Here is a 70,076-nt window from a genome sequence, read left to right on the forward strand (position 1 = left end):
TCAAAACAAAAGAAGTAACTGGAGAACTTTAAGGCACTTTTGCAGTCCATGTGAAGTCCATACTTGGTGTTTATGCAACACATAATACATCTGTCTGTGCATACTTAGGCAGGGATTAACTGTGACAAGAATGAAACCTGTTTGAAGTGCTAGCAATTCCGTATTAACTCTAGTCGTCCTGTAATCTCCAGTAGCATAATTCAAAGGGGCACAGTGTTATATTGCCTATGTGTCTCAGTCTCCTGCCTCAGTAGGGTAAAATGCATAATATGACTGCACCGCTTGGCTTTTCAGTGACTTCTCATATCTCAGAATTATTTTGTCTGAATCTGTTTTTTTCCCCTTTCAAAAGCTGATCCTGGGATCAACATATCTTGCTGTGCATTCATAAGCTGTTGCCACTGTCCCTGCGCCAGGTAACTTTATATTTCATTAAAAATGCCCTGAGAAATTTTTTCCTATTTCTTTAGCTGTCTCAGTGTTAATTGCTTTGTGGAAAAATAAAAAAAGACATGAAATGTTTGTGTATGTAGATATGTAAAAATATATTTTAACATGGTTCTATAACCTGAAAGGGAGGAAAAACCTGCTTTAGAACATTTTTGAAAGTGTTACAACTGGCACTGTAATTTTAAAGTTTTCTGAAAACCTGGTGTCGTAACAGAGATGTTTAACAATGTACTCTTATTTACAGTTGAAGAAATATTTTTGGGATTACAGCGTATCCACAGAGGTAGTTACAAAGTATGGACCAGTTTAAACTAGAGAGTAGTTTTTTAGGAGTAACACCCCTAATTCCATAACTTCTGTTAGTGGATTCTGCCTCAGCATTTGGTGAACTGGCTTTGGCTTCAACCTTAATGTGTTTCACTTCCTAGTACTTTTCATACTTGCCTCTTGGATTCCCAGCTTCCACCCACCTATCTCCTGGTCATCATCCACATGACCCCATACAGCTTTGTGAAGTGAGCCTCCAATCCTATGAAATACTAGGTTTAATTGGCAGAAAGTTTAGGTGGAAGCTTCCCTGACTTTGAGTGCTCACAGGACTTGAGTTGTTGAAGCTTTTCCAGCTCAAGCAAATGCTTTTCCTTTGGTGCCTGTGGCTACAGAGCACCTAGATTGTTTATTTCTTTCCAGGTGCTAAATAAGTTCATAGCATTTTCTTTCACAGTTTGGCTTAATTACCATTCTTCCAGACAAAAGGTAGTTTTTGTATCAGTTTTTTAGTATCAGTAAGATGATAATGCAGCATCTTTGTTTTCACTAGTTATTTAGCCCTCTCTTTCTCTTACCTTCAGCAATGGCAGCTTCTAGCAGCAGCAGCAGTGAGGAGGAGCGTAGTCTTCGGGAATGTGAACTTTACGTCCAAAAACACAACATCCAGCAACTGCTGAAGGATTGCATTGTACAGTTATGCACAGTGAGACCTGAAAGACCCATGGGATTCCTCAGAGAATACTTTGAAAGATTGGAGAAGGTAAAACTACATAGAAGGAGGGGAGGAGAGTGGAACAGTCTACGTTTATGTTGTCTCTTTGTGATTTAAAGGCTGAGCTTCAGATTTGATCAGTGTTTGTATTGGCCATTTGAAACTGGAACTGATGCTTTTGGAAAAAAAAAAATCCTGTTTTCCAGTAGTTTATGCCAGTTCATCATGGTGTAAAAGTGCCTCTGTTATAACAAAGCAGGTAGGGCAGAAGATAAGATGACAAGGAGATACCCAGCTGGGATGCAGATGTAATCCCCATCTAATGCTTACTCACAGACACTAATAGATAGCGTACACGGTCGTGTCTGTCGTGAGATGACAACCGTGGCATTTGACCTTGGTTACGCACTGGCTATAGGCTCTTGGTTTCTTATATTGAGGCAAATGGTTTACAATAATTCAGGTACAGCACAGGAGTAGCAGGGCAGTTGTAGCTCTCCAGGGCTAGCTGAAGTCAAATGGAAGTATTTGCATTCCAGATCTGTAGGAGAACCAGCCTGGTTCTGCCTTCTCTTTGGAGTTTAGTGTTGGTGTTTTGCTTTGTTGTTCCTCTTGTGTTTGTCCTCAAGGTCTCTTGGGTGGTGGTGGTGGTGTTGGGAGCATTCTGGGATCTTGGGAATGGGAAGCATTTTGTCATCTCGGTGCATATTTGAAATGGTGACTTAACATTCTTTTGAACTGTTCATTTTATATATTGATATCTAAGCAGATAAGAATAAAACTGCTATGAAAATGGGAGGTTTTAAAGACTGATGCAGAGGAAAGGTTAGATACGACTCTTCAGAATACACAACTAGGAAATAATGTAGCGGTGACCCCATCCAGCAGTCATTTGCAGGTACTGCTTTCAGTACTTGTATATGGAAGTTACATCTTCTTTTTTTTCAAATGCTATCTAGTTACTAATTGCTGATGTAAAGACGAAAGAAATGAACACTAGAGATCATAAATATGTATAGTGGAAATTTGTCTTTTAATGGAAGTATTCAAGGTAGATAAGTAGAAAATGACCAAATGGTGCAAACTAACCTCCTGTAACTCACAATGTATTTGAGGAACATTTTGTTTGTTAAATGAACAAGAACTCTATAATATATCTGACTGACTTTTTTATGTGGTTGCATCTTGAGTACATTCTCTTTCAGAGAGAATACCAGCAGCTAACCAGGTAGCAATCAGGTTATTAAAAATCCATTGTCCCTCCCTGTTACTGTGCCTCCTTCCCCACCTTGCATTCTCAAGTTTCTAAGTACTGATAGATTGATATTTTTTTAAAACATCGCTACAAGTGTTGGTATACAAAACTTTACAAAGTAAACTGCATTACTGCACTTAGAATGAATTGGAAACCAATCCATACATAGGGATATAAAATAAGAATATTTGTGTGCTTTTGTGAGTGGACTATGGTCAATGTGTAGGACTTAAGATTAAAGGAAACTTAATTTGTTTTTAGCAAGACAACAAGTCTAGCTCTGAACTTGATCACATGTATTCTTGAGTTGAACAACTCTTGATGATTTTATGCTGGTGCAAGTAGGCTGTCTATGCACTCTGTCAGCCTACAAGGAAGCTGAAAATAAAACTGGTTAGGTAATCTTTTTTTCCCCCTTAAATTACTCTTACAGTTTTGGTCAGGATCTTTTAGTATGAGTTGTGTTGGCAGGGGTTATACATGCCCACTAGTGCAGCTATAGCTAAAAGCGAAACGGTAGCTTTTTTCTTGCCTCCTTGAATTTAAAAATTGTTACAGCTTTCCTTAAGTGATTTCACCATCCAGTCTAATGGAGTGGTCTTGGTTTAACCAGGTAACACGGTACCTTAATAGCTATCAAGTGACAGAACAGCGAACATTGTGTGCTACGTTGGCAAACTCTGACATCCGTGTCTGGAAAGCAGAAATGCAAAGTACTATTATTAACCAGCTCTAACCCAGTACTTAGCTCTGGTAGAAGAAAATGTTTGAAATGGAATCTGTTTCACCTTACTGAAGTAATGTCTGTTATGTCTGTATTAACGCAGGGCAACTTTTCAATATACTTTCTAAATCTGTTCATCTGTTAGACTGGGTAAAATTGAGGTTGAGAGAGAGTATTTTTTTTTAAAGACTGAATTTTAAAGGAACACCACTTAAAACTGAAGCGAGGTTGCTATTTTCTCTCTAGTTATCTTGACAAGTCATCTCTTCCACAGCATGCACACACAGAGCTGATTCACTGCCATGTTATTAAAATACATTGAAGACATTTAAACACAGTTTTGAATTTATGTTCAGAAACACGAAAATTACTGCCTTTGATTGTTATAGCTAATATAGGAATTCAGATGTCCTCTTCTGAGTTACAAAAGCTATTACATGAATCTAATTACTACACATTGATTGTAGAAATGTTTTTATTTTATCTGTTTGTGGTATAGTAAGGCCTCTGTTCTCTTTGCTGTGCAAACATGTCTTTTTAGTTAGTAACTAGTAATTAGTAACACCAATGGATAGTGAAAGCTCATAGCTATCCAGTGCTGTGCTTGGCTATGTAATGTAGTTTGAGCTATGGAAATGTAATGTAGAGATCATTATCACAGCCTGCCAGATGAATCTTGGATATTGGACATGGCTGTCACTGGAATAAAATGCATGTTTGAAATATTGTGTGTAATGCAGTTATGTGCATATTAGGCTTCATAGAAAACTAGAAGTATGAAGTGCAGTTGACATCTAGTCAAGGGTACCTGTTGCCTACCACCTGCCCTGCCTCCACAGATGCATGCCTGAATATTTTCCTATTTCCCAAGTGTTTCTTTTGCAAAACACGGTAGTTAAGAAGGATGTACTCTGCAGTTGTGAGTGAGCAGTTGTGGCAGAGCTTTTAACACTGCTTTTTTAGGTTGAGTGTTTTTTTTAAATATGTGGAGAGCCGATATAAATTAAATATAAATTAACCAGAGACAGTTGAGACTGTTCCTGGTGTAATGACAATTACCAGATGCCAGACTATACAGTGTAAAACATAATTCTGAAATTGTGACATCGTCTTCAGTAGCTGATAGACTTATCACTTTAATGTTTCTTCCTGTAATAATTTAAATGGAATTAATAACTATTTCTTACTTGTCAGGAAAAATAAAATTTCAATTGGTGATCACTGACACTGAAAACTCCCTGAACTGCTCCATCAGCTGGAAGACCAGGATCAACACTGGGATGTAATAAATAGGCTAACTTTACTAGTAAACCTTTTTAAAATCCAGGTATTGGTTATACTGATGTACACAGAGCAAAATGAATGCCTTTGTCTTTTATGTGTTTAATCTGAGGAGCTTCTACACCTGAACAAATACATTTTCTTACTTATAAACACTGGTTAGATTCTAAGGTAACTCTGAATAACAACTGCTACTCTTTCTTCAGGGCCTAGTGTAATTTATCACTGATCTGGTGGTGTAATAAACGTGGTTTAGTATCAGAAATGAAGAAAGATGAATACATGAAAAGCTACTGCTATGAAAACAGTGAGATTTGTACATGTCACTGACTCCATGGCAGCGTTGTCTTGCGATGTGTAATGTGAATAGATGGAGATTTGTCTCATTCGGGGTAATCTTCCTCTCGCTGAGTGTGTATATAGACTGTTTAGAACAGCTGCTATATTTTAAGTTAGTGTCTTAATCTTACCCACCTGTAACTTGTTTCGGTGTCCATGCCCTACCTTAATGTACTTCTTTTTACTATTGTAATGTTAAATCTCAGAAGTTTTATAGCTAAAGCAGAAATTACCAGTTGTACTTTTCCTATTAGTGCAGCTTCCTTGTTCCTTGAGTGGGCCATTACCTTGGTGAGTCTCTTGTTGAACAGTGTTTTGATATGCAGGTCCCTAGCTAAATGCTGCTGAAGTGCTTCTGCCACTGAAAGTTACAGGATCTCAGTATTTTATGTTATGTGATACTGGAAAAAACACAGCAGCTGGTGTTCACTTATTTAAAATGCATCAAGGTTTTTTTTTTATGGGTTAAGTATTCTGTATATGAATGAACAGTATGTTTCTGTGGTTGGTGGTTTTGCCCACTTTGTAGATAGGCAGTTTAAACCGAACGCTTACTACTGCTCGAGCTATTTTTAACATCATCTCAGTTGAGACTTGTTTCTCTAAAATCAGAAGGTAGAAACAAGGTTTTAAATATGTTTTACCCCCATCGTTTTGAAATGTAGCACTATTTTATCCATGGGCAAAAGGCAGGAAGTGAAATGCAATTTGATGGATCAGTGCTTGCTCTTTGGCTACCTGAGAGGTGTAAAATGTAAACTCACTGTAATGGTTATCTGATGTCTCTTTCCTCAAAGTGGTTATACATAGCCTCTGTGCACCTCCGGAGTGGAGTGTGGCAGCCAAGCAGCAAGCTGCCCAGCTGGGCAGGGGACGGCTTGATCAAGGACACTGAGACAAACCCAGCTTTTAGAAGTGCCAGGAGCTCGCGGGGAACAGATGACTCCTTGTTCTTTTAAGGAATGTCAGAAAACCCTGTTTCCTTAAGTTTCCTTGACACTGTGAGAAAGTCATCTGAGCTGTTATGATGCAAGTACTTTGTTTCCAAGGTTGGCTTTTTTGTTTTGTTTTTAATCTGGTTTTGGTTGATTAAGGTGAATCTTCTGGTACATAGAAGAATGAAATTTCTGTGTGTCAAATTAGTTAGACTTCATTTTATTGTAAGTACTCTAGCCTTCTACACTATTGCTACAACACAGCACAACAGGTAACTGAGGGAAGTAAGGAAAATGTGTAACGTTGTGCAAAGTTGACAAATCTGTGGTTTGTGTAAATAAACCTACTGCTTGGCCTCTAGCATCCTTCCTGCAGCTCTTTTGTAAGCAGTGTTCATATTTCTTTCTCCTAAAATAACTGTTGGTTGTTGAGTATCGAGTTGGTCCATGACTTGACCTTGTTTCACAAGCTTCTCATGTAACATGGATTTCTGAGGAATTGCTCTTCTGTCTTTCAAATCAAAAAAGGCTTAACACCTCACAGCTGAGGGAAAGAACTGCTGGGTTTACAGTTGGGAAAATGTCTTTAGCATTTGCAGAATTTCTTCATCGCTTGTTGAATACACTAGCGGAAAGTAGAATCAACTTGTTTATACTTCTTAACTTATTATACTATTAGTGTAACTTATTAAAATAAACACCATTGTGATATGAATGTTATGAATGAAAGGCATATCTACCATCTATTTTGAAAGGTATTTGATCTTGGTTGCTCTAGTCTCCTGTTTGCCTTAATGTGGGAGTAATAGTACACAGGAAGCTCCCTTGCATTGGCAGACTAAATTGGAATATATTATGTAATGGCTTTTTTGTCTTACTGGATTATGTGACACAAACATGTCTTCCTTCCTGTTATAGGAGGAAACAAAACAGTTGTTGAATCAACAGAAGTCTGGTTCACGCTCAGACTCACGGGAGGATGAAATCTCTCCTCCTCCTCCTATGAACCCTGTGGTTAAGGGTCGAAGAAGGCGTGGGGCCATCAGTGCAGAAGTCTATACAGAAGAGGATGCTGCATCTTATGTTAGAAAGGTGCTCTAACTTTTAAATGTTGCTAAAAATTGCATCTACAATCCAAGAATTTATCTAAAACCACCTTCTATCCAGTGTATTAAATAACACAGCTCCTGTAGCCTGTTAAGTCTTGTGATAACTGTAAAAAGCAGACCTGTGTGTATAGGTGTTTAATTGGAGGTTAGAATAAACTGTCATGCCGTTAAACCGTTTATGCATAACATAGACCTGTTTCCTTTGAAGTAATATATATTTATATATCATATATATAAACAAAGTGCTTCCAGTTATTCGACAGCTGCAACAACATTACATTTAGCCTAATGGCAGAGCAGACTTGCTGCTATTCATAGGAAAACACAGGTGGAACAGATACTTGTACTCTTGCAAAAAACCCTACAAACTTAGCATGGGATGGTGCTTTTACAGTTGCAGAAAATAATACAATATTTTATTTACCTTTTGCATAAACTGGCTGTAAACATTCACTATATTTGGGGTTAGATCTATAGCACTTGAAAGAAACTGGAAAAACTCAGACAGCGTTTTGTAGCAATTGAATGATTTATTTACCCAGTGGAATGCAGAAATTTTTCTTCAAAAAATTAATCAGTTACTTTTTCTGATTATGTCCTAGGTTATTCCAAAAGATTATAAGACTATGGCTGCTTTGGCAAAAGCTATTGAGAAGAATGTGCTGTTTGCCCATCTTGATGATAATGAAAGAAGGTAGGAATAAACCTTCGTAGTCTTAAAGAAAGGTTCTTACAGTGCAGGTTTCAGAAGAGCTAAATGTGTCATAACATACAAAGCTGCGCAGCCTCTTTACAACAGTCAATGTAACCATACAGAGGTTGGAGGTAGAGATCATAGAATCATTAAGGTTGGAAAGATGTATGAACGTGTGCATGCATGGCAGTTGTACTGGCATTTGTCTAATTTTGGTATCCTTTTCTTCAGTGACATCTTTGATGCAATGTTCCCCGTCACTTACATTGCAGGAGAGACTGTCATACAGCAAGGCAAGTGACAATTTTTACATTGATGAATAAGCTGGAGATGGTGAGCAGAGTCTGGCCTAGTGCTCTCGTTAGTTTTTTGTTTTTGTTTTTTTTTTAAATAAAAACATTGTCTGGATGCAGTGACCCTTTCTTGTTATGTTGCCTGAAGCAAAGCTCATGCTAAAGTGAGGGCTGGAGCAATTGTAGGAAGATGTGGTTTTGTTGCATGTGTTATCTGTTGGAAAGATTGTCATGCGATGGCTCTGTAGAACACGTTATGTCAGTTTATGGATCCAGTACACCTTTCCAGTAATCCTGGAAATACTGTGGATCTCCTGCATGCTAGTAGATGTCCTCTTTCACAGGACTGAGAAGAGTGTGAAATCAGCAAAATGTGAAATTTCACCCTGCAAGCTGTGCAAAAATTTGTCTCTGTCAACCTTATTTGATTCTAAACATCAAAGTTGCCAGAGGTGCTGGTTCTGTGAAATGTCAATGTTTACATAGCTTTACTCTCTTTTTAGTGTGTATTCAATTTTTTTTTCTTCTTTAGGTGATGAAGGTGATAACTTCTATGTTGTTGATCAAGGAGAAATGGATGTAAGCATTATTGGTAGTTTATTAACAATCTGTTCATTCCTAGCAGAAAAATAGCCTGATATTTTTAGGCCTCTTCTACAGGTCCTTCCTTTAGCAGCTTTTCTCGCAGTAAGTTTTCACTTGTAGAAGCTTATTTGCTTTGGAGTTTCTTTGCTCCTTAAGGCCTCAGTCTGGCTGCACAGACTATGAGTTGTGTTGAGTTTCAAAATGAATGATTCTGATACCGACACAATAATAATGCTTTACAAGTGCAAGGGTGGAGTCTAGCTGAGGTGTGGGACAGGCTTTAAAAATGGCCAGGCTTTTTATTTTCCAGTCCAACAACCCATAGCTTTTTCTGACCGAGACTTTGTTGAGATTTTATTTTGTGTCAAAGGGTCTCAGGAGTCTACATGTGTAGTCTCTGTGTGTGTGGTGTAGAAGAGAGTCCCTTTGTCGATGAAGGTAAAAATTGTGGCTAGGACTGGGTTGGCTGTGAAGTATTGATGAAATCCTGAAATGGTCAACTCTGTACAGACATGAGAATTTCCCTTTACTATAAAGGAAATATAGGATAGTAGGAGCTTCGTGTTGGCTCTGACCAGCTCGCAGGACACTGTGGGCCTTGGCTTACCCCCATGCCCTGCCTTTCAGGTTTATGTGAACAGCGAGTGGGCAACCAGTGTTGGTGAGGGTGGAAGCTTTGGAGAACTTGCCCTTATATATGGAACTCCTCGCGCTGCGACTGTCAAAGCGAAGACAAATGTGAAGTTGTGGGGCATTGACAGAGATAGCTATAGAAGGATCCTGATGGCAAGTATTTTTCTAGTTGATGTGTGGCCTATGCCATTGACTCAAGTAGCTGTGTGCATATCCTGGAATTATGCTTTTGGTTTTACTATTCACTCAACTTATACTGGTCATCTGACCACCTGTCTGTGCCTGTCCTTTACTGGAGTTATTTATTCAAAGTCCTGCCCTTTTGTAATCAGAAAGCTGATCGCTTAGCATATGTCTATCGGGCATGGGGCAAGGGAGAATTTTGCATTAGTGAACAAAACAATACTGATGCAGTATTAAATTGGCCTAAGAATGTAATACCTACTTGTTAATTTTCCAGGTGTTTTGATTCTGCTCTGTATTTAGCTTGCTATTTGTAAGTAATGTGTGTGAACAGCTATTGTAACTAACTTGAGCAGGTGTTGTGAATTTTGGTAAGGTTATACAGTTAAAAATGCATTTAAGAAACATTAAGGCCGCAGTAAATGCGAAGTACTTTATAAAGGTTGCTCAACTCTGAAATATCACTGAAATAATTACACTTGAAAACACTTAATCGTGTGGGTTTGGGTCTGTGAGACAGGATGCGGTATGTCTGGTTAAGTTTATTTTTGTCTTGTTTTATATGAAGCCTTGTGTAAAACATGAAGTAGAAAGGAAACTTACTTTGTGTGGTTTTGTTTGTTTGTTTGTTTTGTAGGGGAGTACTTTGAGAAAGAGAAAGATGTATGAGGAATTCCTTAGTAAAGTATCAATATTGGGTGAGTGAGAAGATTTTTATTCTGAAGTGGAATAAATTGTGGTATTTTAATAAAGCTGTTACCCAGCATTATTATGATTATAGGCTATTGTGGTAATCCGTTAAAACCGACTGCAAAGCCTGTACTGCTTTTCTTCATCATTCCAAAATAATTCTAATTCAGATCTCGATATCTGATGCACAAATGTAGCCAGAAATAGGTTGACCTCTGTATAGGGACAGAGCAAAAAGTATAATTCGTGCCTTGAAAAGATACTCTGTTAATGATCTATTAACTGTATAGAATCTCTGGACAAGTGGGAGCGTCTCACTGTAGCTGACGCATTGGAACCGGTACAGTTTGAGGATGGGCAAAAGATCGTGGTCCAGGGAGAGCCAGGAGATGAGTTCTTCATCATCTTGGAGGTAAGTAAGGTCAAAGTTAAAAGCTCAGAACTTTACTTTTTTTTGTTTTTAACATGGCTTATTCTGCCCTTAAATAGACATGTGGAGAGAAACGAAATGTAAGAATGTACTTGTAGAGAATATGTACTTGTAAAGAAATATAATCTTGCTGGACATGTAGAAGCTTATATTTAGTTTTGCTATTTTTACAAATGGTACTTCCAGGAAAAAAGTAACAAGTTTCTGGCTGAAACCAGTTTATCTCTTTCAGAAGAGACCTGTTCTAGATAGCTAGTAATGTCTTGCTAGTGATACCATTGTCTTCTGTCTGTTTTGTTGGGTTTTTTTGTTTTTTAACCAGTCATACTCTAATATGCATAGTGTTATGAGGAAAAACATGAAGAAATCAGTGCTGTGGATACATAAGTACGCAAGACATTTTATGCTTAGAGAGGAGGGAGCTGTTTTTATAGAGCAGTCTGGTGAGCTATGCAAGGACTGTGAAGTGGTTTTTAAAGACTGAGGCATCATAACAGTTCTTTCTGCAAAGCAGTTGATTACTTGTGGAATTAATGTTTCAAGTGATGCTGGAAATTCCAGTTGTTTAATTGCTGTGATTTATTAAAGGGCACAGCTGCAGTGTTACAGCGTCGATCAGAAAATGAAGAATTTGTTGAAGTGGGCAGACTGGCACCTTCTGATTATTTTGGTGAGTTACATAGGGACAACTGTGATTACTTACACCACTGTCACTATTTTACCTGTGTTGCGTTGATGACTGCTGTGGATGATAGTGATGGGATGGATTTGCTTAATTACTGTTTTGGCTAACTCTAGTGGTTTCATTCGATGTCAGGTGAGTATCAGAGTCACTTGGCATTCAGGTGTGCATGCATATCACAGAAATATGATATTCTGGAGTACTTTAATTTAGAAGGTGGTGATCTGGTATGACCTCCCTACTCTTAGCAGAGCTAACTTTTTGAAATTGTGTCATGTTGCTCAGGGCTATGTCCAGTCGAGTCTTTTGTGTCTCCAGGGATGGAGATCCCACAACCTCTCTGGGCAGTTTCTTTCACTGTTTAACCAGACTTGTTGTGAAGAATTATTTTTTTTTGTTTATGCCTGACAAGAATTTCCTGTTCTGCAACTTGTTGCTTCTTTCTGCCTTTCACTGTGCAGAGCACAGTCTAGTTTTGTCTTTATAATTGCTCATTATGTGGCTGAAGATAGCAGTAGGATTCCCTTCTTAGCTGCCTTTTCTCCAGGTCAGACTAACCCAGCTCTTTCAGCATCTCTTTGTACATCCTGTGCTGCAGTCCCATAACCATCTGCGTGGTACTGCTGGACTTACTCTGCTTTGCCAGCATCTTGTACTGGGGCCCCCAAAACTGTGTGTTACTCTGGACGTAGCCTCCCAAGTGCACATCAGGGTCTTCTCTCCTTCTGTTGAAGGTGTTCTTACTCAGCTAAAAGTTATGTGGTATCTAAGTTGCTTTGGCTTGAAAAAGCTTGCATGTGCTGGCAAAGAAAAAGGCTAAGATCATATTATAAATACTTACTTATGAAGACTTTGAAATAGTCTTGACATGAAACTAATCACTTGTCTAGTGCATGTTGATTTATTTTGGATCACAGATAAGGACTGGATGTGTATGCTCACAGAGCGTTCTTGGAGTATAATGTAATAGTATATAACGAGATATTCCTGACCACCTTAGCTTGAGTTCAGAAGAGAAGTTGCTTGCAGTTCTAAAGCAAAGCGAGCAACGTGTTCAGAACCTACTGTTTAATGTTTAAATACTTCCCTCTCTCAACAAAAAAAGTAACTTTTTTCTCATGTTTAAGGTAGGCCCTCTCTCTGTGTTACTCTTTCTAAGCATTCCTCTTGCTAAAGCCTTCTGGTTGTTCAGTTTTTCAGCTTTATAGATGATGTAATCAACAAATACTCTGCTGCAAGGCCTAAAGTGGGATGTTCTCAAGAGTCCACTAATAGTACTGGATCTGACCAAAGTTCTGCTTAGCTCAGTATCTAGTACTAGATTTTTGTTCTCGGTATGTCGTTTCAGTCTCTTCTAATATTTCTCCTGATGTGTACTCTTGAGTTTCCCACTCTTAACTGAAATGTTATCTCTGCCATTGTGTTCAGGTGCTGCAGATCTGTACCCCAGGGATTTAACTCTCCCTTAGAACCTACTTATTCTTTTGCAGGCTGGTGTTTTGGAAGCTAGTTAGTTCAAGAGTTTTAATTGGGCACAGAGGAAAAGTTTTTCTCATTTCTCTGGAACATCCCTTCTGATAATGCAGGCAAATTTATTCTCTGAGGAGCACAGAGTTCTTTTCTCAGTCCTGAACATGGAGATAACCAGCCCAACTGCTTAAAAACAAACCAACCCAAAAGTTGATGCTGTGGTTTCTTTCATGCTTGTTGCTAGGAATGTTAAGCGTAGCTGTGGTCACCAATGGAAGCAAGGGCTTGTTGAAAACTTCATTTCCAAATATGTTGTTCAGCAGTTGTAACAGGTGCTTGAAACAAAGCTTTTGGTATCTTTGTGCATAACTTATGAAATGGGAATCCAATGGGACTTCAAGATACTCATCTTCCACAGGATCAAGGAAAATCCTTGACTCTGGTTAGCTGTGGGTCAAAGGCTTCTGTCTTGTTCATTAATGTTTTTTTACTTCAATACCATGGTCTTGTCCTGAGTTTCCTAGAAATACCAGAATTGAACAGAAGCATACCTTATGTATTGGAAAAATAACTACTTGTTGACTAGGAAAGGTACGTAGTTAATTGAAACATGACCTGTTCTCAGATAAAACCAATGTTGAAAAATCTTTAGGCCTTCTTCAGAGAGACTTGAATGTGGACAGACTTTTTTAATAAAAAAATTATCAAGTAGTATTTTTAAAATGCCTTCACAGTTGCTTCTACTGTAACTACATGGATACGTGTTCTGATCAGTGTTAAAACCTGAATTACCTTCTGTTCAATTCCTGCAGCAGTTTGAAATACAACAGGGTAATTTCTTCTGCTCTTTTGCACATTGATTTCTAACACTGCTCACTTTTCCTGTTGCCCTAGGTGAAATAGCTCTGTTGATGAACCGTCCCCGTGCTGCCACAGTTGTAGCTCGTGGCCTGTTGAAATGTGTAAAGCTTGATCGACCCCGATTTGAACGTGTCCTGGGTCCGTGCTCAGATATTCTCAAGCGAAACATCCAGCAGTACAACAGTTTTGTATCGCTGTCTGTCTGAAACCTTCCTCCCTATCCAAAACATGCTTCACGAATGCAGACTGCTTTATTACCCTTGTGCAGAGCCACATTGCCACTGGCATTTGCAGCTTCCTGTCTGTTTAAAAAAAGAAAAAAAAAATTGCTTATCATGGCACTATTTTTAACTTAGAGCATATTAGTTCTGTGCTCTCTGTCCCATTAAATTAATAGAAAAAGTTCTATGGAGACGTTTGCTCTTAACGGCTTCTCTCTGTGCAACAGTGTCCAACTCAGGCAAAAGCAGCCTTGCTTCAGCGAGGGAGAGACCTCCTGGCACCACACCAATTGCCATAGAGTAAGGAGGTGACAGTAGAGGGGGGGCGGGAATTTTTTGTAAAGGTGTTTCTCAAATTGTTTGACAGATTTTAAGGCTGTGGTCATAATCTGCTGTATTTCTTTTCAAATGAGAACTGCCCTTGTAATTGAGCTTCATGGGGCTTAGGGTTTTCTTTTTTTTAATTTTCTGGGTACTGTAATTCTGGGTTCAGTCGTGAGGCATCAGCTGCTAAGAAAGCCACAGTTGGAATCTAACAGTATAATTGTTCCTGTGTCTGCTGGTTTAAGATTGCTGAGTTATGTTTTTGTCAAGTGTAAATCAAAGCTTTCAAGGTTAATAGTTCTGGTGAACTACTGCAGTTGTTACTTAATTTGCTGACTTGCCGCAACTGACTTTTTTTCTTGTTCTGTCTTCAGTGATAGATATGCCATTTAAAACTTCCTGTTCAAAGTGGCAAGAACCAAATGTTACATTAAATGCCTAACTTTGGCCTCTAATACACAGATTGGTGTAAGAATGGTGCAGCTGTCCAGCTGTTCGTAGTGTTCAAGTACTTAGATTGGTGTAGACATTGGAAGCAAACATTTTATTTTCCCTGTGACTCTTGCTTGCTTTGTATTCCTCAGTTGACTTTTTAAAAAATGATCATCAGTTCAGGTGACCCTTTGTTACCAGGGAAAATAAGTGTTGAGTATTTATGGCCAGCATCAGTTGCAAGTGGCAAGATTGCTGGTCTCTAAAGATGCCATCATTCTTGGTAGAGAATGTGAGGCAGAAAAAGTGAATGTTTTAACTTTCCTGCAACACTCAATTATTTTAAGTTTTTAAATCAGTTAATTCATAAGTTTTAAAATGGTTAATTATTACGCTAGTTTAAATACAAAAGGTGCATTCTCTTTCCTTGCTTATGGAATTTACATGACACCTATTTCATACTTGCTCTTTTTTCCAAGTTCAATACGTTGCGGAGTCTTAAATGTATTTCAGTATTTATCAGCTTTGTGTTCCATTATTCTGTGCGCACCAATACTTCCCAAAAGTTTTTACTGAATTCCACGGTTCAATAATGGTAGGCAATTTTTAAGGTTTCCTTTAAACTGTAATTTATATAAAGTAGCGTAGGTTTATATTTGGGAGTGATAGCAAGCAGTTTTGCATTTGTTGTGCAACTACTTCTAATGATGGAGCCCTCGCTTTATTTCACTTGAGATGATAGGGATTCAAATTCAACAGACTTTCTCCCAGGCATGTAGATAATCAGGAAGGGTCTGCGAATTGATGCAAAATAATACTGAGGGTGTCAAACCTTTACAGAAGGTTTCAGAGTATTTGCAACCATGAAATCCAAATAATGGGATTTAAACCACAGGTTTGAGTTCTCTATTCAGAAGACCTTGAGTAGAGGATTTCTGCCAGAGTTGTTAAGAAGGAGTAAGCAAATGCTACCTTTTTAGGTTTGTTATTGGTTTGTTGGGGTTTTTTTTTTGAAAACTGTTTTCTTAAGTTGTGACTCTATACAGGTTTTTTCTTCATACACGTTCTTTGTGTTACTTAAGCACCAAAAACTGTGTAAACTAGTTAAAGCTCCACAAAAAAATGCACATTTTTTTTATATAAGGCTTTCTAATCAAGTTTCACTACTGCATCTTTTTAGCTTGCTGTTTACTCCCTTTTGTAGTTTTACCTACAAGATTTTAAGATAAATCAGCTAAGTCTGAGTTAAATATTAATCACAGTTATAGCTTTACCGTTGTGTGCAATTTAAATATGTTTGAAACCACAATTGGCATAGTTTTGCCTTAGCTAACATTCAGGGCTTTACAAGTTATTTTTTGCTAGTCCACCTTTAGCAAATTTATGAAGTCTATTGCCCTAGAAAGCTATAGTCAACCAGAGGACCATTTTTGTATTGTTACCTGACTATATAAGTCTGATTTACTGTATGTGCTAATATATTATATTCCTTTTGTTATAGATTGTCCTAATGGCAGGTAAAGCAATAAAATGATTTAAATTCTTAAATGCAATCAGTCTCTTTTTTTTTTTTCTTTCCCCATCCCTATATTGTGTTTTCCTTTGGCCTTAGAGGATATGTTATTAATGAGGTGGTAGAAAGTAAGAAGTTTAATGGATTAATGTTGTGTTAACTGTGGAGCCTTGAGTTCAAGTCCTAGCTTACAGCACAACTGAACCTTCCCCTCCGGAGCCTGTGGGAGAGTTTGGTCTCCACGAGCCAACCTGTGCCTGTGACGTGGGAACTTCTCTGGAGTTCTGGCGTTGGGTGCAGATGACTGCTTTTGAAGTGAGAAGGTACCTGCGTCTCGCTTGAGTGTCTCTTAGCAACTCGTGCTGCTGTGGTCTCCTCAGGCCGTTAATTCCTGGCTCAGCCACCATTATTGGAGCTCCTAAGTTTCTGTAAGTTGTCTGCTCCCATCTATGCATACCCTTAATGAAAGTTTTGAACATGCCAATGAGTTCTGGTGAACAGACAGCGAGAAATTGAGGGGGATTTTTACACTATGATGAAGTAGGAAAAAATTTGAAGAGTGATGACCTGAAGCAGCTCAGACGGGACATGTTTTGCACCCAGTTCTGAGAAAGCCATCACCCAACTTTGAAGATACATTAAAAAGCTGCCATGCAAAGGAGAATAAAAATAAGAAAGCAACCTTGCAATCCCTGTTAGTGTACCAACTATTTGGGTTTGTTTCCTTCATCCTGCCCTCTCTTTCCCCCATCTCCTTGACAAAAAAAAAAAAAGCCTGAAAACTTTTTTATTGCCTAAAATGAAGCTTCAAAGTTTCCACTTCCAACCTTACAAATTTACTGATAAACTTATTTTCTGTTGCCATGTTCTTCCTGTTCAAGCAGCCAACAGTAACCGTTCCCTGACACTGACCAAATTAATTTTGGGCTTGTCACATGTGGTAAGTGCACAAAAAGTCCCCGGTAGAGGGAGATACAGCTTTGAGAATACAGTGTCCTGTATGGAAATAGCCGCATGCTGAGAGTGAGTTAAATCCTTTTATTTTCATCTGTTCTCTGTCCACACGAGTAAAAAGGTGTGTAAGCCCACCAATGTCGAGAATTCTGTTGGATTGAGACTGCCTAAAACCATGCTTTTGTGAAAGCTGGAAATGAAAGAACATGGCTGAGTCACAGGTCGGGAGAGACTAAAGGAGCATAGTGTGTGTTGGTTTAGTGGTGGTGGTGTTTTTTGTTGGTTGGGTTTGGGGTTTTTTGCTAACCTTTGTGGCTTCAGAATTTTGGAGGAATCTCTTTGCTATGTAGAAACACTGCAAACTTCCTCATACAGGTAAGCAGAATAGGCACCTGCAGGGACACTGTCAAATTACAACTGCAGTCTCTTCCGTAGCTTTACAGTGTGGAGGCAGGTGTATAGTAGAATTATTGTGGAATTGAATTAAATGTCAGCACAATCCCCTGTGAAAAGTGATAGCTGTGGCCAAACAAGCTTTGTTCCTTCCTTGCATGATCCAGGCACTTACTGCCAGCGTCACCAAGTCCCCTTTAGATTGGGCAAAATTCCAGCCCACAAGAAAGTGAGCCAGTGGTAGGTGCAGCATTTTACCGAGAGCCTGTTAACAACTGCTTCCTGACAACATTTGTGCTATGGTTTTAGGCTTCTCTGAAAGCTCTGCAGTGCTGTAGATGTTTTCTGTTTAACTTAAAGGTTAGTTTAGAGTGAGGTTCTAGTACATTGGTTGTGGTGTTTCATGTTTTTTTTCCTTATGGATGATAAATTATCAACAAAGTTCTCATACTTTCCCTACGCTGCCAAAAAACTCAGTGCTGTCATTCTTGAGCAGGTAAAGGAAAAAGCTATGAAACAGAGCTTCAGTAATAAAGTTAATCTTAAGCCTTGTCGTTGGAGTGCAAGGGGAAAACTACAAAATGAAAGATCTACAACAACCCTCCCCACATTTTTTTGGTCTCCAGTTCCTATTGCCTCTCCTCAAAATGCACAGAGATGGGGTGCGGGTGTACCACTTCTGTTTTACAGGGACTTCTGAAAACTTCAGTGATTTTAAAGCTGTGAGATGACGACCTGAGATAGATCCCCCCTATTTTTGGCAGTTTTTTTCACCAGAAGTGGGTGGCTTCTTGAATTGTAAATACAGTGCTATGCCTCTCACAGTTTGGTTTGTTTTGTTGTCTTTTTTTCCCCTTGGGATCAAAGGCAATGCTTACCTGCCTTTCTCTTATAACTAAAACTGGCTCTTCTACCCGTGAGGCAGGTAAAAGTAGAAGTGGTTTTACTGCCCTGTGCGGCAGTGGGCTTTTGAGCAACACAGAGATCGAAGCGGAGTTGGTTGATCACTGCTGAAGAGACCAAGAGGCAGCAGACAGGCCTGATGGTGAATACTGTGCAGATGTTCTACATCTGACGGTGCTGAATCAACGTGCTATCTTGCCTCAGTGGCAGGTACTGCCCTTGTGAAGTAAGATCGCTCTTTTCTCAAATACACAGTCTTGATTACAGAACAGAGACTTAATAAGAGGAAAATGCTCTTGGCATCTCTTTATTCAAGCCTCATCCTTGGATCTAGTTGGTGTCCTTCACCAGCAAGACTGAGATCCCATGCAGGTTGAGCAAACCGATGGCCATGTGTTTCCCCTGCCCTCCCCAGGGCATGCCCAGCTGCAGAACAGGAGATCACTGCTTATTCCACCAGAGAGCTGGTGTTTGGGCTGTAAAGGCACGCTGCAGTCAGGCCACAGCTTACCAACGCACTGGCCGAGCACAGAAGCTTTGGTTGAGTACCCAGCACAGAAGCCTAGTGTGATTCTTGAAGATCACAGAATCGTAGAACAGTTTGGGTTGGAAGGGACCTTTTCAGGTCATCTAGTCCAAACCCCCTGCAGTGAGCAGGGACATCTTCAACTAGATCAGGTTGCTCAGAGCCCTATCCAACCTGCCCTGGGATGTTTCCAGGGATGGGGCATCTACCACCTCTCTGGGCAAGATCTTCTGCAGAGTTTCCCCTCTCAGTCTCCACAAGCGTTTGTAGATGGAGATTACCAGCTATTAAAACACTTGCCTTGCAGGGGTTTTCCCCCACCTCTGAGCATGAGTTAGGACTGTTTAAGTGGTCAGCTTCACTCTGTCAGATGCAGGAGCCTCAGGCTGTGTGGTGTCGTTGGCCACCACCTTGGCTTCTCCATACGTGTCTATGCATTTCCTCACAGCTTTCAGGATGAGCTGTAACCGTCTGTCTAAAGCCAAGAGATGGGGTTCGGTGAGGACAGGTGCCAGGCGGTCCTGCAGGAGCGATTCCCTCATCACGTCGCTGAGCCGATATTCGGGCTCAGCCAAGAGCTGGAGTCGTAATAATGTCGTCTTCTTTATTCTGGAAAAAAAAAAGAAATCTGACATCTTAATGCAAACTTCGTGCAGCACCCCAGCAGGAGCCAGCTATCTGAGCCCCTTGGTAGTAGGGGAGGGAGGGAGGGCAGAGATGGGTGAAGCTACTTGACAAAGAACATTGGAACAAAATCTTTCCCTTTCTGAAGGAAATGAGTATTTTTGCAGAAACCTCTGCTGCTTCCTTTGTTTTTCCAGACTGCAGAGTGTTTGTGCTGTGGATATCTGTCATCAGAGAGAAAAACATGATAGAAGTTCTCACTAATGTGTTTTTCCTCTGAGTCGGAGATGACCCGGTTCCCCAGATTGCTGCAGGGTGGTGCCATGTTCCCAAGGATGACATTTATGGGGTGGGGCAGAGGAGGAGGTATAATGAGGTGGCATGATGGGGAGGGAGGGGGAATAATCTGTCAAACCCCTGAGCAAAAAGAGGGAGTATTTCCTGAAACTGATTTATTGTGACTTTTTACCTTAGGAGGTACTGAGATTTAAATATTATTTCCCTTTGACAGAAAATGGGATGAAAAGCTATAATCTTGGAATGCTTCTGGGAACTAAAGTCAGTATTCTGAAATCATTGTTTAATCCTCAGCAAAAGTGTTTTGACTTCAGCATCTCTAATACAGAAATTAATCAGTGGTTTTAATTATTGCCCTTTAAATTTTGGAAGTGAAGTAGTTTGTGTTCATGGAGCCATTCCTATTTAGCTGAGCCAGAATTTTCAGATGGGGAAAAAGGTGTAGTCAGAAACATTTTAACCAGCTCCAGAATTCGCCTTTGGATGCCTGTTATTTACCCAGGGCATCGACGGGGATTGCATTGCACAAGGGAGGGAGAAAAGCGCTGCGACCGCTGCCTCCTGCGCCGTGCTGGCACGGGGGGCAGGCGACCTAAACGGTGGCTGTTGTCCTGGCTGCCCGCTGCCTGGCTTGCGTTAATATTCCTACCAAAAAAGAAACAGCAGTTGATCAAGTGCTAAGGCTGGCAACAAGGCTTTCAATCGCTGCCGGAGCAGGGCTGTGAGGTCCTGCCGCCGCCGCAGAACCGCAGCGGGCGAGCGTGTGCTCCCCTGCTAGGCAAGGGGTGACCCAGGAGCTGCAGCGGGTAAACACCAGCCGTGTTTGCTCTGGTCTGAACGGCGATGGGGCTTGGAGGTGGAGAACGGGATAGTCTGACCCTGTGGGGAACGGCTTGTTCAATGCTGTAACAGTTACATAAAAAACAGGCAGAACATGGAAATCCTGCGTGAAATGGAAATCCTGCCACCGGCCCTGCTCCTCTCCCCAGTAACCCTGCTGTCGTACTGAATTGTTGAAGATTTGACCCAGAGCCTTCTAGGGACTTCATCAGCCAAGGCGATACACGTGCCAGGTTAACTGGGGGCTGTTTTCAGGCCTCTCTGTGCCTCGTTGAGGGTTTTGACCCTTTTGGGGAAAGGACTGTCTCGTACCGCATGGCTGTATTTGTGCCGTTTACTGTACTTGCAGCAACGCTGGGACATGAGAGCAGCAGACTTCAACACGTGGGACAAGGACTGGTGTGGGAGCTGCGAAAGGTAGCTAAAAATACCAGACTTAAATCTGCTGGAAGCCAGACTTGGAGAAGAACTCAGCTGGGAACGAGAGGAACGTGTTTAGCAGGGAAGCGAGCAGCCTGTTGTCCAGACCCCCGTGGCTTGAGTGGTCCCTCTTGTCTGGAGTGGCTGCAGGACCTTGTTCCTGCCTGGCTGCGCACAGCTCGACTTCATGTAGGATGTAGGAACAAGGAGGTGACTCGGTGGGCTGAGTCCAGCTCATTGGTCAGGGCAGATTGAAATATGTGGCCTCTCTGCCACATAAACTTTTTTATTTCCTTTCCAAGCGTTTTTGGATGTTCCCCCACTCCAAATGGACTGGCTGTTGTGGGAAATGAGGTTTTGTGTGTCTCCCTCGGGCAGCACGAGTTGCTTTTACACTGTTCTTATCCCTAGTTGGCTTATTACAAGGTGCAACTTGCAGGTCGTCTTACCACTACCTTACAAGGAGGACTAAACTAAGAAGAGCTTCTGGGAGGTGGATCTGGAAGAATAGGAAAGGATCTGACCTGTGGTTATTACTGTATACAGGTCAAATTAAGAGGCAGAGTTAATTTAAACTGTAAAAAATGGGAGCTCAAGAGAAGGATTTACTGTGAGCCTGCAATTGTAAATGAAAAGACTCACTGGGTGCAAATAGCAGTTCTTAAAATTAGATATGGTAATACAAGTGTATCGGGAGAGAGTGCAGTTAACACCCCGAGGGTGAGATGCAACAGATACAGGGAGGAAGTAGGTTAGGCATCTCCTAAAGAGAAACCAGAGGGAAGAGCAGCTTTTTCTGTCTCTCAAATTTAACTTTCAGCTGATGACTTCTGTGAATTAATAAAGGGGGAAGGTAGGATTCAAATAGTAAAATTTACGAGTTTCTTCTTAGTGCCATGGGAAGAAGAAACCTGGTTAACTATCGAAGTTCCACTAGGCTTTTGGATGGAGATTGCTGAGCTTCATGTCAGATGAATAGGGCTGATAGCACCTCGTGTCGACGGGCTGGGAAATGCTAGCAGACCCTTCTGGAAGGGTTTGGTCTAACAGACAGCATCTCCTGGTCTGTCAGTGAAAGCTTCTACACTTGCAAGACCTTTTAGCTTCAACGGGAAAGTATCCAGGAAGCACAGTTGTATGACACTGTAGCAGGCTGCAGCACAAGAGAGCTTAATACTCTTAAAAAATAAATAAATGTGTAGACGTGGCACTTCAGGATATGGTTTAGTGGGCATGGTGGTGTTGGGTTGATGGTTGGACTTTTGATGGTCTTAAAGGTCTTTCCCAACCTTAATGATTGTGTGTGAACGGACAGAAAAGCTTAATCCCTGTTTCAGGGCCAACTTGTGGTTCCCATGCTGCGGTGTCTGGCCCGCCCCCTCGGCTGCGATTAGCAGGGGCTCTTCCCTGTGCCGCCGGATGGAGCCAGGCCTGGGTGTCCGCTGTGGTGGGAACACCAACGTGCCTGGGAAGGAAGACAAAGCTGGCACTTACATGCAACACTGGGAGAGCGGGGCCAGGATGGAGGTTTCGTCGTGGGAATGCCGCCCGAACCTGGGGGGGGTAAGCAGAGAGGGTAAGCCGAGCCTTAGTGCCTGCCCACCACCTTGCCCCGCTCCCCGATGTCCTCCCGCAGCCTCACCCTCTGGCGTTGTCCAGATGTAAGAGGAAGCCATCGTCCCCAAACTTGGTGAACATCTCATAGTGGTGACGGTCCATGTTCCCTGGTAAAGGGCAGACAGAGGAACAGAGTTTCCCTCGCCTGTGACTGAGTAATCTCCTGAACTACCCTGTGTTTTCTTTCAGATCTGCATGAAATACTCGTTGCCTTGCTGGAAGGGTCCAAGATGCTCAGAGCTGCTGTTTTCATCCTGCTGGACCCCCTGGGGAGTGGACTGGGGTGGGCCCGGGGGCTCCCCCTTGCCTGCAGATCAGGAGGGGCTGTGCTGGCTGGCTGTGGGGAGACAGCAGTCTCCCAAAACTGGAGCAGAAGGGATGGCTTTGAGAAACACCGTGGTACGGGAGGGCAGACAGACTGATGTTGAAGGCCCAGACGGAAGGAAGGAATGTTATTTCGCCCTTCATCATACCTATTAGGAAGTCAAATATGGCCATGTCAATGATGTTAAGCAGCCGGTTGCCGTTGCTGTAGGGGTAGATCTCCCTCACTGTGTTGCAGTAGAGCGGATTCACTTCCCACCTGCGGGAGTCGGAAGAGAAGGGGGAGACACACTCAGTGGTTGCTGCTGCTGTGTCCCAACAGCACCCCAAAGCCGGTCTCCTGTGCAGAGATGGAGAGGAGGACTTAAATCTCCCTCCTTGTGCATGCAGGAGACTGGAAGTCAAACCCAGTCAATGCCCTGGCGTTAAGAGTTATTAGACTAATTATGGGCAATCGCTGAACCTTGGCCTTCCTCTGCCTGGACGTACAATTTCTGTACGTATGTCTGCGTGTCTGTACCCTGCTCGTTCTCCTTCCCCCATGGCCCCCGCAATGCGGACATGGGAAGCAGCATCGTTGACCCACTTACTCCTCTTTTCCATCAAATGAGTAGGACCGGATCCATGGGTTTGGGATGGAGAGTCGTGGCGCCAGGTTGAGGGATGGCAGGAAGGCGGAGAGGGACCCTTCCAGGAGGTGGGGGTTCCCACACACTGCGTACTCAGTCTTGCACATGTACGGGCACTTGGCAAAGAAGCACACGTTGCTGGCTGGGAGAAGAGAGAGGAGAACAGGGAAAGGAGCTACGATCGATCTGCAGGAGGCTGCAAGGCAGCCTGGACTGATCTCTTCCCCGTCGCATGACGGTGACTGCATATATTGTGGCACATCACGGATGTGAACCTGCCCAATCATGGACAATACCTGGATTTTGGCTGATGGACAGACCTGGTCCTGTGCTAAGGGAAAGGTTAGGAAAAGAGGGCAGGCAAACAGATCTGGCAGATGATTCCAGCTGGATGCTCCGAGAGGGACACCCTGCTGTAACCATGTCTTTGTGCATCTGGTTCACCTAGGAATTTCATTTCTGCACAACAGCACACGTCCTTTTGCCTGCAGACCCTTCCACCCACTGTGGACCAACACTGTCTAATCCCAGCCTGTGGCAGCCAAGCACTCGCCTACCTGGAGAGACGAAGAAGACGCTCTGCAGGATCTCATTCTTGGTGACCTCCAGGATCTCCTTGGTGATGTTGATCAACCTCCCAACCGTGGGCGGCACCCTCCGGAAATCCAGGATCCTGCACAGAAGGGACAGTAGCTCAGAGCCTGCGGTGCACAGGGACGTTACTGCACAGGATGGCAGCGTGGGACGGTGGATGCTACCCTCGCCCCTTCTGTTGAATGACTTTTGATGACTGCACCCACATAGTTCTTTCTGTTTGTTGTGTTTTGTTTTTGTTTTTTGTTTTTTGTTTTTTTTTTTTCTTCCCAGCTTCTTTCTAGCCAATAGCCAGGATCATTTTGCCCTCTGGACCAAAATGTGGCTGAGTTCCCATTTTGGTATTTTAATAGCTGCTGTCTGAAACAATCTGGATGTTCTCCAGAATTCATGTCTCTTCCCTAACTGGTTTCTCCCATCCCCTCGCATGCAAGCGGGGTTCTTCGGGGGGCAGAACAGCCCTTCAGGCCCTTCCACGACGTCGGGTTTGACACTGAGCAAAGATGCGTTGAACCTGGACACCGCGGCCGAGGCAGCGGGAGGCGAGAAGGGATCACCCCCGCTCGGAGGCACTCATGCCCAGCTGACTCATCTCAAATATTCTTTAAAAAATCAGGGCCTGGGGCACAAAGGCATTCATGTCAGTGAATGGAAAGCCGCTGTGGATTGCTGAGTCAGTAACGTGGGGTGAACCAGCTAATGCTGCGCTTTGCTCCTTGGGTAATGCCGTCTGCTTCTGAGAATCGGGCACAAAACAGGATTTAGCCTGTTACTTATTGAGTAATGTTTAAAGAAAAAAAATCATTTGCTTTCATCTAGCACCTCTCAGCTCTATAAACCACAGAGCACTTCAGAAAAGCAGTCCAGCTTCATTTTTTGGTGGTAAAGCTGGGATGCAGAGAGGCAAGCTGATGGTAGGCGAGTCAAGCAGAGTCACTGTGGTGATGTAGGGGCAGAGCTGGAAAGGGAGTTCAGCTCTTTTTGCTCCCTTGCTCCGAGTTTGAGCTACAGGACTTACAGTCCTGTTTATCATGGGAGTTGGGCTTGGGAACTGAAGACCTCTATCATCATCAGGAATCACTCTCCCTTGATGTTCAACACTCAGCCCATCGAGGGGAAGAAGGCTGCTGCCCTCCTCTTCTAATAAGGCTATTTTTGATTTTATTAAATACAAAAGCTTGCTGGGAAGAGGTGCCAGGTTAATTGCTCGTTAGCTGAGAGCTTGAAGCTGCATCACTGCCATTTATCTCAATCTAAAACACACCTTGATTGCTGATGGAGCGTGTGACTCCCTGCCAGGGAGGGGATCCAGGCTGTGCCCGGAGCTCATCTTTGCGCTTCGATGCATGGGAGCGACCACGTGCATGTGGCCACATGACGGCCGGGCAAATACCCGACCCGTTTGCGACCTGGGCTCCCTCTGCCAGCCTGTTCTCACGCAGCGGCCAAGGCAAAGCTGACTCCTGGGCTGCAGCCAGGAGCCAGAGCCACCCCGTCCCCAAATAACGCACCGGCTCCCAAAAGGGTGCTGCAACGCAAGCGCTTCTCTAAGGCTGAGCAGCGCTGCAGGGCTCAGCATGGCATTTCCCGTGCCAAAGCTCTCCATGGGCAGAAGACCGGGCGCCGGCAGCTGGAGGAGGCAGGCGCCGCGGCAGGTCCCTACCTGTCCAGGTGGAAGGCGGCGATCTCCGCGTTGTGCCGCTGGAAGTCAACGAAGTAGAAAAAGTCCTCGGGAGTTTCTTCCTCGCGTTTCTGCCTGGGAGAGAGCAAGGGGCTTACCCTAACCCAGAACAGCACTGCAGGCAGGCACCGGTGCGGGCAGCTGGCAGGCAGCCTGGACACAAAGTGGTGGCACAAGGACAGTGCACCCAGGGACAGCCAGTGTGCTTGGGAACAGCCATCATGTGGCCACGGCGGTGCCAGGGCCACCGGGCAGAGCTGGTGCCCAGACCAGGACCCAAAGCGCCCGGTGCCGAGCCGGAGTCATCGCCGCGGTGCCAGGTGGGTGAGGGAGGCAGAAGGGCTGACTGTGGGCTTTAAAACCATTTGTGCCAGAGTTTAGACCCACTTAGGACAGCGTTTCGGGTGGGTACAACATTGGGGGATGCCAGAGGCCATGCCGCACTTCTCCTGTGGCAGGCAGGGAAAGAGCTCAGGTTTGATGATCCCATATCCCCGAGATGGGAACACCAGCCCATTTCATTTCATTTCATTTCCTGGCTGTCACCCAGTGCCCCGAGATGTGCCGCGTGTGAATCTGCATGCTCAGCCTCCCAAGGCTGTATGTTGCAGGAAAGCCCACAGGCACTGCTGAGCCCTCCCGGCTCAGCTGGGTGCACGGACGCTTTCCTTCCCTCCTGGACCTGCCGGACACGGGGCAGAGATGGGTGGGAACGAAGGGGAGAGGAGCTGGCTGCTTTCTGGATGAGCAAACCATCACAGCTGGTGTGCTGCCAGCTGCCCTGCCTGTGCGTGGAAAGTAAAGCAAGAGTGAACAAATGTGAAGAGTCCCAAGGGGCTAGAAATAAGTGCAGAAGCGATTTAAAACTCCTGTTTGAGGTGACCGGGACTGATGAGTGTTTCTTGGAAATACTCTGGGGAATCCAGGGAGAAACAAGGTAAAACACAAAGTCAGCTGGGGAAGAGGAAGAAATGGGCAGCCCCTAAAAGCAAAGCACCCCAAGGTTCGGTCGCTGCGTGGCATCTATGAACTGAGAAATTGCCGACGTCGGCAAGCAGCGTGGGAACGCCGGCGTTTATCCGCGCGCGGCTCTGGGACGGTGCAAGCAGCCAACAATAATAAAACCTTTTCGGCTGCCGAGGTAGCTGAGCGCAGGAGAGGAAAGAGGTGGCTGTGGTGTGCCTGTCCTTGCCAAGGATGCTCGCGCCCTCGCTGCGGGGCCCCTTGGTTCACGGCTACGCGGCGCGGCGGGGGCTCGGCGGCGGGGTTTGCCGGCATGCCTTACCTCATGGGCTTGAACATGGCTTTCCCAAAATCCTGGAACCTGAGGACCAGCTTCAGGTGCACACCACTGGGCTTCACGACTTGGGGAGGAAACGGGCCGTTAGCTGCCTGGAAAGCCTCCCCGGTGCGCGGTGAAGCACCGGTTACACACGCCGGTGCGATTCGGCTTTCCCCCCTGCCAGGCGCATCCCATCGCTCCTTCCAGCCGCTCTCCTCTGTTTCTGCAGTTATTTTTCCTCTCTACCCCTCTCCCCTGGGCCATGGAGGAGATTCCCCTCCAGCGCTTCTCCGAACAGCCATTTGTTCCATCCTCTTGGGGACTTTTTCCTCCCCCCCCAGTAGAAACCAGTGGCGTACTGGTGTTCTGGCACCCACGTCCCAGCTTCTGCTGGGGCGGCGGGTTTAACTGGAGGGAGAAGGGCCTGGCATTGCCTGGCTTTACGTTTCCCTCGCGGAGGTTAGGACGGAGGAGTTGGGGTTGGGGTCAGCCGACGCGACGGCGTGCGAGGGGGGAGCGGGACCCGGAGCGTCACACTCACTCTGGCTGCAGTCGCAGGCTCCCAGCAGCGCCTTCTCGTCCTGGCTGTAGTCTGCAAGGGCAGGAGCAGCGGTGAGACCCCGCCGGGCTCGGGCTCTGCCGCCGGCCCCCTCCCAGCACGGGGCGTGCGGGGGGGGGGGTGTGCAGTCCCCTCGAGGGGGGGCTGAGGTAGCCTGTCGGGATTAAACGGCCGTGCAGCGGGTCCCCGGCATGGCTGCCACCAAAAGATGCTGCATCGAGGGCTACGGCCAAGCCCTTCCTCCCGTCTCAAGGTAAGGGCACGGCGACGGCGCGGCATAAAACCTGCCGGGAAGCCGGCGCAGGGCTTCTTCCAGCGAGCGACAGCCCCGGCCTTGTTTGCAAAAGTGACCTGGGGGGGCCGGAGCCCCCCAGCCCCACGCAGCCCCCCGTGGCCGCGGCCCCGCGGCAGGAGGGCACTTACCGGCACTGATAGTGGTGAAGTCTTGCATGTCCCGGAGCAGCCTGCCGACGGCGGGGCTGGAGCGCGGGTAGAGCCCATCCCGGCTGATGCCCAGGTGGAACTGGAGCCAGCTGGCCTCCGGCCGGAGCGGCACCGGTGCCGCCGGGGAGGTTAGGTTGAGCTCCTCCCTGTAAAGCTTGTGTCTCCTGGAAGAGAGCGGTTGTGGGGTGATGAGGATGAGCTACGGGATGGAAATCCTTACTGCTCTGAGCCCAGAGGCTGTCGGGGTGTAAGGAGGGTGCTAGGGAGCAGAGCCGGGGGGCATGGGGTGAGTAAGCGCTCTGAGTGCGACCCAAGGGGAAACTGAGGCAGGGAGCAATGACTGGGATGGTCAAAGGTCTCACAAATTGTGCCGCCTTCTTCCCTCTGCAAAGCCCTCGGAAAGACCCCCATGACCGGGACCCATGCTTTGCTAAACCGCAGCCGAAAGGTCACTTATTCCAGCCGGCGGGGGACAGAGCGTTAGTTTCTCGTTAAAGCCGGCCGAGCCACGTACGGAGCAGCCAGTCCTGATAACGGGAAAACAAAGTTCAGTTTGCACGGAAAGTGCCCAGATACATCCATGAACGAACACGTGAGCTGGGGGCTGACAACGAGTGGGGCATTAACCAAGGCTGGGATGGAGCGGCTGGAGAGAGGGAGGTGCCACGCGCCTCGCTAAGCCCAGTCCAGACCCTTAGCAAAACACGTTCTGGGAAACACAAAAGAGGAAAAGAGACTTTTCCATGCCCACCTTTAGTTTTCCCTAATTTTTCCTCATTTTTTAGTTTTTGCCCAATGCAAACAAAACTAAAAGCAGCGAGGAGAGGGAGGCTTTTCAAGCATGGTGGGAGAAGGGAGCGTGTGTGGGCACCTGCAGGCACGGCAGGCTGTCCGCCGGGATGGCGGCGTGGCTCTGCCGGGGTTTGCCGCGCTGCACGGCGCGCAGCGGTGGCTGCAGCAAGTGGGTGCTGACCATGCACCGAGTCATTTATCGGCCAAGGAGCTGGCGCTGGTGGCTGGAAAGGGCTCGGGGGCATTGCTGTTTTTTTTTGCTTCCCTGCTCAGACCAGAAGAAAAGTGTTGGGTTTCAGTTGTGTTTTTTTCATCATCATCCTCCGTCCGAGCAGGCGAAAGAGTGTGGTTAGTCCGGTCTACCCGTGAGCCGGGGGTGAACCCTCCTGGTGGCGAGGGACACGTTTCAGTAGCGTCCTGGGAGAAATCTAGGAAAGAGAGACGTGGCGTGTCCGCGGGTCAGAGCAGCCCGTTCCCGCTCCCGTTTGTTTGCCTTTCAGTTGGACTGGGACAGCTACAGGCACGACGCCCACGTGCGCGTGGTCAGCAGGAAGGGTGCCGGAGCATTTCTCTCTCAGCCCAGCTCTTTGCTCAGGGCACATGCAAAGGAGGCAGAAGCTCCCCCCGAGTCGGGAGCGTGCTAAGACTCCTCGGCAGGTTTGGCTGGCAGGCTGCGCACAAGGACGTGGCCCCGGGGATGCTGCTGGCTCCGGCGGACGGGCCTCCACCTGTGCACCAGGTCTCGCGTGGGCAAGTCTCTGAGGCACAACCTTAACCCCAGGTTAAGAGATAATGAAGACGAGGGATAATAAAGATCCCAGTGTAATTTAGAAGAACGACTCAAGATTTTTCCCTAGGGAAGCTGCCCAAATATTTTACCATATTTGCTCTCCTGCCTCCCATACACGCAGGCTGTCCCCCCCAGGGTGGCAGTGAGCAATAGATTACCGATAGGGAAAAAAATGCAGCAGTTATGCAAGGGGAGGCAGTTCCCGGCCGGCGGCTGCCTCCCAGCCCAGCCCAGCGCCTGCGCGGTCCCTGACCCGGGCGAGCTGCTGCAGGGCCAGCGAGCCCCTCGCCAGCCTTTAAACCCAAAATACAGCTCCCTCTGCCTCCCCGTTTCCTCCAGGATTCCTGAAATATTTCCCTGTAAGAGCAAAGCTCTGCAAAAGACTTAATGATATAAAACCCGTATTCATTTCTAACTTGCTATAAATAGCCCCAGGGTTGCCCCAGCTCTCTGCTGAGCCAGTGCTGGGCCGTGGGGTGATGCGGGGTGCAGGCCACTGGTGACCGCTCGCCCCGTGCCTCCACCGGCACCGAGCCAGCTATAGTTTGGGGTTTTGAAGCTGCTCCTTCAAGGATAAAAATCTCCGGAGTTTTTAAGAGGGGTTTTTTTTGGGTTTTGAAGAGGTGTGGATGGCTTTTTGCTGCTTCCTTCCTGCATCCCCATCAGTCTCTCCAGCTGGTTCTGCATCCTGCAATACATTCCTGCTCCTAATCGAAGCGCTGGGGAAAAGCACGGCGATGGGCAGCAGCCAGCACGCAGCGAGCACCGTGGAGGCAGGACACGCGCTGCTGCGCTCCCCTGGCGCGGGTATCCGAAATGGGCCGTATCCCGGGGCCCCACTCCATGAGTCCCAGCCCAGCCGATGTCCATCTGGCTGCAGAAAGGAAGACAGGAACGCCGTGCTGCAGGTACAGGGTTGAGCTACTGCTTGTTCCCCTCAAGGGGAGCATCCTGCCACTCTGAAAGCTGCTTCGCCAACAGCCACACCTACGCGTGACGCAGAGACACGCTGTCACCCCGTCGAGCCGAGGAGAGGATGGGCCACGGACACCCGGCTCCGAGCCTCTTCTGCCTGGTACTGGACGTGGTCACACCTCGGTGGGAGCTGGTGTGGGCCCACAGGGCACGCTGCCCTTCGCTCTCGGCAGCTGTAGGGACGGCTCTTGCACTGACCACGGTGGAGAGGACGTGGGCTCTGCAGGGCTTCTGGTGAGGCAGAAATTCCTCCGTGCCCACAGCAAATTAACGGTCTTATGAAACGCATCAGCCCTGGCAAGTGCCATCATATTATATATTCCATCTGCAGCGCCAGCGGCAGGAGCGGTTGTGTGTCACCTCGGCCTGTGCCCGCTCTCTGGAGGCTTTTCCCACTTGGGTGCATCACATATTTTATTTCAAAGTGACTGAGGAATAATCAATACTCTGCCTTCCTTCTCCTTCCTGGAGGTGCGAAGCAAAGTCAGTCAAGGGCAAACGGCATCCCAGCTTTCCTGCTGGCCACGTCACAGCCAAACCTCAGCACAAAAGCCAGCGTGCGGCCACGGCTTCGTTGGGAACAGCACGTTTGAATACAGCGGTAAATAAAGACGGGGAACGCAGACTTCTCACCAAATAGCCAGGGCTGTCCCGCAGGCGAGGCCGGTGTGGCCGTACTGCAAGCACTGGGTGCTCAGGGCTTCTGGGGGTGCTCAAGAAGCCATCACGTACGTGCTGTGAGCTGCTTCGCTTCAAAGCCCCCATCCTCACTGGGCTCTTGCTTGGGAAACATCCATCTTGCTACCCAAATCCTGGTGTCCTCAGGAGGCATTGCTCAGCCCTGAGAAGATGCGCCCCAGCGCGGTCCGCCACACAGCCTTGCCATGGCCCGTGTCCCGAGGACGCCCAAGCCCAGCGCCCATGGACTTCAGGCGATGTGAAGAAGGATTCGACGCGCTCCAGACTGACTCGGGCAAGGGCCGAACCGCGCAGGGGTGACCCCCGGCCAAGCACATGGGGTGGCCGCAGGCCCCGGGGGTCGTTCTTCGGTTCCTTCCATTATCGTGTCTGAAGCGGGGACTGGGCGAGTCCCACAGAAATACGAGGAACGCGCGTCGGAGTGGAGAAAGGGGGAGACTGGAAATCCTGAGCGTGCAGTGCGGCAAACAGCACGGGGGTGGTGGGAGGAGCAGGGGCCGGGTCTGACGCTGGAAACCAAACCTGGGCAGCGGGGAAGTGCCAGGACAGGGACCTCTGAGGTGGTCCCCAGGAGACGCTGCTGTCCCCTTGCAGGTGGGCACCGCCCCATCCCATGAAGGGGACAGCGAGGTGATGCTGCGAGCTCAGCATCCGCACGGAGGCACCATGGTGACCTGCTCCAGCACCACGTCACCGTGGCTGTCCCTTTTGGATCCGAGTTTGTGCATGAAGGAAGAAGCTGGTGGGGTGCAGGAAGGAGCTGGGGGACGCTGGGGGGTGCTGGCTGTTTCCAGCTTGGCCACAGCCCTCCTGCAAGGGGAGTGAGATCTGGGGTTCAGGCCCCCGGGGTGTGAAGCCTTAGTGCTGGGATCATGCTCAGAGCTGGTGCTGAGGGTCACCGTCCCCTCCGGGGCAGGGGCCACGGGGGTTAGTGACAGTCCCACACCAGGAGCAGGAGACAGGGAATTTTCCTGGAACCGCTGCTGGGGCTGGGAAAGGCAGCAAGAAGGCTCTGAGCTGGGAGTCCCTTTCTGTCCAAGAGGAAAAGCCTCTGCACCTTTTCCTGGGGAAAAGTCAGCAGTGGGAGCAGGAGAGGGGCTGAACAAGGGGCCAGCCCCCCGACACCGCTATCGTGGATCAGTGGAGACCCATGCGTGGGGGGCTGACACCGAGACATGCAGGGCTCCGGCCTGGGGGGCTGTGGCTGGTCGACACCCAGCCTAAGGGCTGGTGGACGCAGGGAGCCAGCTTTGGGGTTCAGCGCCCGGGGGCTGACGCCCCTTCTGTCCCAAGCTGAGAAGGCAACACGGAGCAAAGGAGGCGCTTACCCTCGCAGGGTCTCACCCCGGGGCCAAACAGCCACCCTTCCCCTCCCCTGAGGACCTTACAGCGGAGCGGGAGGCACCCCAGGCAGCCCCCTCCTCCCCCGGGCTCAGCCCTGCCTGTCCGTGGGGCGCTGGCTGGTGGGGAGGGGCGCGATGGGGCAGAGAGCCAGGACGCAGAGCAGGAGCCGCGTGAGGGATGCCAGGGGGTACCCAGGGGTGCGTGCCCTGGCAGGGGTGCCGGGGAGAGCTGCCCAGAAAGGGGGGTGCCCGTGGGGTACCTGTGCCCAGAAAGGGGGTGCCCGAGAGGGGTGCCGGGGGAGGGGGTGCCCATGCCGGGGGTGCCCGGGAGATGCCCATGCCGGGGTGTCCGGGGAGGGGGTGCCCATGCCGGGGGTAGCCGGGGAGGGGTGCCCGGACGGGGGGTGCCGTGGCGGTGGGACGCACCTGTTCCAGCGGGCCGCCTTCCGCCGGTAGTAGCGCAGGGCTTCGCGGGCGCCCAGCAGCGGCTCGGCGGGGCCCCGCGGGGCGGCGGCGCGGTACAGCGGGTGGGCGAAGAGGCGCCGCAGCGCGGAGGCGGCGCGGGAGTGGGGCGGCGGGGCGGCGGGCGGCGGGCGGCGGCGGCAGGGACAGCCCGGGACAGCCGCCGCCAGCTCCCGGCGGGCCCGCGGCCAGAGGTGGAAGTAGAGATCGGCCGCCAGCAGCGCCCCGAGCAGCAGCAGCACGGCCGGGCGGTCCCGGCGCGGCCCCGGCATGGCCGGCGCGGGGAGCCGGGGGCGGCGGGCAGGGACAGCTCCGGGCGCGCCGGGGGAGCCGCCGCCGCCTCCCGGGGCAGCGCGGGCGGGGGAGCTCGAGCGGCGGAGCCGGGGGTGCGGGCGGCTCGGGGCGGGGAGCGGGCAGGGCGCTGCGGGGTGCGGGCGGCTCGGGGCGGGGAGCGGGCAGGGCGCTGCGGGGCGGGGGCCGGGGTGAAGGGAGCGGCGGGGTCCCGGCGCGGGGAGACACACACCGCGGTTCGGATCCGGGCAGAGGCTGTCCCGGAGGCGGCGGGGGGGGAATACACAGACACGAGACACCCAGCCGAGCCGCCCTGGGCTCTGCCGCCCGCCCCACGGCGCCTCGGGGGGCTTTGCCCCCTCTCCCGACGGCCAAAACCTCTGGCAGGAGCTGGAACCCGGCGAGCGTCGCTGCTTCAGGTGCCACGGGGCGTGTTTGCGCGGGGGCGTGGGGATGAGGTGCCTACCCCTCTCTGGGGGTCCGCGGGCAGAGCCCCGCCGGGTTCTGGCCCCGGAGCCGGGCTTGCAGCCCCTTCTGCGCATGATGCAGACTCTGCTTTTATTTTCTCAATTACTAAAAAAAAAAAAAAAAAAAGTCGAGGAAACTCCTCCCTGCAGTTTGCCCGGAGAGGCTGGGCGGTGGGGATGTGCTCGGGCTGGGACCCATCGCGCCCACCCGTGGGTGGAAGGAGTGAGCTGCGAGCGGCTGGAGAGTCCAGCAAGGAACAGGTTGAGGAGCACCAGGCCAAGGGAGGGAAATGGAGGAGAAACTGGCTGTAAACAAAAGGAGCGTGACCAGACGAGCCTGGCTCCGGCACTCTGCTGAAGGGAGAACAAAAAATAAACTGCAGAAGGAGGGAAAAAATTGTGTTTTCAGCTGGCTGGAGCAGGGTTCAGTTTTGGGTGCAGCCCTGCGAAGGGAGGCTCTGGGAAGTGTGCTGGGGTCGGGGTCTTGGGGCTGTGCAAACAGGCATCAGTGGGACCGTTGGCCGAGCGTCTGTCCCGCAGCCTGGGATGCTCCTTGTGCCGAGGAGGGGCAAGGAGATGGTGGCCTGGGCTGGCCTGGGTTGTGGCTGGAGGGACCTGGAGCACAACTGTCCCCTCCGTCTCTTGATCTTTGGAGGATGGGGGCTAGTTCATGCTCTCATTTAGAAATGCAATTGTAAAATTGCTCCATCTTTTGATATTTGAAGAGTTTGGGGTTTGGGTTTGGGGGGGTTGCTCTAACCTTTTTTTCTATAATAACAACTTTTCTGTATTTTCCACAGTATGTCAGAAAAATCATAAGCACAAACTGCAGCTGGTGCTTCTATGGGCCGGCGAGGACTGGTGGGAGCAAACGATGTGCTCGCCACACTGCTCTGCTTCTGCTCAGGGACACTGGCTGTGCCTGCACTTCTCTGCCCTTAGGGCAAAAATTGGTATAATGATTATACTCGGATTCCTTTATGCTCTAAACCTGACGTGAGGTATCAAGAGGGAAAATTTGGGGGTCTTGCCTGTATTGGAAAGGCTTGGGGGGCACTGGCGGGGCAGGGGCTCTGCTCAGAGGCACTGGCTTAGGGTCTGCAGAATGGGAAGGGCTCCCACCAGCCTTAGAGCTGATCCTCCTGATACTGAAGGAGAGAAGAAGCCTTCAGGACATAAAATTGGATCTAAAGAGGGGAAAAATGATCACCAGCTCTCTGGCCATGTTGCTGAGGAGAGAGCAAAGGGGTGTTGTGCTGCAGCAGCACGCTCTGTGTGGGGACACCGTGCCCTCCAGCCCCTCCACGGGCCAGGCGGCTTGGCAGCTTTCCTGAACCAGCATCATCATAAGCCTGATAATAAGCAACGGCCTAGGACTAACAATAGGATTCTCTTTTTTTAAAAAAAAAAATTTTAAAAGATGAGATTAACCAACTGAAGTTAACAAACTCTGGAATTCAACAAACCTGAATAAATTACCAGGAACAAACACGGCTGTGTGGCTGTCAGCCCTCTGAAGGGCACTCATTGGCTCACTTTAAACTTAAAGAGCAACTTTTGACAAACACTCCATCAAAAAACTGGCTAATACTTGCTTCGCTCTTAATCTTCCCTGAGCTGTTCCCTCATTGCTAATCTCTCCCAGAAACCATTATTAAATCTTTCCTGGTTTGCAACGCTAATTCTGAACAAATGCATCAGGAACAAAACATCAGCTGGGCCCGTGTCTTTGTGTTATTTGCATGCTCCACAGGAAGATCACTTCGCTTTTAATGAGACTAATTAAAAAGAAACAAAAAATAATAAATCAATCCCATTAATCCGTAATAAATTGAAGCACTGTGCTCCTTCCCAAAGCATTAGTGACTGCCAGCTCCGAACACGCTGGAGTGCAAAATCACTCTTCTCATTATTAGTTAGAACATCTCAGCGATGCTCCCGTAATGCCAGCGCTACCTGGGCTTTGCCGGCACGGCCACCAGCCCGGCGCCTCTTCCCTGCTCAGCCATGGCTTGGGGTCCCGTGGCAGCAGGGGAGGATCCCGCTGGAGTTCGTCTCCATCCCACATCCCTCAGCATCTCACCGTATTCTGGTTTCTTGGTTCCTTGCTTTTGCTGCCGGGATGGACCCGGACTGTGCACGGCCGCTGCGGTCCCTGGGCTGGAAGGTAAGCACCGACCCTGAGTCTCGGCAGACTGAAACGGGTGGACGTGTTCCTAAAATTAACCTGCACAAACAGATTTGATAGGACACTGACAGCTAAAGTGGAATCAAATTATCATTTGGAATTACCATGAGATAATTGGCCTCATTTACTATTTTAAGACAGGAGAAAAAAAAAAACCTCCCTCTTCCAGACAACTGCAATGGAGAAATACTCAGGCGTAGATGATGTCCCAAAACGTATCATTAAAGCTTTAAATAAATGTATGATGACACCTTGTGTTAAGAAGGACTTCCTTTGTATTTCATATAGGAACCAGCCAGGTCATTTTCAAAGTCACTTTTTAATAAACAAAAGATATTCCTCTTTTTTTTCCAGGTACGCAACTTAAAATATTTGAATATGTAAGTATGTAATTTGAATCCTTTCATACATTATTGATTTAAAAATCATCTTCCTTAGAGACACCTCTTACTTGCCAAAAGGTAATGCCTCTGCTGCTTTTTGTCTTTTTTACTCTACTTGAAATGGTACGGAACTGACCCAGTCCCACCCTGCAGAGTATAAGGTTTGTAAAAGGGAGAGAGAGATGAGAACTAGCCCTTTTTTGCTCTCTCATTAATTACAAGGATTAAACACCAAGGAAGCTACACGACATTTTAAAGAAAATAAAAATATGAATTGGAGGGGCCAAGTTCTGCATTTGCTGCTTCACTATCAAGATGTGTCTGAGCACATTGTGGCACGGACACGCCAGGAACACATCCCACAGCTCCGGCCCTGGTCCTGGTCCTGCTGGTCCGGTCGGGGCTCGGAGCACTGGGTCCAGCTTCTCCCTCTTTATGCACCGGAGCTGCTCCGTGCCGGCGGCAGCCCTGGTTTGGGGGGACAGGGATGTGATGGGGTACAGGGAGGCCATGGGGTGCAGTGGGGAAAGGGGTTTGCTCCGCTCGTGGGGCTGCTGAAAAAAGGTGATTCCGGTTTGTATCCAAGGTGAGGAGGGAGAAAAGCCCACAAGGAGCGAGGGAGCCTGGGGACGTCTTAGCACAGGGCTGGAAGTAGAGGCAAAGTCGCAGCTTGGACCCTCCCGGGGAAAAAACAGGCTGATTCGCAGCTCTTCTGGAACGCGAGTTCATGCCCGAGGTCTCTGCTGTTGCCCTGACCCCATGATGCAGCCGGTTTTGGCTGCCCCCGTGGCTCGGTGGCCAGGGCTCGCTGGGCTGTCCCCACGTGTCCGGCTGCTCCCTCCCATCCTCCGTGGGGCTCCGGCTGCGGGTCCTGGCCAGAGCCCGGAGCCGGCCACCTCCGCTGCCCTGCTCTCGCACGCCCTTTCCACCCGTAACGTGGTTCAGGAGTTGGGGCTGCTGGCTCGGGCTCCCGCCCGACGGCGGATGCTCAGCGCTTGCATCCAACCCGGATTTTTGGCACGGGAGGGCCCCAGGTAGAGCACAGATGTGCCGGCCGCGGCGTTCAGAGAGGTGCCCGAGACCCTCGTGGGGTTTCATCCCCCCTTTCCCCTTTGCTCCCAGGGCCGAGCGCCTGCTCCCAGCCCGGCGGCCAGTCCCGACCCCCCCTGGCTGGCAGCACGTGGCGGGAGCCCCTCTCCTGCCTTCGGAGCAGTGGATCCCCCCTTTGCCTGCAAAGCACGCGGCAGTGCAGGCAGGGGCTGCAGGCAGGGTCAGCAGGCAGGGGTCACTGCCAGCCCCGGGGGGGAGGAGCCACGACCTGGGGGAGGAGCAACAGGCTGGAAGCCCCACCCAACAGGCGTGGTCAGGAAGAGCCAATCAGAGAGCGGCGCTGCCTATAAAAGCTGTGCCTGGGGGTGCTGGTGAGGCTTGTGGTGGGGCCTGGGTTGTACCTGCTGGCCAGGCCCCAGCCGTGTGCCTTGCTGGGGTTTGTTTCCCAGGGAAGGTGGTAATGCTCGTGGGGGGTTTGGTGGGGTCCCCTCTGCCTGATGCCCCCACCTGGGGCTGGGTTTTTTCACCACCAGGGTCGTGTGAAATCCCTCCCCAGTCTCTGTGGTGCTGGTTTGGTGGAGAAAGCACTCACTGTTGCTCTGGGCTGTCTCGCGCTCTGCCTTAGCTTGTAATTAAAAATGAAATATTTGGGCTAAATGCTAAAATTAAGAACACGTTTTTGTTAGCTAACAATACAGGGAAGAGCCCTGGAGACCCTGATAGGGCAATTAGGGCTTCTCCACTTGTGTTGGAGGTGGATCTTTTGAGTGAGGAAGCTTGTTTGCTCCAGAGGATTTTTTGGTACAAAAATACAATTATACAGTATAAAAGGAAGCGTTTAGAAACATGCAAATTGGGAATGAGGTCTGAAGCCTCCTTTGCTGCAGGACGGGGAAGGCAGAAGGTGAGAGGTGCCCCAGGCATGACACCCCCTCGCACTTCCCGTCCAACCTGCCGGGCCCCAGCAGCAGTTCCCATCCGCTCGTGGTTTCGTTTTCATCTACCTACTCTCCTGCTGCTCCTCAAGGCACATCCCCTTGGCCTCGGCAAGCTCTCAGCTGCTCTGGGCTCGGGGGGCCGGGCGGTTCCTATCCTACTTGGCAGTTAGCTTTTGCACTGCTAAGCATAAACAAGATGAAACCACCTTCACGGTCCAAGAGAGCGGCTGTTGTGTGCCAGGGATGTTTCTGGGCTGCCTCCTCCAGTGCAGAAAATCCCCCCACACCTCTCTCCCTCTAAGCATCTCTGAAGCTGGTATGTGTTTAGACCAAAGGCTTAGGTGGCTGTGGCAAGTTCCCACACTTGGCCCTGACATCAGACCATTCTGTGCCAGGAGGGGCGATACAGATGGTGACCAAGTCATGAAACCCTTGCCCAGCGCATGGTGTCCAAGAAGGATACGGATGGTGACCAAGTCATGAAACCCTTGCCCAGCACATGGTGTCCAAGAAGGCTCTGGCTGAGCCCTCGGCGCTGGACAGGTACCTGCTCTCATCCCAAGTCCTGCTGATGAACACCCACCCTTGGAGCCTGAAAACGTCTGTACCAAGTGGAGATCGTGGAAAAAGGTGGTGGTGACCTGCACACAGCGCAGCATGTGGGCAGGGCTGCCTGTTCTCGTCGCTGCCTGTACATTCCCAGCAGAGCAGGTGACACAGGCTGTTTGTCTTGGATGTGCTGGGGTGGACTGGAAAAGAGCATTGACCTCTTAAGCAACACTGGGGGTTTTTGGCCGTCTGGCCAGCGGCTCAGCTTGCATTGAGTTTATGAGATCTGATTTCCAAGATAGTAAAAACAAAACAATCCTCTCCAACAGCCGGACTTGCTGGCTCGTGTCACCTTTGCCAAGGAGGAAGGGAACAGCGCGTTAATGACAGTTAAGAGTTAAAGGTTAAATAACAGCAAATCACGTCTCTTGTCTGCAAATGGTGCTGGGCTGTGCACGTGCATTCTTTAATCAGTGTTTAGTTTGTTGAATTACTTTTATTGGTAGTTAACTGTGTAATGGTCTCAGTGGAACATCTGGTCCATGATTTGAAAAGAATATTCTTCAACCCTTGCTGAGTGCAATTATTTTTGGATACAAGTGGAGGCTTTAGAGCCATTAAGAAGATAAAATGCAGATTGTTTGCAAAGATTTTTTTTTTTTAATTTTAATGGCTTTCAAAGAGAAGACTTTTATTACTTTTTTTCTATTGTTAGCAGACAGTTGCAGTGGAAACCAAGCAGAAGGGCTGGGAAGAGGCACAGATGTTCCCTTTGCTGTTGGCTGGGCCAGGCACCCAAACCCAGGGCAGAGGGTTTGAACCTCCCTCCAAAGCTGCTGTAACATTTTCCAAATCTTGCTCATCTGCGCACCAGTTTCTTAGTAAAACCACTGCGGGCTGGTGTGGGGCTCCCTGTATAATCATTTAAAAGCGTGTCAGTGGATGGGACAAGGATTGTTTACAAAACAGAGAAAATGAAGGGCTTTGTGCTTTCGTCCATTGATGGGAAAATCACAGACGGATCCCAAACCTCCAAGTCCCAGCCCAGTACCAGTTCATCCAGACCATAAAATAGCCAATCTCTGTTTTTTGGGCATGGTAGGCTGTGATAGCAACTGGGACATCTTTATCCTCAAGGATATATATTCTCCCCCCCCCCCTCCCCCCCAACCATTAACTTATTAGTAGATAATAAATTATCTCATGAGTTAAATGTAGTTTGTACATTATGCCCCTCCATGGAGGAGGCTGGCTGACTCCTCTTTGTCTGCAAAAACAGTGCTTTAAATTATTTAGAAGAAACTATACAGTCTTGGCTGCTGTTTGCTATTACAATTGTGCATCTTGTCCCAGTGAAAACCGCAGGCAGACAGGCTGTAAAATTATGGCTGTTTTTTTAGTAGGAAGAGAGAGTGAAACTGTTAAATCAGGTAAGGATGGATGCTTTTAGTTTATCCTGGGGACATGGTGTTATAGGCGAGATCATGGATTTGGGAAGGACCTTGGATGGCATTGGAAGTGCCAAGGGATCAGTCATGGGATGAAGGAGAGACTTTGGCTTTGTGTGTTTTCAGGTGAAAAGGGCACTGCGAAGGGAGATGGAGGAGAATGATGGAAGAGATGGCTGCTCCCCGTCCCTTCTCAAAAAGCTCAAGAAAGGGTAAAAACCAGCCACGACCTCAGGGTTGTGTGGGCTCTTTGCTGGTTCACTGGTGGGGGCATCTCTGCCAAGGCGATGGTGGTGTCACAGCAGGGTGAAAGTAAGGGCAGGTCATGGAGACCTGAACCTCAAGAATGCTTCAGGCCTCATCCATGGCTGCATGCAGCGGCAGGCTGGGGAGCAGAGCTGGGTCCCCCAGACTTCAGTTGGAAGTTAACCATGCACTTGTTTGGGTTGGGGCTTAGAACTGGGTTTCAAAAGGAAAGCCTATGCCTAATGATAGTAATAAATCAGGATTTCATTCCAGCACCGCCATATACCCTGATTTTTTGGAAATGTCCTCCTGTTTTGGAACGGCAAGGGAAAGAAAAGGAGAGGGAGTGAAATTCTTGGTCACAAACTGTTTTTCAGTATTGTTTGTTATACTGAGGGGAGGGGGGGAAAGCCCTTTCAACTCAATCCACAATTAAAATTGCTAGTTAAAAAGCACCGGTAAATTGGGATGGTCAAAAACAAACTGCAGAGCAGCAATCTGTTGCTTCCCACCAGGTAAGGGTGCTGTAGGTGTGTGTATAAGCACAACATCAGCTGGTGGGGAAGACCCTTCCTCTTCCTAGGCAGCTTTTGTGGCACCATACCCCTGCTCAGCTTTTCCTGTGCTTTTTAAACTTTTTTTTGTGTTTGTATTTGTTTGTCCCCCTCCTGGCTGTATTAATCTCTGTTGCTCACCAGGGTCATCTTAACCTTGGCTCGGTGGCTGGCCACCGGCAACGGGCCACTTGGCAATAACTCTTCTGGGGGAGCTCTTTGTGGACACAGTATTCGGTAATAAAAGTAACAATTTTGGAACAGAGTGCTCGTGTAGGGAACTATGCCACAAGAATTTATTAAATAGCTTATTCTGCAATAAATGCAGCATAAATTAAAAAAAAAAAAATCAGAACAAATGGAGGAGCTGGGAAGGACCTCAAAAGGGCAACTGGTTCATTCCTAATGATGCCGGAATAGATGTGTTTGCTGGATCTGGGCGATCGACATCCAGATTGATTGCCTGCTGGCTCCTCCAGCTTTCTTGCCATCAAAATAGCTTGAACTATTTGGGCCTTAGCTGCTTGCCAGCTTTGCTTCCTGTTTTCTCACTTTGTTGGAAGTCAACAGTCATGTTGAGTGGGGTTTTTTTTTTTTTCCAGTAGGATGCAAAATAAGGAGAATCAGTGAATCTCTTGCACTGACAGAAAATTAGCGCCCTGCCGAAGAGCCGCTGAGCCTGCGTGTGTTTGCTTGGGAGAGCCTGTGTCTGTCTTCAGCACAATTGTCTGTTCGGATCAAATTAAGATGCAGTTACGGGACATCTTGCAGGTTCCAATGTCTCTGTATAAAATGCCTCTACCGTTTTAGACACAGGTTTTTGGGCCAGAACGATGATCTTTGACTTAATCTGCCCTCTTTAGAGGTCAGTTACCATGGAGGGGTTGGTTCATCCCAGTGCAGATGCAGAAAACTCACTGTCTTGCTGGAGAACAAACAATAAGTTATTTTTTGAAGCAAGAAGATAATCAGGATAGTTTTAATGAGGCTCAGAAGGAGGAGTCTCTTATCAGCAGAAAATTCAGCTGTTATTCAACTCAGTCCATCCTTGACTTTCTTGTTAACCCTTGGTCACCACCAATGGGTGAGCACGTGGGTGGGGAATGCTGTGTAGAGCAGAAAGCGAGTTGCTGTCTGAAGGGAGAAGGTTGATCTGGATGATAGGGTGAATACAGAAGTACCTGGACTGCTTACAACTGCACTGATTTTTCAGGCACATCATCAAATTAGCAGGTTTTCCTGATAGCCCCTGAGAAAAGCACTTGAACAAAGCTGTTGACTGAAGCGGGTTGAAGTGCACAGAAAAGGGCCAGGGTGGGTGTCGGGGGCAGCTTACGAAGACGGGACATGGGTCAAGCTGGTAACCTCAGCCAGGTGAGCAGGGGTGAGCTGCCACCTCTGCACCTGTCTGGAGGTTCTGGTGGTTAATCCTACATGGGGTATTTTGGGATTTAAGGCATTATCCATCGCTTTCAGCTATGCCTATTTCTGCTTCTGTTTTTGCACCGTGTCCCAGCAGTGTGAAGTTTTGGGTGCTGCAGTGAAAGCCTGGGCAATTGAGGTGCAGCCAGGGTCTCTGGACAGGGCCTGAGGTCACTTCTCTCCTAGGACCTCCAAGAGTGGAAAACATCTTTGACCTTGTTTCTTTTCATTTTTTGAAGCCTCTGTTGTCCATGGGAAAGGGCACAGGTAGACTTCTCCACCCAAGCACCGTGTGCTCGGTGGAGAGCGCCCTGGAGAGAGGTGATGCCAATTTTAATACAAGTTCCTGCAATAGAAATAGATCTTCCTGAGCGCCACACTTAAATCTTAGTAAATTGTATCTCAAGTCAAACTATTTATTAAAGTGCCACAGGGCAATTTCAGGGTAGCTATGTATATCATCACAGGAGATAGGCTGCAAATTACAGTAATTTGGAAAGAACATAGATTTGAATCTTAGGGCCCGTGGTGAAAGTCAATGCACAATGAATTATTCCACTTAACAATTCATGGTCACACATTGATTCAGCTGGAGCCAAAGTATTTCTGTAGCACCACATTTCTCCACTGAGCTACCGGGCGTAACACGAGAGCTCTTGTTGAGGGTTTTGTGCTTTTTCTTGGGTTTTTCATTTCTGCCTTTGTGGCTCATCTGGAGGCAAATGCCTATGAAATGGACTTGTTCATCTGCTGTGTGCAGCAACCCCAGAGAGACAGTAATTCTGCCTGTGCTTGACAGTTAATCTTCTGTGATGGTGGGAAGCAAAAGGCTGTGGAGCCCTTGTCATTTGTGTCCTGACTGGTGGAACTGCAGAGCTGCGTTGACGTGTAGGGTTGTCTAATCTTCTTATGAAAATTGGTCAGGGAAACTGTTTAACTGGCAGTGAGAGAAGCCCCAGCTGTTCCTGCAAACTGCTTAAATTGTCTCTTTGCTTGCTGTTGCTCCTCTGGGTCAGTCGGTCTCCCTGGAGCCATCGCTGAAGGCCAGAGCATGATGGGCAGAGCATCACTGTTGGGAGAGGGACCTCCCCTCTACATGGGTGCTGGTCTGAGAACAAGGTTACCTCTCCATGCTCTCTCTGGTGCTCCAAATTTGCTCAAGTATGTGGGAACCTTTGGCTGCTCTTTCCTGTGCATGAGAGGTGTTTTAGGTCACACATGAAAATTGCCTTCAAATGTTGATGTTTTCTCAGTGAAGCCAGCTGGAGTTTAGCATGGTTTCTGTAGCCCGTGGCGGTGTGGAGGTCAGCAAAACCTCAGCAGCTCAATGCATGATCCTCCTGGTCTGAGTGTGAAAGCGTTTCTTATTGCAGTCCTCCGGTGTGCAGGACTTAGGTCCTCGGCTCAGTTGATTTTCCGCCTTTCAGTACTAACAGCTACGGCTCTGGAGGGAGATTTAGCAGATGTAAAGTAGTCTGCCACACTCAGGAAGATTTTTCTCCTCTTCCCAATCTTGCATTTAATTTAAAATAAGTAATTATTAATGCCAGGGTCTCTTCAGTCTATGGACAAATGAGATACTGGGAAAAGAAGGAGCTGTGAGATCACTGAATAACCATTTTGTCTGTCTCTGCTGCTAATAAGCATACAGAGGCATTTGTAAGCGCTAAGAGTTTTAGAGAAAAATTTGAACTGTATGTGATTTAATAAACATCCATTATAACCAACAGAATCATGTGGATTTAGCAGTGGAAAATCTTGAATTTGGCCTTGTCTTGTCTGTTGTGCTGTGGAGCATTCAGTCATTGTGTTTAAGTCATGTGCTGGGGATGCCATCCCATGTGGGATGTATTAGCACAGTCAGGAGATTTCTGTCGATGGGATTTTTTTTTTGGTGGGAATTGCAATTGTAGGAGGCCTGTGCTGTCTGTGCAACAGCTTTGGCTTTTTTTTTTTTTTTTTTTTTGCAATTCCGGTGAGGGAATTTTTTGGCCTCCTGCTGTACAAATGTGAGTCAATGTTGTTGACATGGGTGAGTCGTGGCTCCTGGGCTGGTGTCATCCTCAGCATCACCTGTGCCCAGTGTTGGTGCCCATCTGGTCTCTCCATGGACCTGCTCCTGCGAGCCCTCCTGTCTCAGTCCGGTGAAGGTACCAGCTGGCTGTAAGCATTTTAAAGAGCTGAGCTTGGCTGCAGAGCTAACTTGGCTCGTTTTGTCAAAAATAAGTTATAGAGGAAACCAGCTGATGTGATGAATAGCTGGAAGTAATAACCTTTCCTAGAAGAACTTGGAGGTACAGGAGGTGTTAATTTTTCTCCACCACCCTGGCACTGCATTGCATTGGTTGGACGGGGTTCCATGTCAAAATATTCAGTACTTTTTCACTGCACAAAACATAAACATTCAGTCCATGCACCCAAAACGAGATCAAAATAGCAATTTTTCCCCTTGGCCATGGTGTGGGTGCCCTCTTGGCTCCGACGCTCACGCTCTGAAAGTGGTTAAAAACATCTGTGAACCAAATGGCACAAAGTACAGCAAGAGAAAAGACTCGGTTTTAGTTGTGGATAAAGTCTTTTTTTTTTTCTTTTCCAAATTACCCACCTTTCTTCCCAGCCCTCAGCTCGCACCGGGGCTGATGGGTGGTTTTGGGGGTGTGCAGCACGTAGCTTGGCGAGGAAAGCCTGTGTGTGTCTTTGCTCTATTTGTTGTTGCATGGAGCCTCCACAGGAAAAATATTAAGGGTCTCTTGATAGAATACGGTTGAAAATCACTGAATATTTGCACAGCACTCAATTGCTGTCCATTGTCTACACCATTTTATTTCGAATGTAAAAAGCAAATAACTGTGTGCAGTGATTGAAGCTATTGCTGAATTGCATAGTTATCCATGACATACAGATTACAGGGCAGTAATTATAGCTGAGGTTGCTGTCATTTTACTAGATACTTACATACCAAGATCTCATAAGCACTGGGGTTTTTTGCTCACATGGCTATGTTTAGCTGTAGCTGGGGACATAGTTAAGTAGGGGAATCACAAGTGCAAAATCTCCTTGAAAATAAGGTGACAACCGAATCTTTCTTTGTCTGGACTGAGCTTCTCCCATTATATTCTGGATGTTATTCTGAGAGCTGGCACAGGCTCTGAGGGGCATTAGCAATGCAAAAATAGCACTGGGTTTGGCCACATCCACGCTGTTGGTTAGGAGCCCGTTGGTATTTGGGTGATGGTGGAGAGGAAGGGCTGAAGGTGGCCGAAGTAGAGACTGGGGCATTAATTCATTTTTGCTCACCACGGGATCCCACATCAGCAGGTTATCTTTTCTTACTAAAGATCGAAAAGCTACAATGCAGAAAGACACGTTAAAAACCTCCAACCTTCTATAAGCTTATCCAAGAGGAATTTGGGCCCGAGACTTGGCCAGGGGACGGCTGCTCGGGCAGCAGGAAGGGCAGCTGGCTGGTTGGGAGGCTTAGTTGTAAAGACTGGGGTACAAACCATTTCCTCGCTCCGCATCTGGGAGGTCACGGGTGAGCCCTGGGGTAAGGTGGGCTCCTGCGCCTCGTGGGGGACGGGGACCTGCAGTGAGCTCGTGGGCCAGCCCTGGGGGAGATGGTCATCACGCGTTTCTCTGCCAGCGTCGGCTTAGCACCCGGGCGCCTGTGGGTGTGTATGGATTCTGCCTGGGGGAGCACTGCCGGAGTCGATTTCTAATTATAGCTAATTGCAGGGTTGATACTCTCTGGATTTGGTCTGATACGAGTCAAACGATTTCCTGTTGTTCAGCACTTTGCAGACACGAACGCAGAGGCACCGAGATAGACGTGCTTTCTGAAGGCATCCAGCTGGGCAAACACAGGCTCTTCCCTTTCCTTCCTGTGCGCAGACCTTGGTGGAGCCGAACACCCCACTGCAGCCTCCCTCCATGGTCTTGGGCGATGTTCAAACTGCATTTTATTAAATAGTGGAGAGTGTTAAGCCAGGGGAAATGATCTGGTTTAGTTAAGCTGAGGGCTTTTGGGAGGAGCAGGGAGGCTTGGCCATGCTGAGCCCCGGGCTTCTGCGGTCGGACTTTTTCGGTCCCCAAAAGCACCGCACCTTTCCCTGCACAGCCCTGCGGCTGGTGCTGCTGACAGCACTTTGCACAAACGCTTAGGGAAGGGAGGAATAAAACCATCTATCACAGATACACTTCCTGAAAAGCGGGAGTCAAAACGTTTTAACTGTCTTCCCTGCAATGGGGCTTTGTGCTTTAATTGCTGAAATATTTACACGATGCTTTTAAAGTCAAATATTGTGTATGTTCTAAATTTTATCCTAAGTCATTAAATTTGTACTTTAAAGTCCATTTTTAATGTCCCTTAATGGGGACATCTAAAGTGCATTTCATGTAGTTGATATAAGTGTAACACTGTGCTATCAAAGATCCCAAGCGATAGAAGGGGAACTTGTTAGCCTGGGTAGTGTGTACACAGATGGGCAGATCTCAAACACAGAATGGATCAAAGCTAGACAGAGGTTTAAGAAGAAAAGCAGCAGCTTCTTGAAAGTAATAAAGCTAGTTTGATTCCAAATGTCATTTTTTTTTTTAAACTTTGGCTTTCACACAAGCCAGGATCCAGAATGATGGTTTCACAGCCATTAAGATGTTTCAAACAAACAGTATTATTCTCTAGGAAAAAGCATCCCCCTGTATCCCAGGCACCGTCTGCAAACTGAATCCACAGTCCTGAAAACCTGGAACGGATGCCAAGCATTTTAATCTTACCAAAAGTAAACAATGAGCATAAATTTACATAAAAATTGGCTTTTAAAATTATTTCAATGTTAACATTGTAAGTGACACTGTAAGTATGTTATGTGACTTTGGATCAGCTCAATGCTTTTTAAATGGATGCTGCTGTTATAACAGATGCTGGTCATGTTTCTTTTCAGATGTTTGTAGGAAATTACATGGAGAAAAAGCTCTGCTTTAGGAAAAGCCCAAAGGAAAATGGAATGAAAAGAAGGTGCAGGTTCTCCCGGCACTGCTGAGTCTGGAGGACTTCTGGAAGCCTTCCTGGCAGGACGTGTTTCAGCAGGGTTGGAGGGTTGGGAGCCCAGGAGGATGCTCATTGTGATTGCCGGGGCCTCCAGAGGTGAGCACATGGTCCCAGATGGGTGGCCTTCGCTGGCACTGATGGTCCCCAATGTTTGCTCACTGACTTTTCTTCTTGTTGTTCTCTTCCTCGGCTCGCCTTCCACATGTGAGAAAGCTCTGTGAAGGACAATGGGTGTAAATTTTGTTTGTGGGGGCAAGGACTGAATTAGAGAGCAGGCTTTGTGGGAGATGGGTCCTGGCAGCCAGAATGGCTGGAGCTAGGCTGGCCCTTGCCTGTGGGTGAAGTCTGGTCTGTCACTCATTGCAAATAGCTCAAAATTATCAAACCTCCCACCCTGTTCAGTTATTGGATGGAACATTTCGGCTTGTGGAGAGCAGCTCGTATGAGATGTTTTAATGGCTGCTTCCGGTCTTAAAACGAATGAGTCCCTGAATTGCTATCCAAATCAAGAACATCCTTGTAGCTACACTGGCATTTACTGCATAAAGATGTACTGAAGTATATCTAAGCAGAGAGTCTGCACTGTCAGACCTTTGGAGATTACTTTTATCTTCTTCCCTCTATTAAATATAGCTCAGCTCTGCTGCCTTGCACACGAATAAAATTTGCTGGCTATTACTTCCAGGAATCAGCCATTAAGTATTTTTAAAATCTGCTCAGCCACGTGTTTGCTCCTGTGTTTGTGCTAGATGGGATCACTGTTGCATAATCACTAGCGTTCCTTGTGCACGATGATTATTTTTTGGCTCATTTATGTAGGAAGTAACCTCCACTGGTTCACCACTTTGTATGTCTTTTAACAAGTCTGAACACATGGTGGATTCTCTTCTCTTGAGCTGTGGGGTTTTGCTCTTGGCTAGAAGCATGGAGTGGCCAAGATGAGGGAGAAGGAGGTGGTCTCACCTGGTGATATCTCTGGCTGGAGGTGCTGTGTGATGGCTGTGCAGGGTCACTTTGCAGGGTTTCCTCTGAAGAACTGTGGCTGGGTGATGCTGATGGGATTGGGGGGTTCAAGACGTGGTAGCTGGATTTCAGCAGGCAAAGGGCAGGGTCAAGGGAGCACAGCTCAGCATCCCGCTGGAGGAAGGATGCTCTGCTCATGTCCTCCCCAGGAGAACCCCTGAAGGGCGGAGGAATCGCACGTATCCTGTGCTAAATGGCATATGACGCAAGTGAAAAAAAAAATCACACCTCTTTATTACATGGATTTGTCTGTGTCGGGGCCTGACAACCACCACCAGATGCTCATCTTCTCAGTTGCTTTATTGGATTCTGGGGCATCCTCGTAATTGCCATAAGTGGGAGATGAGTCCCCAGCATCTGGCATGTGTTAATACTGATTCAGAGTGCTTATCAATCCACTTAAGGAAAGAGAGTACGTGCTTGGTGTGCAGTCAGAGGCAGCCTGGCAAATTCTAGAGGATCATAATTTGATCCTATTTATTCCTTTGAATTGCTGCTGAACGGCTGAGTCCTTGCCACCAGACCCCACTGCAGTTTGAACAGTTAAAGGTGGGGAAACATTGCCAAGTTGTCATCCCTGTTTCTGGCGACAAGTAGGAAAGTGCTGCCCCACTTCCCCCAGTCTTGCCCTCAGGTTGCATTTCGGGAGCTGCTGAAATGCTATCTAAGCACAAGTTGCCCCTCAGCTCATGAAAAGTGCATTTAGCAGTTAAAGCCTGACAGAAATCTTCCAATAAATTAAAACTACTTCTGTTTTAATTTTTGGTTTAGGTTTAAAATGTCTCCTGCTCCCTTTGAGGCTGATACCGATGAGCACAGCTGCTTGGACACTTTTCAGCTACGTGTCTTTAACGGAGGAGGGAGTGCTGCTTGGAGGTCTATGGAGGCAGGGAAGTCTCAGGCAGGTGGGTTTCCCTGGTCAGCTCAGAGTGAGGAAATAAAACTAGCTAAAAGCAGATATTTCAATAATTGCCTCAAAGGTTCTGTTTTCGCTCCAGGTAGGAAAAAAAACATGGGGTTTAGGCAGCTTTTAAAATTTTTGTTCCCTACTCCCTTCCTCTGAAGAGCCTGGCAGCGTTTGGTCAAATGAGAGTTTGTGCTGGTGTGCATGCAGCAGCGCTGGCAACCTCCCATCTTCTGGGCAGGGCTTTGGAGGTGGAGGTTTTCAAGGGAGACAGTGGTGCAAAAGGGTCTGTTTGAACACGGGAATTAAATATTTCCCCGCAACGCTCCTGGTTGAGGAATGCTGCTGGGGTTTGAACAGCACGTGGGGGCAGGGAAAAGGCATTCTTCAGGCTTGCAGGGCTTCAGTGCTGTCTAGACTTCATAACGCAAGGGTGCACACCGCCCTGCCTTGAACTCCTGCCACGGCGTCTCTCAGCGCGTCCTATAAATGGAAGCTGAAGCCTTCGCTCTGCCAAAGCTTCAGTCACGCTAATGAGACCCTGGTTCCTGTCGAATTTGGCAATTTGTCCCACTAAACTGGTGAACTTGCAGCAGGTGGTAGCAACGCTTATTTCCTAAAACCACATCCTGCTGGGAACAAAAAGCCACACCTGACTTCCCGCGATGGGGTGACCGCATGTCCCTCCAGGCTAACGGAGGTGCCCGGGTGCGGGGATGGATGCTCCTGCACAGGGAACCTGCAGACCACCGCTCTGCAGAGGTGGTCTTTGGACTGGCACATCGCTCTCGAGTCAAATTGCTGTTGAGTCGTCTTAGAAAAGTGACACTGCTTGAAGCCCGTGCCGTTGAACATGGCACTGTCTACGTAAGGTTGCAGCCACCAAAAGCAATCTGTTCTTTAGATGTTTCTGTCCTATCTGGCTCCGTGAGTCTGTTGGCAGAGCTCGGCTGTGCAGAGCTGGTTTGGGTCACCCCTGGCATTAGGATGCACTTCCTTCTCCCCCCTCCTTTCTCCTCTTTATGGGATCAAGTTTCTTGCAGCTAAGCATACTCTTGTCTCTCTGTTTCCCACTGAAGGCTGAAGCAGGACTCCGTCACCTCTGTTTTTCTAAACCAAACCCAAATAATGAGCATCTGCCAGGAGGCAGAGGTCTTCCCTAATCCTGTGGTTTGAATAACTCGTTCTTTACAGCCTTGCTCCTCTCCCAGGCGCACGCTGCCCACGGGGAGTGGGAAGGACATCTCTAATTGTGGGATGATGCCTCCTGCGAAGCCCACGGCAGCGTATGGCCATCAGCACCCAGCACTTCGCTAAACTCACCTGCCAGGCTGTCTTACTGCAAGCCCAGAGAACCATCGCTGCTCCTATTAGGAGGAAACTAGGATCTTAGTTGTATTTTAAAAGGGCCTGAAGTTTTCTGGAGTGCTTTGTGGTTCATGTGCTGGTAGTTTTGGGTGCCTGGGAAGACAATCCTCAGAGAGCATCAGTTTCCAGAGGTTAAGTCCCAAGCAATGCAGATCTCTGCTTCTTTGTGTGGAAATGGAGGCAGCTCAGATCTTGTCATTTTGTGCATGCTCCTGCACTCCATCAGAACACAGTACATTCCTGTGCAAAACTGTTGGCTGTAACTGAACAGGCAGAAGTGAAATTGGTGAAATTCTGCCTAGATCCCAGTAGGAGGTTCATCCCTGATGTGAATTTGAATTTTAGTGTAACGAGCTTTTCAGACCTGCTGAAGCTACTGGTTTGTGGTATTTTTGCCTCTTGGACTGGCACATCATACGTGTGTTATGCATCAGGGACCCATAAAGAAATCTTGTTGCCATAGGAAAGGGCTAGTCCAGCTTGTTATGCTGTTAGGTCTGTCCACCCCAGGAAGGACGGAGGAGGTGCCTAGGCTGAACAGAAGGATGGTCAGTTAGGACCTTGCATCTCGGATGAGCAACCACTTCTTAATTTACATGCAGGGGAACGGGCATAGAGAGCCTCTGTGCTAAACTCTGTAGCAAATGCTGAGAAAACCTGCTAAGTCCTGCTCCCATTTCCTGCTCTAAATCCTGCACAACAGACCCTGATATCCAGGGCTGGGAGCCAAACACTCTCAAGTCAATGGAAAGATTCCCCTTGACTTTAATGGTCTTTGCATGAGCGCCTAATTCCTTCCTGTTCACAGGCTCTCTTGGACTTGGTTATGGAAACAACTGCAGATATAAAGTGCTGCAGTGAACTGTAAACCCTTCAAAGCAGTGCAATGGCAGATTTTGCTGTCCTCCCAGACAGTTGGAATGGGTTTTGTTTGACAAAAAGCTTGATATATGTTCGTCCAGCCAGCGCCGTGGCTACAGTGTGAATGAGTGTTTTAACAAATACATTCATGCAGACAGGGTTTGTGGTCAGCCCGCTGGGTTTGGAGCCAAGCTCTTCCCAGCAGGAGGGGAAAGGCAGGGAGCCTGTGTCCGTGCTGGACGAAGCTGAACCTCGGCAGCTTTGACGCGCCAGCATCTCTCAGAGCTGCCGTCTTGCACCTTCTAGGGACTAGTTCAATTCCCTGCCTGCAAAGGCCGTATCACTGGGAGAGACTAGATATTGCCCAATTTTACCAGCTCTTTGTGAAATGTAAGGTTTTTGCCCCAGACTGTACCACTGCTGGCTGCTGTCCCACCTTGGGGAGGGCTGACGTCTAAAACTGCCGAGGGAAGGACGTGAGAGCCCAGCTGAGCGATGCACTTGCTTGACCATAAAGACGTTGTGAAGGTCCAGTCCCGTTGCTGCGCTGAGTACTGTCCTGCCCGGACCAGGCATCACACGTGTGCCCCAGCCCACCCCGTGCGCTGAACGAGGCTGCAGACGCTGCCTCGGCCACCTTTGTGGCTCGCTCCACAAAACGCTGTTTGGCAGAACACTTGAAGAGGTGCTTAACTTCAAAGGCATAAATATGTTTCACCGACTTCCACGGGGATTAAACGTGTAAGCGTTTGGCTGGGGAGGGATCTTGGTGCATCTGGCAGTGCAGGGACATCGAGGGGTACATGGGGTGTCCTCCCTGATGCCTGGGACTATCGACTAGTGCCTCAAAACACAAGATCTACCTGCTCTGATCTAATCATACAAGGAGCAGTAACAGCAAACAGATTGTTTAGTCTTCGTAAAGCCCACAGACACCGAATCTGACTCTGTTAGAGGAATAGTGACTTTCACAGGGGATTTGTCTGGATGTTTGAGCAGAGCAGAAAGTGTTTTCTGATGTGGAAGGTTGCTCAGCTGACTCTCGGGGGAGCGCAGGCTGATGATGATGATGATTGCTGTTTCTTTCTCTATGCCCTAGAAACTTTCTAGACCTAGTTAAGTTTGTTTTACTTTGCTTTTCAAAATCCAGGTGGGTTTTGCTGTTTCTTTTTTCCACACACCCAAAGGCAACTGGGTGTCTGCGCCCCCACCTGCCCATCCCTCACTCCTTGTACGCAGCGTGGGTACAACGTGACCCCCTTCACAGCGTGACCTTAATGGCTTGGGCACAAATCCGCACTCCTGGAGCCATGTTCTGCAAGAGGAACTGCGACCTCACTTTTGCAGCTGTGCATTCCTGAGATGAAAAGGGCAGCTCAGGCCCAGGCTGTTTCGTAGCAGAAAATCAGACCTGGGCAATCTATGGAAAAGTCTGGCAGCTGCAGGAGCCGTCTGGCTGCTGTAAAAATCTGCAGTGAGCTCCTTCAGGGTCCCCTCCTGATGCCCTGATTTAGGGAGCGCTACCCCTCAGATTTCTAAGATTTTGAATGCTTGCCCATCGGTCTCACTAGAAACGTGGCTATATGAAGGCTCCCAGCTCAGAGACGTAGGAATTATAAAGTGCTGGCCTGGCTCTTTCAGAAGGATTATTTGCTTTTTAGAGTCACTGACTGCAGCCTAGGCTGATCGTTCTGTTGCAGAGGAAAATAGGCAGCAGACTGAGACGTGGATGAAGTGATGAGTTCATCTCTCTGCAGTCTAGCTAGGTACACATTTTTTTCCCCCAGAACATAATTAAAATGCATACATCTTTCCTCACATTTTTATGAAGCTCAGTGGCAAATAACGGTCACTCTGTAATTACACCAACGTTAACTTGTTTTCATGGCTGAAAAGGACAAAGCCAAGGGCAGTATCGTTCCCCTGCATTTGGTTACTCTGGGATGTGCTATCTCCAGCAAGCAGTGAGAAACCCAGATTTTATAATCTGGGCCAGCACTCCCATGGGCTGGACTGTGCTGGTGAGAGGAGGATAGACTTGTCCAGTGGAATATATATGCATTAGTCTGGGCTGGCTGATAAATCCCTACCCGGCTGGTGCTGTTCCTGCTCCATTTTGCTGGCACTGGCACTGTCCCCATGGACCTTGTCCTTTCTGGGGTTTGGAGCTTCCCTGGCTGGAGAAGCAGCCCTTCGGCCTCGGCTTGCTGCCCGCTCAGAGCCCTCTCCTGCCTGCACTCCTTCTGGTGTCCCCAGGGCTCACTGAGGAAAAAGGAAAATAAAAAACCAAACACATTTGATTGAGTAATGAGTTTCTTTACCCAGCCACAAAACTAGTCATATTTAGCCAGAGCAAAATTAAACGGGGGCCCTCCTGGTGCGTAAGAATAGTTTGTCCTACAAAAGAAACCACCAGCTCCATTGTGGGAGGGATGTAAAGTTGTCAGTGGAAACAAGCACATAGTGATCCTATGGCCTTCCACTCCACTGTGATTTTGGTTACTCCAGACTATCATCAGCACAGCCGGACCAGTCCTCACAGCAGTCCCATTGGCCACTGGCATCAGCGGTTGCTGGTGAGCGTGGCTGGCTGACGTGCCTCGGGCAGGCTTCACGGAGGGCTGATGCACTCCCAGAAATGTCTTTGTGCTCCTTGGTAGTATCTGTCCAGCTTGGTTGCATCCTGCAGGGTTATTGGTTATGAAGTGGCTGGTTTTACACTGACGTTTTTAAAATTCAGCTCTTCTTAATATGGATTTGGTTTTTACTAGTATGAATTTTGCAGTGTAGTGTTCTGCTTGAAATTACTGCTGGTCTAACATGCAAAAGCTCAGGACATTTTGTTCCATTTTCTTGTCTAATCCTGACCAGTCCCATGAAATCAAAATCTAACCTGAAATGCTCAAATTTCTCAAACTGCACTGCATATATGGGAAATGAGCACATTTAGGAACGTTGCCAGGAGGGTTGCACTATGGAAGAAGGTTATGCACTATGAGAGAGTGTGCGAGGCCAACGTGACTCCACCGGTGGGTGGTTTGGGTCTTGGAGGAGGTTGGAAGGAAGCATGCGGCTTCGCTTGGGTGCTTTGTGGCTTGACCATCTGCAAGGAGAATGAATAGGCACCAACTCTCACATCCACCCCCTCCAATTTAGTGCACGCCTGGAAAAAGGCAGCGGTAGGTGCTGTCTGTGTAATAAATGGCATCTGTATGACAAATGGTGCATCTCTAGGGCTTTCCTTTGCAGACTCAGAAAGTTGTGGCTGGAGTGACGGGAACAACAGAAGAGGTGACTGCAAGACCAGCGGGTTCAAAGAGCTTAGCTCGGCTGCCTATTCTGGGGCCGAGTTAATCAGCTCTAATACTTGGGGTCTGCAAGGCATGGTGATGAACGGGAGCAGACGGAGCTGGAAGGCCGTGTAGTAAAAACAGCATTGGTGATAGCACAGAAGTCCTTCTGGCAATGTGAGTTATTGGGCTGTGATGGTGTCTTTCACATTAAGTGGCAGATGCCTCATCATACACAATATTTAATGCAGGATGAGAGTGGTTTCACTGTAGGAAACCATTCCCTGTCTGCATGGGAGGCACTGGGCAGGCTGGACCGAGCTGGCAGCACTGGTTCTGTGGCTGCCGCAGCTCGCATCACACTCATACTTGGAAAGAGAATTTTTAAAATCACATTTTTATTAGATGCCTAATTGACTCGTCATCCCTGCCACCCCATGCACACACATTTGCTCTGCCCTGAAATGCGAGCTAAACGAGGCTGGCGAGAAATGTTTTCTGAATATAGCTGGGGGGAGAGAGGACTGAGGAGGGTGAAGGAGGAGAGAATTCATGCCATTTTTTAAAACAGAAGATTGTAAAAGACTAAAAAAAAGTCCCATACAAACAATAACAACAAAAAGAAGTTGTGGTTTCTTAAGCCAGTTTGCATTCCTGGAAGTTGATGACGCCGTGGATTACTGTTGTTTTTTTAGACCTCTTTCAATTTTTTTTAGGATAGTTTGTCTGTAGTGTGGGTATGTGTGGGTAGAGAACTGGGGAATAGGCAGAGGGAAAAAAAAAAAGCTAAAAATGGGCAGGAACAGGCTGACTGCATATGTCTGTCTTTTTCTTAAATAAAATAAAAGAGCTTGGAGTTGTTAAAAGTTTGGGTGTGGAGCACAGGCATGGCAAAGGAAGTCAGTCCTGAAGACCACATCTAATACAGGATCTCTTGTGCTTCATTAAACATTGTGCCTCCTCGGCTACGGGAGAGCTGTGTCTCAGTTTGCAAAATAATCAGTCCAAACTTCTGATTTATGTTACTTGGAAGCTGCCTTGCTCTGCAGAGAGGAGAGGGGATGCAGCCAAGCCACCCCAGGGCAGTGTGCTGGGAGCATGATGGTATGGTGGTCTTGCAGGTCTTGTATCAGTGCCACCAGGAAATTTGTTTCTTGTTGCTGTCCAGTTTTGGTATCACATCTCATTTTGGCATTTTTGCTTAGAAAACAGTCCTCTACTTCAGGAAGTATTTCTTTTTTCTCTGTGTTACTCATGCTTATGCCAAGCTAGGCCCCACCGATCTCCACGGGATGCTGCTGCTTTGTGGGTAGTCCAGAAATTGTAGAGTTAGCTCAGCCGGTCCCTGAGCAGGACGGAGGGAAGGTGGGGAGTCAGAGGGCCAAGGTCTCCTCCCGTTTACATGAGTGTGAAATAGCTGGAGCATGTTCTGGCTATTCTGCTCATTTCCTGAGGGTTGCTCTGGATTTTTATTGCTTGCACTAAAAGAAAGGTCTGGTCTGTAGTTCAAACATCTAGAGGGAACTTAGAAGAAAAAAACAATCACTGCAGCCATGTCTGAAGGAGGAATATCTTTGCCCACTCTGCCAGGGTGTGCGATGGTTTCCTGGGGAGCAGGGCTCTGCGCTGGCTCGGGCAGCCGGCGGCCGTGCCCTGCCCGGAGGTGGCAGCTATAAGAGGTGCGGGTGCTGCCACTGCCAGGTGAAAAACACCTCTGAAATTTTCACTCCAAGCTCTTCTCCACCCTGAAGCTCCATAGACATGCCAAAATCACAGGTTTGTTTTTTTCTTTCCAGTTACCAAAGCAGAGACTGACGTTCCCGGTAAGTGTATCCAACAGGTCTGGTCTTTGCTCATTGCTCCTTGCCAATACGATAAGGCCTTATTTGAAAAGTTCAAATTAGCTCTCTTCCTTTTTTTTTTCTCAGTTGGAGGCTTCCTTTTAAAACATTAATATCTGCATTATTTTTTTCCCCCAGCAGGTTAATTAATACTTGATTCATCACCTTGAAAGCTAATGGATATTTATCCAGATCATGAAGGAAATCAATGCCTTCTATAAATAACTGCAGCAACACTCCCTAGTGCTCACTGACAACCCATCTTTATTTATGTTCCTTCTTCTTCAGGAAACAAACTCTGCTCAGCTCTAGAGGAGTTAATCCTAACCTTTTCCCGGGGTTGGTTTTGCACTGGCCTGGCTTGATGTTTTCCTACTTGAGCTTTACTTTGTAAACACGGGTGCCTTTTTCTGAGGGAAAAGGGCAGCATTTGTGGAGAGAGACCCAGACAGCACTGCGTAATCACTCCGACCTGGGCCAGCAAAGGCCATTTGAGACCTTGGGTGTTTTCATGGGCTGGGAGGTCTCTGGCACTCTCTGAAACCTTGTTTAGTTTTGGCTATTGAAAAAAATATTGGAGAGCCCTTTCGGAGTTCTCATCTGCCTCAAATAAATGCTGTTTATTGTCTTTGTCTCCAGCTCTCCAGCTGTTGTCATCGGTGACCTTAATTAGGAGCATGTTAAAAATCATGTCTAGTTTGTTGCTCACACGTAAAGAATTAAAAGGTAATTATTTACTTTTACTGTTGACTTGCCTGTTCCTTCTGGGTGCTGCTCTGCATCCATGAGAGCGTCTGGGCTGCTCGCTGAAGAGGAAAGTCCTTTGTGTCCATGTAGACTTCAAGGGCAGAAATAACTGGATGGGTGCTGGGAAGCTGGACAAGGGGACCAAGGGGAACAGGGGTGGTGTGAGAGTTGCAGTGGATACTGGAGGCCAGCCAAAGCATGACCTGTTGTAATGTGGTGCCTTGGCTTTTCCCACAGCCCTGCCCATTGCTTGCTGCTGCCTGTGGCTGGGTCTGCACCAGGTCCTGCATCTCTGTTACTGGTGTAATGCTGCTCTCATGGCTATTGCTGATGTCATTTCTAGGCTCCTGACCTCACTGCAGTAAAACCCAGTGGACGGCTTGCCCTGGGGTCCACAGGGTGGATTTTTTGTCACTTCAAGGAGTGACACTTGTTTTGAGGCAAAATAAGGGGAACCAAATGAGCTCACTCCACCTGTGTTGCTCTGTCTCTTGGTTTTCATCATAAGCAATTCAATTTGTGAGGCTGCCTCCGGGAAGCGCCAGCCTCTGGAGTCACACGATTGTGTAAAAGTCTCAGCTTTTGTTCATATTCCTATTCCTCATGGGCAAGCTGAAAGCCTCAAGCACAAAGTAGCTGCTAGACATTTTTCTATGATTGTTTTAAAAACCTATGCTGCTTAAGCCCAACTTACAGTTTTGGAGGTTTTTTTCAGGGACATTGGCTCATGAATTTTTAATTCTTGAGCTTGGCAGCACTGCTTGAATTAGAAGCAGAACAACTGACTTTAATGAGTGTAAGATTAATGCAGATGAGCTTGGCTGAGACTGTGATCCAGCTGAGGAGACAGGATTGTCTCACTTCACCTACCAGCTCCCTCCTCAGTGGGCAGTTATGTTGCAAGCATTACCGTAGCAGAGCATATTCTCATCGCTGGTCATTACCTGAGGGAGAGATACTCATTAAACAGCCTGGATCATACAGGATATTTTGCACATTAACTCTTGGCAGCTGCCCTGGACCCTCAACAGTCCTGCAAGGTGGACTGTGGCTCTTGAGCATGCAAGCGGGGAGGAAGGAGGGTGTGGATGGATGTGCACTGGTGGAGGAGAAAACTGCCTTGACTCTGGGTCAGTGTCTGCTGGATGAGGAGGAGAAGACTTTTGGCTGTTGCAGGGAGCCACCACAGCTCCCAGCAAGGTCATGGTCTACACCTGTTGCCTATCTCTTGGTGGAGAGCTGTTGTTGTATTTGTTTGATGAAGTGCTTAGCACCCTGGGTCATATAAATAGCAATTACCAATATGAGAAAGCTGGTGCCCCAGAATACCCCTGCACTGGGCAGAGCTCTCCTGCTGCCCCGAGTAACCTGTTTGCTCAATGACTAGCTTTGCTATATGCCTGAAATTAGATATTTGTATAGTGAATGGTTTCATTACCTGAGCAGTAAGAAAAGATGGGGGAGGCCGAGCTGAACTAATTTTATTTGATTCTGTGGGCAACTGGCAGTTTTATATCTCTGTTTTATTTTTTTAATATGTTTTAATTCAGGTAGAGCTTTCAGAGATTGCATCGCTGCAGGTTTTGCCTGCTTGGGCTGTCAAGCAAATGTAGGAGGACCATTCATGAGTGGAGTGTGATGAACCATAAATAATGGAGTCTCTCAGGAAAGCATCAGGGACCGCAGAGAAGGCTGGCCCGGCAGCTGGTGAGATCTCCCAGTGACTCCTGTCCAGCTTTACAGGGACCTCCTGCCTGACGTTGGGTAAGCCACAGCATGGTGACCATGGGTAAGCCATGGCATCGTGACTATGGGTGAGCCACGGCATTGTGTTCTGCTTCAATATCCCACCCTCGGCGTGGAAGGAAGAGCCATGTCAGATGTATCAGCAGTCCCCAGCCCAAGGGCTTCTTGGTGTCTGCATGACCCGTTGCATCCTATGGGGACTGAAAGGTTGGACAGGCTGCTCAGCAAAACAGTGGGATTGCAGAGGCAGATGGATAGGATATTGTTATGAGTCTGTTTTGCAGCTGCAGTTTTGCAGATCTTGGGGGTCTAGTAGGGCAACCTGTGAGGGCAAAGGGTGCCTGGGACAAAAGCACAGTACCCCAAAATTAGAAGACCCTGAAGGACAGCATCCAAAATAACAACACACTCGCTGTGCTCTTCCCACGTGCTGGAGGGCCAAGGATGTCCCCATGCCGGGGCTTGGGAAGGCACAGGCATGGGTGGGACTGCCCTGCAGTGGAAGGCATTTTTCTGAAAGCTTATCCTGAACTTTTAAAGGATTTTTTCAGCCTCAAAACCTGTATATTATAAAGCAAAATTCCTCATGTTGTCAGCACCACTTTCAACCAGCAGCAATCATTAGTTCCTGAGTCTGTTGCCAGTGGCAGCGGCAGTGATTTACCTTGTTTGCTGCAAGGCTAAAGGATGAGCCAGTTTCTCCCTTCGCTGAGCTTCCCACAGTGCCTCTTTGCTCACCAGGAAGCAAAACCCCTACAAAAATTGGGCTGCCACCACATCAGGAGACTGCCAACAACGGCCTCCAGGTGCGGTTGTCTTGGAATGCATTTAAAAACGCATCCTGAACCCATTTCTCCTCCTCAGCATTTTTCCCAATACATTTCCCCCCACCAGCCTTAGCTCCTGGTGCCAGGTTGCAGGGGTGGCCAGGTGGCCGGTGGCATGTCCCATGCCAGAGCAACCTGTCCTCATCCACCAATGTGCTTTGCTCGCCGTGCTCAGTTTTGCTCCCCTGCTAAACCCATCAGGCTGCTATTTTTAATACCAAGGGCTAAACCCGCCTCTGCTGCGTCTCGCGTGCATTGCGAGCGGTGCAAGGTATTAAGTTGAGCACGTCTGTGTTCGGCACCTGCCAGGCGGGTCCTGGCGAGGAATGCATCGGCTCTTCGGCATCGCCAGCCCCGAATTACAGCGTTTCTCCTTCCTCCACAGGAGATGCCTTCCTTGGCTGAAATGACAGTACCAAATTCCCCCGAGTGACAGAAGGTTGGGGTGGGTTGTTTTTTTTTTTCCTGTTGCACTGAAAAGGAGCACCTGAAGTGGCTTTAATTCATCCTGGTGCCAGAAAAGGGGAGGAAGGGATGCAAATGTTGCTGCATCCCAGCATCTGCCCTGGTTCGGCGCAGGCAGTAGCGAGCGTGGCTTGGGGGAACACCCCACCCAAGGGTGCTCCTGTGAAAAGTGGGTGCCACTGAAATCTGCAGCACAATTTTCCCCCTTTTAGCACAGCAATTCCCTTCATTTTTTTCCTGGTTTTGACTTAAAGTTTGTGTTGGTTTTTTTTTTTTGATTTTTTGTAGGGCTTTTATTGCCGTGACAGGGATACTAGGGTGGAACATCTGATCACTGGGATAAACATGTCCCAAAATAAAGGGTTTGCACATCCTGTTTTTAAAGCCGGTCTTGCAAAATGTTCAAAAGCTTTTCTATTGAGCTAGCATTTCAGTGTTCATAAGTGGCTTAAACTTTTCCCAGCTATTGTTAGTGGCAGTATCTATAACTCAGTGGCTGTGATATTGCATATTCAAAATGAGGAAGAATAAATAAATATATGGAGTAAAATGTAATGGCTCAGTTACGTTCCCTGGTGTTATGCTGGGAAAAGCTACTGACTACAACGCCTAGGAGCTCCTGTAGTTATTTCAGGGAGACCAGGTTGCAAATAAGCCAGGAAAACTTGTACTCTAGGACTTTATCCTCCTGGGACGTATTCTGAAGTGGATGAGGTGCTGGCCTGGGATGTGAGACTGGGTGAGTTTTGTGTCTTCACAGCTTCAGGGATGTGTTCCGAATGCCTGAGTCAGGATCCTGGTCCCAGTGGTCCCCACTGAACTCACTGGAAAAAGTCTCAGTGCTGCGATGGAGCCAGCATCCCTGCAGGTCGTCAGGTCAGGATGTTTATGACATCTTGCTGAGGGCAGGGTCAGAGCAGCTTTAACAGCCTAACTCATGGAGCTCCCCAAGGGCACTACTCCACTGCAGCAGCCCTGCTCAGAGGTCACAAGAATTACTCTGTCTTTTGAGGGGCTCTGCCTGGAGCTGTGCTGGAGAAGAGCAATTTTTCCACGCTTTCTCCTGAGGTTTCTTAAACAAGCAAATAACACACACGTATTTTAAAATGGTTTGGTTAGACTCTTTGAGTTGATTTCTAGAGATCCAACCTCAGACTAAATCCATGTACATCCATAGCATGGGGCCAAGACTCAGTTTGCCCCTGGAGGGAGGCATTCTTGTGACAACCAGTCTTGAGGTGGTGTGGGGTTAGATCATAACTGAGTTGGCACACGAACCTTGATGGTCTCACTCCTGCGGCAATCAGCCTGTGCTGGGACCTGCCAAGGACCACATGTGTTATCCCTCCCATGTGCGTGGCCGATGGAAAGGAGGTTGGCACCCAACCCGACGTCCCACACAGTGACGGTGCAGCCATCAGATCCTGTCCCCACCTACCAGGAAGGAACTTGCTGTGAAATGTTCTGCTTTGCAGAATTTTGCCTTTGGTTAATGAAGAGTTGCTGGAGAAGGGTACTGGTGCCATGCCATCATGTACTGGAGAATTACATCTTCTTTGGCCAGATGACGGGTTCCTTCTGCTTTTAAGAGGAAGAAGCCACATGGGCCATATCAGCCACTGCCCATGGGCTCTGCATGCCAAGAGAGTGCCACTTGCTGCCGGGCTGGGGAGGCAAGACATGCTGTGGCCACACACTGAGCCATGGTCACTTTGGTACTCATCCTGCTGCAACCAGGAGGAAGCCCCAGAAGGTAAATGTTAATTTATGCTGCAAACGGTCCCTGTTGGACCCTGCACTGAGCAACCAGTAACACAGAGGTCACGGGTGGGTTGTGCTGGGTTTTACTGAGTGTGAAAGTGGGGAATAGTCCAAATATACCCATAAAAGATCAGTGTCGGGTACTTCATTACTGCGGCAGGTTTGGAGCTTTTCCAGGGGGAGGCATGCGTTGGGCTGGTAATGAGCTTTCCTTTGGCGCAGGCAGAGCGTTGATGGGGTGTGAAAACTGGAGGCTGAAGGCAGCAGATGTGAGAGGTGAAGAGGAGGGTGCTTGCAACTGGGGGCACTGGGGTGCCCGAGGCAGTGCACACCACGAGGGACGCGTGGCAGAAGGATGCTGTCAGGCTCTGCGCTGGGTGGTGGGTCCCAGACCACTCAGGGTGGACAGCAGGCTGGTGGCTGTGGATGGCTGCAGGGACAGCAGAGATGGCAAACCCCTCCTAACCACATCGAAGAGGCTGAAGTGGATGTGGAAGGATCCTAGCAGCAGTTTCCAGGTAATGCCATGCACAAGACTGACCTAACGCCAGCCGGGGAGTGTGGGGGGGTGAGTTTCATGGACTGTTTTTCAGTCTTGCCCCAGGACTTCTCCCTCCCAAGAGATGATGCTGTGCTGAGGCCAAACATGGTATCACAGGAGCCAAACCATGACATGAACTCAGGGACCTGCAAAGGTGGAGAGTTAAAAGGCACTTGGGACTTGTTTTCTAGGCGGGTTTTACAGGGCGTTGTTTTAGCCTCACCCTCTCTGTTTACTGTAGGGTGCAAGTGGCCTCAAAATTGGTCCATTCGTTTCTTGCGACTTCTGACGTTTGTTTGGCAGCAGAAAGGCTGGAGCATTGGACCTGTGGCTGTGTTTTTTCCAATGGATTTGGGAAGCAAGTGACTAATGTGATGGTAAACAAGCAGGGCCGGGTGTGCCGCACTGCTCAGCATCCCGCTCCTGGCAGCAGCCGCGGTGGGATGGGCTGGTGGCAGCCGGTGGCCTGGTCTTGGTTTGGGAACAGATTAAAATAACAACGTGAGGAGCGAGCGAGGCACCGTTGGTGGGTTGCCATCGCCTTGTGCTGCAAAGGTAATGGAATAGGGATGTGTTCCCAGCTCCTTAGCACCTCCGGAGCCTGGGGCCAGCCACGGCACTGTCCCCTTTTCAGATCCCAGAGGATGCTGCAACCCCCTCACTGCAAGGACTTGTTCCTTGCAAGGCGCAGCACAGAAAAGTTAAAATGTCTCATTACAGAGGAAAAGACATGGTTCTGCTTTAGTCTGGCTGCACAGCCTTCCCTGGCTCTTGCAGGAGGGCTCCTCTCTCCTGGAGTTAGTAATGCAAAAAAGATTCCAGGAGGGTCTGCTGGCATCTCGCCCACTGTGTGCATTTGTACCGCAGTAATACGGTACAATACGCAGTAATTACTGGCTGCAAGTGCAGATTTTTCCATTCTTAGGGGTGATATGTGCACACGTTCAGGCCCCCTCCTCCCGCGTGCAGGCGCCGGCTGGCCCTGCCCTTGGGTGTGTGTACGGAGCCATCCGTGTGCTGGGGGCAGCGCGGGAGCAACGAGAGTCCGTAAAAATCTGTCCCAGCTACGTGGCCAGCTTTCTCTTGGGAGAAAGCATGTCTCTGGTGCCTGGAAAAGCCCCCGTGTGACTTAGGACTTCAGCAGATTTCCTCTGAGGAAAGCCTTTATGAAGGAAGAAATAAAGAAAGGCATTGCAGTTCTCCTACATGCAATATTTTAGATCCGCTTTCTGAAAAATGCAATTTTTAAGACCTGGTTTCTAAAAAAGCAGTGAGGTCCGAGGCAGACACTGGGCACCATCAGAGAGAGGAGCCTGGAGCTGGGTTTTATTCATTCTTCACTAACTAACAGGGAACAAAACCATGTGAGGAGTGTTGACAGTTAGCAGGGCTAATTCTGCATTTCTGTTGAAATTGGGCGGTTGTCCTGGGACAAACCCCTCCGGGACTGCTGGTGGGAGTGATGGGGGTGGCTGACCTGGTGGGCGGAGGGGCTGTGGAGAGCACAGCGCTGCGGGGCTATGTGGGTCACTACTTCTTCGTACCTGCTGCTATGGGCAAGTTTTAACATCCCCATGTATGCCGCAGGTGAGACTGAGAGGAGGCAGGGAGGCTGTCGCATGAGTGAGGGGGAAAATCCCCCTTCTCCACTGTTTGTCCTGGCTACAGACGTGGGAAGGTCAGCACGAGCATCTACAGGCAAGTCTCTAAGAAAACATCCCGGACTTGCAGCACCTGAGGAGCTGAGAGAGACGGAGAAGCTGCGATTTGTTCCTGCTGCCTGGAGCTGGAGCTGGCTGCAGGGATCAACCCTGTAACTGTGGGAAAATTCAAGTCCGAGCTTTGTGGCTTCATCAGATCCAGACTTTGAACATTCACTCTAATATCTATGTAATGAGAAGGGAAGAGGAAGAATCATGATAGCTTCGTGAAGCTAGCTGGACACCGAGCACCGGCAGTCTAAATACAACCCTGTCTTCCCCCCACAGCCGACAACCCGAGCTGCTCATTACTGTTGTCCTGCCCAAGCGCAGGAGCCTTGGGAGGCGGAAAGCCCCAACCAGCCAAGCTTCTGCCTGGAACTCTTTGCTTTGGATCATTAGTTATTTATTTCTTTTTTACACCCATCTTCCAGCAGCCGTAATGGGAAGAGCAGTGTAACGCTGCTTGCACAGACTTAAAATGCTTTATGCTCATTGCAGTTCTCATCCTTACAGCACCTCTGGGAAGAGAGACAACATTCAAATGCCCATTTTACAGCACCAGGCACTCAGCACTGCTGAAACAGAAATCCTTGGTAGTGTTGGCTCTGGAGACGAACTACGAATATATGTGAGTTGCACATATCCAATCTCATTGCAGTGAGCGCAAGAAGGTGCAATTATTCTTATTTTTATGCTCATATGTGATTTAGAGTGACTAATTGCTGGAAATTCCTCCCTCCTCCTAACTGTCTGCAAAAGGAATGATTTCAAAGCACAATAACTGTGGTCACTGCCAAAGGGAATAGGAGATAAAAGCAACTCCTATTACCTCCAAATGGCCCCACGTGTGTTCCTTGACCATAGCAACAGACACGGTTTGTACTGGAATAATGAATGCATCGACTATATATTTAATCTTTCACCCAAGGATCTAAAATTGCTTTCCAGTGAACCGTTAGCTGAAGGATCCACACACAGCCCTGATGAGAGAGGCAAGAAGACGTGGAAGTTGTGAAACAGCCCAGCTTTGTGGCACTGGGAGGGAAGAGGGCTGTACTGTGACTGCACTCCACAGGGGAAACTACAGCTGGAGGCGCTGAGAAGGGAAAGAAGGTCAAGCCTACTGTTTTGAAGATGTTTTGGATGCTTCACAGTGATGCTATGGCCTCCTGTTCTGAGCTTGGTGCTGTCAGTAGCCAAACAAGGGAGTTGAAAGGTTGCTGGGTGGCTTTCCATGTGGCTCTGAAGAGAAACGCAACATCCTCAGAGAAATGGTCTCTAAAGGGAGGGTCGCAATGCCATGTGGGGACTACCAGCCCAACAGAAAATCGATTGCTAACCAGACTTTTCTGCTAAGATCTGGGGTGGCCCAGGAAATGGGGCTGCGAGTGGAAACGGGTGGGAGCCACCACTTCCAAGTCTGCAGGAACCATAGACACCTTATGCCCCGTCTGGGTGTGGGCCAGCTCCAGCACTGCAGGAGCAGCGGCGTCATGATGGGGAGCATCCATCGCAGAGTCTAGCCGTACCGTCTGGGGCTTTTGGAGGCCTAATTCCCAAATACCAGCTTCCCTTCTGTGCTCACAGCCCCTGCCGCTGAGCCAAGAGACCCAGAGATCTGGCAGCAGGACCCTCCCCCAAAGATGCTTGGACGGGGAGCAGCGCTTAGGGGGTGACGCCGCAGCTCCAGCGACTGGGAGATTCAGGGGTCTGCAATCATCCATGCACTTCACACCCCAAAAAACACAGGCAAAGCCTCTTCAGCCACGCTGTCCACCGGTGTCCTCAGCATCTCCCCAGCCTGGCTGAGGCTGCTGACCTGCCTGGGCAGAGAGGTCAAGGGAAGTAATTTTTTTTTTTTTTTTTTCTTTTTCACAGTCTCAGCTTGTGACTCCGTTCTCAACCATTGCTACCTTCGCATCTCTGGCAGATCAGGAGAGGACCATTGCATTAGTTCTGTGTCGCCAAGGAGAGCTTAAATATTGTGATTAAAAAATTCCAGTCTCGCATAGTCTACTCAGACATGCAGGAAGAAAGCCTTGCAGTTAGACTCCCTGTGCGCCAGCAGGAGGGCAGAAGTTCCTCCTTTTTTTTTCTTTTCCATGACTATATTCTTCTGTGATTTTAAAGCAGCAGGAAAAAAAAAAAAGACTGTTTGATTTTCTTCATTATGCTAAGCCTGGTTTTACTTTCTGATTGCCAAAGCATCATAATTGGAACAGAGATTACCTAGAGATTTTCAAAGATTTGCTTTCAAATTTTATTTTTCCTGAGCCTCATTAAGCTTGCAGGTTTTATCTACACTTTGTTCTTACGGTAGAGTAGCATTGCCATATATTAATAGCCATATACTAATAGCCATATTTTTTCATTTGAAATGAAAAACAGATAGAGGCTTCTCATGCTTTGCTTTCAAATCCTATTTTAAAAAATATTGATCATATCTGTGGTGTTTTTCTTTTCCTCTGACCCTGCTGGGTCTGTAAAGGACAGTCACTAGCGAAATGCTTTCAGTCCTGGATCTCTGTGTATTACTGGGTGTTTTGTAAATTTAAGGACAGATTTTAGAAGGTATAATATATATAAAAATAAATATAATGATAAATATAATAAGTATATAACAAATTAGATTTAGAAGAATATATTAATATAGAATATAATATTAGGTATAATTAATAAATGCAATATTTATTAATAAATTAAATTTATAAATGCAATAAATATTTATATAATAAATATTTATATAATAAATATAGAGAAAAGAAAAATGTGGTTTCCAACAGAGAGACAGGCAAGAAAAATAAGATTTAAAGGCAGGACCTCTACAATTTAGGGGTACAGAGCAGCTTAGGCACGATAAGATAGCCTGTGATGTGCCTAGGTGCATCCTTTGGGAGCTAAATGCTGTTGAAAGATCTCTTCCTTCATGACTTTAGCAGAAATGGCCAAAAATTATCTCATGGCTGAGAGCGCTCAGGCACAGCCTGTGTGCTGCTCTCCAGGAGAGGTTTTGAAGAGGGTGGCAGGGACCGAGCATGAGGACAACGTGGGTGACACACACAAAAGCCACCCTGACATACCTGATGGTGTTTCTTCTGCTGGAGCCAGGAGAACTGACCCACCTTCTGGGTTTTCCAGGTGTACACCTTCCTCTTTCTGTGTCCATCCAGGAGCCCACAGAGGTCTTGGGGCAGCTTGAAGATGTGATGAAAAAGTCTCCTTGTGCCACCTACCTGGGTGTGGGAAACAGCTTCCTCGTGCGCATCGGGACGGTGTGACAGCGCGGGAGCTGGCTCTGTCCTCCAAGTTCCTGGGGAAGGTGCTGGAGAGAAGAGATCCACGGCAAGTTTCTCTGTTGATGCCCTGCCCTGTTATCACAGGAGTGGGAAACACGCGTGCACGGAGTGGGGTAAGGCCAGACCACCCTTAGAGTCCCACTACACGAACCCCAGCCGGGCTGGGAGCACCATGACCCGGTGCAAAGGTGAAGCCCTTCATTCTAAGACCAGCCCAGACCTGTCTCCAAGACTCAAGGTGCTCCTCGTAATGCTCTCCTCCAGGTGTGACCCCAGGAGCTTCGCTTGAACTGGAAAGCAGCTCATTTGGAAGGATTTTCTGTAGCTCCTCCAGACCCACTCAACAAGCTCTAATAATAACTAACTGCCTTTCTATTTATAAATGAGAACAGCAGCAAGGAACTCAGCTCATGCGGCTGAGGCCACCGCAGCCCCGCCGCTCCCACACCACGGCGCTCACCCTCTGCCATCGCGCTGTTCGTCTCCGCTGTCCTGCCAGAGCCCCAGCAGCCACACCATCGTGCATGGGAAAGGGCATTTCCCAGGGCTCTTTCCTTTGGATACACACACATATCTTATTGGGTTTTTTGCTTGTTGACAAGGGAATATTTTCTTTTTAAAAACTGGGATTGTTTTTGTAGCAGCTCCTACCCCACTTTGTAAAACAAACATTTCCCAAGCGCTTGATGTTTCAGATGATGTTATTGATACTGGACCGTCAGTGCCAATATCGGAAAATGTATTTCTTAGTGGAGCCTGGGGATTTTGTGCTGCCCGTCTCCCAGCAGTCAGATGGGATGCAGAGGACCTATGGATCCTTTCAGCTGAGCCAGCTGGATGTGGCCTGCGTTGGAAAAGCACTGGGGTTTTGACTAGCCCAAGGCTCGCTCTCGCCCAGCCTGCACGCACGAGGGGAGCATCACCTCCACTTCGGCTGGCTCAGCTCGAGCCGAGGCTCGAGTCGGGCTGAGGCTGCCGTTGCTGGCTCCAGTCTTGCGGGGACCCGACGTCTGCATCCAGTTCTGGTTCCACCCACAGCGTTGCCTCTGCTCCCCTTCCTGACAGCCCAGGCCCTGTACCCGCATTTGTGGGGGAGGCTGGAGAGAGTTTTTCTCTAATACATCCTCTCGCTATCTCTGCTACATGCAGGATGATGAAAATGCTCTGATCTGTTCTGACAAATCCTCTGCTCCCAAGTAGATAATAACCAGAAAATCTTCCTAAATAAATCCTGGTTTCAGATCTGTGCCCACACTTGGTTATTCTTTTCATACCAATTAACTGTTCTTTCTTGCCCTGAATTGGGGGCATCCTCAGGCCCTCGAAGTAGAAAGGAGGCACAGATTTATGGCTGCTGAAGTCAGCATGGGACTGGGTGGAGTTTTATGACTGTAAAAAAAATGAGAATCTGATTCAGCAGCATGAACGCACAAGTGACCAGAAACACGCTCCTCGGCTGAGCAGGGATTAAAGGTTGCAGAGAGCTATAATCACAAACTGCAGTGGAAAGTGCTGGGATACCTTTTCATTGTATCAGTAGTGCAACGAAGCTGGCACATGGATCTGACCTGGAGGAGAAAGAGGAATATATTAGGATAATACCTGTTTACTTCTCCTCTCTCTCCCTTCAGTATCAAGGTGATATACTTGATACAGAGATGTTCCCCTGGCTAAGAGGGGTCGCGGGCTCCATCTGCCCCCACTCTCGGACCAGGTCTGGCGCCGCTGGAGAGCTCTGTGCAAACTGAACAAATGAAACTTCCGTGGGGAGGTTCACCACGAACACGTTGAAGAAGTGAACATCCCTGCTGGTGGTGGCCAGTGCATTCCTGTGGACACTAGCCATGTCCGCAGCATCTGTGGTCCAGCCTTTTGACCTCCTTCTT

General features: G+C 48.1%; 2 protein-coding genes across 2 annotated transcripts; one reads left to right on the plus strand and one right to left on the minus strand.

Annotated features, from left to right (window-relative positions):
• The first annotated feature begins 357 nt into the window (after positions 1 to 357).
• PRKAR1A (protein kinase cAMP-dependent type I regulatory subunit alpha) lies at positions 358 to 14,844 on the plus strand. The gene is made up of 11 exons (XM_082008365.1): positions 358 to 416; positions 1,302 to 1,480; positions 6,885 to 7,058; positions 7,678 to 7,769; positions 8,001 to 8,062; positions 8,595 to 8,641; positions 9,275 to 9,433; positions 10,101 to 10,161; positions 10,444 to 10,565; positions 11,172 to 11,253; positions 13,630 to 14,844. The coding sequence occupies exons 2-11, from the start codon at positions 1,304 to 1,306 to the stop codon at positions 13,800 to 13,802; spliced, it is 1,149 nt and encodes a 382-aa protein (XP_081864491.1). The 5' UTR covers positions 358 to 416; positions 1,302 to 1,303; the 3' UTR covers positions 13,803 to 14,844.
• Positions 14,845 to 19,206: 4,362 nt separating this feature from the next.
• Positions 19,207 to 34,615, minus strand: FAM20A (FAM20A golgi associated secretory pathway pseudokinase; the record flags this gene model as incomplete). The annotated part of the gene is made up of 11 exons (XM_082008188.1): positions 33,199 to 34,615; positions 28,153 to 28,337; positions 27,712 to 27,762; positions 27,174 to 27,252; positions 25,871 to 25,963; positions 24,171 to 24,286; positions 23,575 to 23,755; positions 23,134 to 23,243; positions 22,686 to 22,767; positions 22,538 to 22,597; positions 19,207 to 19,471 (listed from the first exon to the last, which is right to left on the minus strand). Exons 1-11 carry the CDS (start codon positions 34,065 to 34,067, stop codon positions 19,207 to 19,209), a joined length of 2,091 nt encoding a protein of 696 aa, XP_081864314.1. The 5' UTR covers positions 34,068 to 34,615.
• Positions 34,616 to 70,076: the final 35,461 nt, after the last annotated feature.

Source organism: Phaethon aethereus (genome assembly GCF_964289735.1).
Source record: "Phaethon aethereus genome assembly, chromosome: 18".
Taxonomy (NCBI): domain Eukaryota; kingdom Metazoa; phylum Chordata; class Aves; order Phaethontiformes; family Phaethontidae; genus Phaethon; species Phaethon aethereus.

What these genes read in the sequence shown, in the direction of transcription:
- PRKAR1A (XM_082008365.1), top strand. Translation starts at nt 1,304, where the DNA reads ATGGCAGCTTCTAGCAGCAGCAGCAGTGAGGAGGAGCGTAGTCTTCGG. An exon ending in GCTATAGAAGGATCCTGATG is followed by an intron (nt 9,434 to 10,100) that starts GCAAGTATTTTT and finishes TTTGTTTTGTAG; the next exon opens with GGGAGTACTTTGAGAAAGAG. An exon ending in TAGTAAAGTATCAATATTGG is followed by an intron (nt 10,162 to 10,443) that starts GTGAGTGAGAAG and finishes TTAACTGTATAG; the next exon opens with AATCTCTGGACAAGTGGGAG.